Here is a 72089-nt window from a genome sequence, read left to right on the forward strand (position 1 = left end):
AAGGCAGGCTGGCGGAATTCTTTGATAGCTTCGACTTGAGCAGACCCTCAGAAACGCTAATAAGTACATGTGTAGGGTAACCTGCCAATCGAAGACGGAGGATATGATCCTTGATGCTTTCGGTCATCAGCTCCAGGCATGACTTACATAATGCGTTTGACAAACATGTCTTTGTTATTCCCCTATTAACAAACTTAGAGTGCGCCGACTGATATGGAAGCAGTGGCTTGTTCGCGCGAGGCTCGTACTTCCAGCGTACGTGGTCGTTGAAAAATAAAAACCTAATGTCAATAAATCGGATACTTCCGTGAATAGGCAGTTCATGAGTTACTTTTAGAGGAGATAAGCCCTCGCGTAAAAAAGAAAGTGCATTAGTGGTTAAAAAATCAAAACTGTTAGAGCTTCAGTCAAGTAGAACTTAAAAGACATCGACGTATCTAAAAACTTTGATAATCTTAAAATCTGGAAGCCGACCACTCATGTTCTTGTCTAGTTCTGCTAAAAATATATCACTAAGCATGGGAGCTATACACAATCCGATGCAAATTCCCTTCTTCTGTATACAAGGCTGTCCTTCCCACATATTGAAAGTAGAGCGAAGATAAAAGCTCAGAAGTCCTAAAAAATCGTTACTCGACATCCCAGTGGCGTTCGCGAAGGCAACGTTTCCGAAAGCGTCAATAGAAGACTGAACACTGAGAGCAGACCTGAATGCGGCAAAGAATAAACAGGTCTGTTATGTCTCGAAATAAAGATTGCTGCAAGTTGGCGCCTGTGTGTGTAACGTCTCCCTTTCGTCCTTGTATTTTCCACGCGCTATAAGCCACCCGACGGATAAGCTTGAGCCTCTTCTTACAACTGCAATAAGTATTGAGGTTACCTTACCCGCAGGTTGCGCACTTGGGCGCGCATTCGCGACTGGAGACGGGGTCCCGCATGCTACAGGTTGGGCGCACCAACGAGAAATAGAAAACATCAGTCGACATCGCTTCTACCGTGGGTGTGGACGTCGCAATGTGCACCGGCTACAAGCACTGCATGAGCACCAACGAAAAAGCCAACTATGGGCACGCCGCTTTTCGGTACTTCGCCAGAACCCGTCTAATGACGAGAAGAAAACGTTCGTTGCACCGCATAAGCACCAGCGGAAACACAACACAGACAGCGCACGCTTACGGATCAGCCATCTTGGATTGCAAGGCTGAACTCGACGCACATTACCTCCAAAATAAAGCGCGCGACCCGATTATGTAGTACTGTTCAGGCTCTAGGACAGACAACAGCAGTCACTACAAGCTAAGAGTAAATACACCTTAACTGTCTATTCAGCGTAGCTCACCCATTCGGGAAATATTTCGCCCTCGTTCCAATGGAGGGATGCGCCTTCCTGAACATTGTGTGGCGATAAGTCTTGGTGAAAGAAGTTGGGAGTTATTGCACAGCTCTGACCCGTTCTGTACAGGGCGCCAGCTTTACAGAGAGTGCTCATTCTACAGTAAGGCATACATGAGATGTTCAGTTATCAAAGGTTACCAGGCGCTAATACGAGGCGAGGAGGCAGTGAAGTGAGGCACACTTCAAGCAAACCATTTGGCTTAGAAGACAACGCAGAAACATACTTTAGGAACGAAAATGGGGTCCATAACAGCGCAAGCACGGTGAGTTCTTTTGGTTACGCAAAGACGTTTTGTTGCGCCATTTTATTAAGCTTCCTAGTCAATGCTCCATATTTTCCTTATTAATTTGCATTCGTCATACTCTTTATCGGATGCTCAATAACGCAATTCACGCTGTTCCTACTGGCTTTCGTATCCTTTAGCATTTTTGAGATAACCCTGTGTCTTTTTATTTATAGTTTTATTTCTTAATATGGCTATTCAATTATGCGCTGTATATTTTATTACCCTATAATTTGTTATCAGCCTCCGGGAAATAAATCAAAGCTATGGCCTAACGCCTGCTTTGACAAGTAATAAAACATTACGTTACGGAGTGCAATTGCTTCATGCTAATAATTCTACTCATATGTTTTGTTCAGAAATTGTATTAGTGTGTTATGTTTAAATACCGAGTGCTTCAGCTAGCTCTTAAAAATATATATATTGAAGGCTCCCTGTGGCACAAAGCAAAATTGTAGTTCATAAGCTGGCTTTTGCGCAGTCTGGTAACAGTCATCGGGAGAGGCACAATGCCTTCTTAGATTTGGGAAGGAAGATGAAGAAAAGTCCACCCGTTGATCACCATGCTCGTGCTATGAGGTGTGATATGAAAGGGGGGGGATAAACTTTTGTTGTAGAACCAGCACTTCATGATGGCCGGGCCTAAGCCTCCCATGAGGGTACGTCGAGGGCTTGCCTCGCTGCGGCCTCACGGGCATGCTGGATCGCCCAAGTTGGGTCGTCGAGGGCGGAACTCCGCAGAGCCTCATGCCTCCTCAATGAAAGGGTCGTGGTGTTAATGTGTGTATTAGTTGTGCTGGCCACTCCCACAACATACACGGAAGCGTAGCCGGGTAAATGCCAAAGCACCGGCGGTTAGGTGGAGTGTAAATGTCTGGGAATATAAGGTGGAGGCGGACAGGTGAAAGGTACGTGTTTCCCCGTAGGGGTGTCTGCGTCAGCAGGCGTTTGGTGTGTTGCGACACCACGTACCCGAGCACACGAGGGTTGGACCCTCCCGCGTGTAGCCGTGCGCGGCTTAGCCGTGTCTGGGGAAAGGGGGATCCTGGGGGTTGAGCTGATGCTCGGTGTTTGGACCTTTAAAGCCCCCCCGTGGAGGCAACACACCCCTTTGGCCTCTGCTTCACATAGACGCCACCCCCGAGCTGACCCACCCGGGGGAAATCGCCAGTCGCCTTTTCCTGTCCTCCTCTCCAATCTTCGTCTTTCTCTCCCACTTTTCCATCTTTCCTGTCTTCTCTTCACATCTAATTACTTCCGTATTCCTGGCGGCAAGGGTTACCCTGGTGTAATTATCCAACCTTGGGTATTTTATAGTAGGTTATAGTGGGGATGCATGGCTGGCGTCTTCAGGCTTTCCAATCCTGTAGCGTCCCCTCGTTGGGCTCCGTGGTGGGTGGCCACCATCGCCGCCGAATGTTCCAATTTTTTATGGCAGAAGCTTTTCCCCCATTACCTGATGGCTACCTGAAGAGGGGGCGCACCGATGAACAGTTCAACTTTTTCATGCAACCGAAAGTGTCCTTCCCTAAATACCACGTTGTCCACAGCCAGCACGAAACCAAGACAGTCCGAATGATATCACCATTTCTTGTAGCTAAATCCATCACAGAAGCAATAGGCCCAGGTTATAAAGTTACGAAGATGGGAAGTGGCGATCTTCTACTAGAAGTTCGCGACAAGCCACAATATGACAAAATGTCAAAACTTGTAGCGTTTGGGGACATCTCCGTTTCTGTAGGGCCACACAGGTCGATGAACACAGTGCGCGGTGTCATCTCAGAAGATGACCTTATCGAACTTACCGAAAGTGAATTACTAGAAGAATGGCAAGAACAGAACGTCGTCAAGGTAAAAAGGATAAAAATAAGGCGAGATGACGAAGAAATACCTACCAGGCACATATTCATCACATTTGGAACCAGCAAATTACCAGATTCCATAGAAACAGGACACTGCAAACTGCGGGTAAGGCCATACATTCCTAACCCACGCCGATGCTTCAAGTGTCAGCGGTTCGGGCACGGTTCGCAAAGTTGCCGAGGGCGCACTACTTGTGCAAAATGTGCATCAAACGAGCACTCCTCCGACACTTGCACTTCCGCCACACGTTGCGATAACTGTGAAGGGGACCACCCCGCATACTCTCGTTCTTGCCCATCATGGAAAAAAGAAAAACAAATAATCGAAAACAAAGTCAAACATAACCTTTCCTTCCAAGAGGCGCGCAAGCGCTTCTTGTTGAACCAATGTACTCCGTCCTACACCGATGTGGCGCGCCGGGGGGCAGCGCTACATCATTCAGCGGCCGCCCAAGTCACAAGGAGTGTGACGGCGGTCACGCCATTACCCCCCCCCCCCCCCGGCCGGAACAGCCAGCGCTGTTCCAGCCCCCGCAAAGAAGGAACAGCAGACCCTCGGGCCTGTTGAACCCAGGGCCACTGCTCGTGCATATCGGCCCAGCACTCCCGCGAAAATCCCCGCTCCGCGGGCAGTATCCACCACCTCAGACGAGGTGATGGATACGAGCACAAATCCGGCGTCTCAGACGCCCAAGGAATGGCGCGGCTCCCTCGAGCGCGCCGGGAAGAAAGAGAGAGCTCGCATCAAGGGGCCTGGAAAGGCCTCGTGAGCTAAGCTATATTTCTTAGACACACAACACAAAACACATACATTATAGATACACAGATAATACACTGGAATGTGAGGAGTTTCACTCCACAACCTAGACGACATTAAGGAACTTTTATATAAGTGCACCCCAAAGGTGCTGTGTGTCCAAGAATCACATCTTAAACCTTCACAAACAAACTTTCTCCGACAGTATGCCATTTTCTGGAAAGACCGCAACGACGCCCTTGCCTCATCTGGCGGTGTGGCAATAATTGTAGATAAGGGTGTTGCATGCCGGCAATTACAGCTTAAAACACCCCTTTAATATTTGGGGTTTTACGTGCCAAAACCACTTTCTGATTATGAGGCACGCCGTAGTGGAGGACTCCGGAAATTTTGACCACCTGGGGTTCTTTAACGTGCACCTAAATCTAAGCACACGGGTGTTTTCGCATTTCGCCCCCATCGAAATGCGGCCGCCGTGGCCGGGATTCGATCCCGCGACCTCGTGCTCAGCAGCCCAACACCATAGCCACTGAGCAACCACGGCGGGTTACTTAAAACACCCCTAGAGGCAGTTGCAGTCCGTGCGATATTGTTTCATCAACTAGTAACAATTTGCTCACTATATATCCCCCCGAACTGCCATCTTTCAAAAACGGAATTACAAAGCTTCATTAATAAACTGCACAAACCTTATATTGTCGTCGGAGATTTCAATGCACACAACACCCTTTGGGGAGGTTGTCGTTGTGATGCCAGGTGACGCTTAGTAGAAAGCCTCCTCTTCACTACAGGTGCATGCTTACTAAATAATAAAGAGCCTACATTGTATAGCGTGGCAAACAAAACATTTTCATCGATCGATTTGAGCATTGCCTCTGGTACACTCGTACCGTATCTAGAGTGGAACGTGCTTAAAGACCCATATGGGAGCGATCATTTTCCAATTCTCATAAAATCAACAAAACATGATCAATGCTTCCCATGCGTCCCCCACTGGATAGTCGAGTCAGCCGACTGGACGCGTTATAAAGAACTCACCCGCATGACTTGGGAAGACAGATCTGCACTTTCTATTGATGACGCCGTGGCATATCTGACCGCATTTATTGTTGATGCAGCGTCACTATGTATCCCTGAATCAAATGGATCATCCACTAGGCGACGTGTTTCCTGGTGGAATGCGGAGTGCAAAGAAGCTCGTAAAAATCAAAATAAGGCTTGGAGTCACCTTCGCGAATCTCCAACTGCCGAGAATCTTATCAATTGCAAGAAAATAAAGTCACTAGGTAGAAGAACACGCCGCCGGGCCAAACGGGAAAGTTGGCAAAAATACACCAGTAGCATCAATTCATATACAGACGAACGGAAAGCCTGGAATAGGGTCAACAAAATAAAAGGCCGCGAAACTCACCCTCTACCTTTAGTAAACACACAAGGAGACACTATTGAGGACCAGGCTGATTCGCTAGGGGCACATTTCCAGTACATCTCGAGCTCATCCCATTACTCAGATACATTTCTAAGATATCAGCGACAAGCGGAACGACAGCCTCTGAACCGGAAAGGAAATAAAAATGAACCTTACAACCGGCCATTTAACATGGTGGAATTTCAGGCTGCATTGAACTGTTGCAATAAATCAGCTCCTGGAGGCGATCAAATAGTTTATGAGATGATAGAACACCTACACGCCGAAACACACAAAACACTACTATCACTCTTTAATTCCATATTCTCTGCCAGTTACATTCCATCTGCCTGGAAGCAAGCAGTCGTCATTCCCATTCTTAAAGAGGGCAAGGATCCAACTTCGGTCTGCAGCTACAGGCCTATAGCCCTGACAAGCTGCCTATGCGAACTCTTTGAGAAAATGGTAAACAGACGGCTACTCCATTATCTTGAAAGTAATAATATACTAGACTCCTTGCAGTGTGGTTTTAGGGAGGGTAGATGTACGACAGATCACCTTGTCCGTATGGAGGCGAATATCCGAGATGCCTTCGTGCACAAGCAGTTTCTATTAGCCGTATTTTTAGACATGGAAAAGGCATACGACACAGCCTGGCGTTTTGGAATTCTTCGTGATCTGGCTGGTATGGGTGTCAGAGGCAATCTGTTGAACCTGATCCAAAGCTACCTCTCTAATCGTACGTTCCGCGTGAGGGTTGGTCAAGTGCTGTCTCGTCAATTTACGCAGGAAACAGGTGTGCCACAAGGTGGTGTACTGAGCTGCACGCTCTTCATCGTAAAAATGAATTCCCTGTATAGCGTCATACCGCGAACAATGTTTTGTTCAGTGTATGTGGATGACGTCGTACAGATAGGATTTAAATCATGCAATATTTCTATCTGTGAGCGACATATACAGCTTGGCCTAAACAAAATATCTAAGTGGGCTGACGGGAATGGATTCAAGCTAAACCCCCCGAAAAGCACATGCGTTCTATTCTCTAAGAAGAGAGGTATATAACCTCACCCTGTTGTCCATCTTAATGCACAACCGCTATCTGTCAGCCACGAACATAAATTTTTAGGAATCTTTTTAGACTCTAAACTAACATTCGTCCCTCACCTTAAGCATCTGAGAGCGAGATGTCTGAAGACAATGAACTTGCTAAAACTCTTGTCCCGCACATCTTGGGGAAGTGACAGGAGATGCCTTTTGAACCTCTACAAAAGCCTTATAAGGTCCCGCCTCGACTATGGAGCAATAGTATATAATTCTGCTGCGCCTAGTGCTTTAGAGATGCTAGATCCCATTCAGCACTTGGGTATACGCCTGGCTACAGGCGCTTTCAGGACAAGTCCCGTAGACAGCCTGTATGTGGAGAGTAATGAATGGCCATTGGGTATACGCCTGGCTACAGGCGCTTTCAGGACAAGTCCCGTAGACAGCCTGTATGTGGAGAGTAATGAATGGCCGCTACATCTCCAAAGGACATATTTACCTTTTTCCTATGCTCTGAAGGTCAAATCAGACGTGCACCATTCATGTCACCATCTATTCATGAAGTGTCTACAGCCAGAATATTTCATAACCGCCCAGCTATTAGACCTCCGTTGAGCCTTCGTTTGACAACACTGACAGAAGAAACAGGTGTCTTAGTCCCAGAGAATGTCCTAATGGCACCCACCCGCCTTCTCCCACCATGGAATGGCAGACCATTGAATGCGACGTCTCTACTGTAGAAGTATCTGAGAGGGCGCCAGAAGCACATATACAATCCACTTTCGTGAACTTCAGGAGAAGTACTCCTGTATAGAATATTATACAGACGCTTCCAAATCCTCTAAAGGTGTTTCCTACGCAACTCTGGGACCTTTATTTTCAGTATCCGAAGCACTAAATCCACACACAAGTATATTTTCAGCTGAAGCCTACGCTATACTCTCGGCTGTTCAAAACATAAGGCTCAGAAAACTTGCTAGAGCTATTGTATTTACAGACTCATTTCGTGTAGTCAGAGACCTACTTAAACCAAGAAAATATAAAAACTCAGTTTTTAGTGAGCTGTACAGTCTGTTGTGCTCCCTATATATGTGCAATCAAATGATTGTGATATGCTGGGTACCTGGTCACAAAGGTATTAAAGGCAACAAAGCTGCTGACGAAAGCGCTGGGTCAGTAACTTTTAGCGATGCAGATTGAAATATCCTCATCCCTGCCACAGACCTAAAGCCTTTTCTACGCAGTAAATTGCGGAATCATTGGCAAGGCGAATGGCATAAACGAGCAATGAATAAGCTTCACATAATAAAACCAAAACTGGGGAACTGGGTAAATGGGAAAATAGCAAGGTACAAGGAAGTACTTCTTTGCCGATTAAGGATAGGCCACACTTACGGCACACACTCTCATCTCTTGACTGGGGGCGATCTTCCAATTTCTGTCAGGTGCGGCAATAATCTCACTGTCCTCCATGCTCTTATTCAGTGCCCTGCAATAGCAACAGAGAGGAAAAACTATTTCCCTGCTGCATACCACGAGAATTTACTCCTTCACCCTGCATTTTTTCTTAGCGATGAACCTCTTCTTAATCTGCAAACAGTCTTAGAGCTTTTAGCCGAAACGGACACCCTGAAAATCATCTGGCCAGGCAACTTTTAAACACACGACTAACAGCTTTGCATTCAAAGGCTCTCTTGAAACTCTGGTGTCAGTGTTATGGTTCTTATTGCATCATCTTTTAACGAAAGCTCATTGCCATAGCCTACATCACATCCTAGTCACCGCCATTATTCTATATATATTCCACTCTATATATTCCACTACTATTCCACTATATATTCCACTCCCTTACAGCGTAAGTTTTTTAGGCCCTTTTACAGCCATATCACATCTACCATGATGAGTTCATTGTGCATGTCATCCACAATACATCGTCAACATTACCACATGTCATGGCGCTCTTTGGTCAAACCTGGCCCTTGCGCCATAAAACAGCACACATCATCATCAGCAAGGGTACTTTTTTGTTTTTAGCAGACGCAGGGTGGTAGACTGCGCCGGGCTGAACTTGGGGTGAGGTGGGGGGAAGGTTTGCCGACTGAGGTAAAAGGCCTTAACGAGATCGTTAAGGCATTTTATCTCAGTCTGCGAACCTTGCCGTACTCCATTTTGAAAGAGTGATGCAGCAAAATACTATAGTGAAAGCAAACGCATACACTCCCGTGCACACCGCCAGACATATTATCGCTCTGATGTATCTGATATAATTATTGGCATGTACTAGGATGCAAATCAAGCCAATAATTTGGGGCTTATGTGAAGTTAAACATAGTGCTGTATTAGCTTTCAAGAACACAATACATGGCTACTAGAAGCTTTTTTCATTGAACAGAGAGTGCATGGCGATCCGCAAGGCTAACGCTAATGTGTAACCATATTTTCACGTGGAGCGTGATAGTTTTATTGCTTTATTGGGCTCCATTGCAATGTTGAATGTTTTTCAGTCGACAGTTTAGGCATGCTTGCTTCGCAAAATATGCAATTGAAAGTAGGAACATCATAATATGGTTAAAGAAAATGCTGGAACATTCCAAAGAAAAATTCACTCAGACAATAAAATCCTCGAGCATCTGAGTACCGAGCGAACCGACCCAAGGAGAGCGCTCTGATCCACCATCAGTCGCACTCTAAATGGTGCTGGAGCTTGGCGCCTGCTAAGCTCACTGATGGATGCTCCAAGCGCGCAACGCCAGTCCTTAACCGTGGCCGTCCTCATGGGCATCAGCGAGCGGGCCCTGGTCAAGTGCCTAGCCGACCGGTTTGCTGAGAGGTCTCCAGTCCCGCAGATCCTGCCCTCGACGGTCGCCACAAGACGCTGCCTCCCTCCCTGCCACAATCCAGAGTGGGTGGCAGCACAGATATCCGCCCTATGCAGCGGGCCTCTCCGCATGCACGAGCTCGAGTCGGCGCTAGCTCTCACACGACGACGGAGTGCTCCAGGAGCCAACGGGATAACGTGTCAGATGCTGCGTAACCTTGCAGAGCCACAACGGGTACGACTCCTGGAGCAGTTCAACTCCTACTGGAGCACCGGGGTCCTGCCTGAGGGCTGGCTGACGGCTGTGGTGGTGCCTATGTTGAAGCGACGGAAGCCTGCGACTTCGCTCTCCTCCTACAGGCCAGTCTCCCTTACCTCTGCAGCATGCAAGCTGATGGAGAAGATGGCCCTATCACGGCTCGAATGGATAGCTGCCCAGCAGAAGTACTTTGAAGAACAGCAATCTGGCTTCAGGCAAAAGCGCTCAACGGCGGACTCCATGGCAGATGTGGTGGCCACCCTGGAGGATGCCAGCGGCAGTGGGGACGTCGCCATGCTGCTGCTCCTGGACGTCCAGAGTGCCTTTGACCGGCTGCCGCACGAGGTGATCGAGGCTGCACTGGACTGCTTAGGCGTCACCGGATGCCTCCGGGGCTTCATCTCTGCCTTCCTGGTGGGCCGGAGTTTTCGTGTTCGGGTAGGGAAGGTGCTCAGCGATCCCAGAGACATCACCTCCGGTGTCCCGCAGGGATCAGTGCTGAGCTCTTTCCTCTTCAACCTGGCACTGGCAGGACTCGCAGCAGCACTACCGGCTGACAGCCGCTACCCAGTCTGCTGCGCTATCTACGCAGATGATGTGGCGCTGTGGATACGAGGACCCAGGAGAAGCATCGCTGCCATCCGGGGCTCTCTGCGGAGGGCATTAGAAACGGTCATCTCCTTCCTCGGTGGCACTGGCCTCTCCGTGTTCCCGGCAAAGACAGAGGCACTACTTGTACACCCGCTAGCCTCCGCACCCCTCTACGTGAAACAGCTGCGCATTGCAAACGCCACCGTCCCATGGAAGCGGCAGGTCACGTATTTAGGCCTAACCATTGGTCATCGGCTCTCCTGGATTCCTGCTGTCAAGGCTGTCACCTCCAAAGTCCGAAGAGTCCAGGGGGCAGTGAGCAAGATGCAGCAGCGTGGTCGGGGCTGCACCGTCAAGTGGGCGCTGCGGATGAACCAAGCGGCGGCCACATCCATCCTGCTATATGGCCTGCCGCTGGTTCTACTATCTCCAGCCAGGAAGCAACAACTCGAGAGACTGCACAGGAGTGCAGTTAGGAGCATCCTCGGTCTCCCCAAGCACTCTCGAATTGCTGCCACAATGGCTGAGGCTGGCGAATGGCCACTGTCGCTGCACATGCTCCAACGTGCCCTTGGGCACATTGACCGTCTGCACCGTGCTCCAGATTGTGGGGCTCTGCTCTGCCGACTGCGGAGCCAGTCACTATCTCGCATGGGGGGCCTCTGCCAGCTCTACGAGGAGCTGATTGTACAGCGACCAGTGCCCATGCTCACACCACCGCCACACGAGAAGCCTCCAGAGGTGCACCTATCCCTGAATGGAGCATCAAAGCGCCGGACGCCAGCAGCAGCGCTACAACAGGCAGCTACTGGCAAACTCCTGGAAGAGCTGGACGGCAGGCTGCTCGAGTACACGGATGGCTCCGTGCTCTCCAATGGCTCCGCAGCGGCGGCATGTACCATCCCATATGAGGGCAGGAGCAGGCACTGCCGACTTCCTTTTCGCGCGAGCTCCACAGCAGCTGAGCTGGCGGGACTCCACCTGGCTGCAGACCTCCTGGCTGAGGATCCCCCGACAAAACCGGTGGCGGTGCTAAGCGACACGCGACCGGCTCTCCAGGCACTCTCGGATCACCATCGACACGGAGTCAGAGACGCTCCTGAGAGCAAAAATCTCGGCCCTCTCTACAGTGGGGGTAGCCATCTCCTTCCACTGGCTGCCTCCCCACGTAGGGATCGCTGGAAACGAGTAGGCGGATGTCCTTGCTAAGGCCGCCCACCACCCGACCGTTCCACTCACCAGAGCAGTCGCAGCATCAGACTTCTCCAGGCAGAGACTCAAACAGCTGCTCACATCCAGCCATCCGGATAGCAGGGTAGCTACCAACCGCGCCCCAAAACTCCTACTGAGAACGGCCTCTCGCGACGGGACCGTTCCACACTCCTTCGTCTGCGCACGGGCTCCGTGTGGACGGCAGCTAGGCTCCATGCCAAGGGACGCATCGCCTCGCCGGCCTGCAGAAGGTGCGGTGACACCGAGACCCTCGAGCACCTACTCTGCACCTTTTATTTATTTATTTATTTATTTATTTATTTATTTATTTATTTATTTATTTATTTATTTACAAATACTGCAGCCCAGAAGGGCTATTGCAGTAGTGGGTGAATACAAATGCGAGAAAGAAAATCACTATACAAAAGAAGCATACGTGAGTAACATGACTAAGGGGAGCATTCAATGGCATCCCCAAATTCTCTATGTGGTAAAAAACGGATGGAACAAGGCAGGTCATTCCAGAGTTCAATTGTCCGAGGAAAAAAACTATATTTAAAAGTGTTGGTGCGAGCAAAAAAGACGGATAAGTTTAAGTCATTGCTGTTTCTCGTGATTAGGGGCTTTGCACGGGCCAGATATGTGTTAGGGGAAGCATAATGTGGAGAGTAAAATAGAGAGTGTAGAAGTTTCAGAGAATTAATGTGACGACGGTGGGAAAGAGGGGTTAAACCAAGCATATTCAGATGAGATGACGGTGAAAACATTCTATCATAACGGCGGTATATGAAACGAACCGCCTTTTTCTGAACAGGTTTAATTTTGTGGACGTCCGAAATTTTGTAAGGGTTCCATATGGTAGACGCATATTCAAGAATAGGTCTTACAAGTGTTTTGTATGTAATGAGTTTAGTATCTTTGGGGGTAGCACGTAGAGTTCGGGTTAGATAACCAAGTTTTTTTAGTCCTTTGTTGCAAATTGTTAGAATATGTTCTGACCAGGATAATCTTGGAGTGAAAAGGAGGCCTAAATACTTATATTCATATGCGCGCTGCAGAAAAGTAGATTTATAGGAGTAGTTGAAATATTAGCAATTAGCATGCTGTGAAAGGACATGGCGACTGTTTTCTTGAAGTTAATGTTCATTTGCCAGAGTTCGCACCATTCAAAAAAAACTTATAAAAGATTGATTCAGAGTGTTATGATCGTTAGGTGAAGAAATGACATTGTAGAGAACGCAGTCGTCAGCGTAAAGCCAAATTTTTACTGAAACAGAGCTTGGAATGTCGTTAATGTAAAGCAAAAAAAGCAATGGCCCTAAAATAGAACCTTGGGGCACACCGGAAGATACTGATGCGTCAGGAGAGTTGAATGAATTAAAAGAAACATACTGTGAACGATCATAAAGAAAACTACGGATCCAGTCAACGAGAAGAGGGTTATTAAGGATAGAGCTTAGTTTATGTAATAGTTTAGGATGTGGTACAGTATCAAATGCTTTGGAGAAATCAATGAAGAGTGCATCTAATTGATGACCTAAATCAAGAGCAGAAGCGATGTGATGTGTAAATTCAGTTGAGTCACTGTGCTAAAACCACTACGAAATCCACGCTGAGCGCTGCATAAAATATTATTAGACTCGAGAAAAGTGATAATTATGTTTATAAATTATGTGTTCAAGGAGTTTACATGCATGAGAAGTTAACGAAATGGGTCTATAATTTAGAAGAGATTGTTTCTGCCCAGATTTGAACAATGAAATGGCTCTAGCCCGTTTCCATGAACAAGGAACTGTACAAGTGGATACAGATTTCTCAAAAATCAATGTGAGGTATTGACACGTCCAGAGCGAGCGCATAACGATGAAGGAACACATTGTTGACATTGTCTGGACTGCAGCCTTTTTTGGTGTCAAGATTTAAAATAAGGTTCAGGACTCCTTGCTTACATATTGTAACATTGTTAATTGCACGGGGCATGTTAGTTGTCGTGGAGTAGGGAGAAATTACGCCATTGTCCTGTGTGAGTCCACCTGTCCTGCATTAGCCCAGGAGCGCGCTCCAGTCACTGCCACCTACCGACGGTATGGACTCCCGGCTATCTCAGAGACACACCTGCTCTTCCAGGCCCACCACCACTTCACAGCACTGGCAAGCCTGCTTGAATATGTGTACACAAACGGGCTCCTAGATCGCCAATAGACTTCGGCCTCGCACGGCCTCTGCCCGAGCGCCGGCCATCGCCCCTGGATGATGCTGACGTCTGCTGCCTGAAACCTACTCTCCCTTTCCCCCTCTATCGTCTCATCTTTCTTTCCCCGCCCCCATTCCCCATTACGCTGCGCCGTGCTCCCATATGGGCTGTAGAACTGAGCGTATTTTCCCTCTCCCAAATCACGAAGAGCGCAGCAGGTGGACGGAACGCGAGGCGCGGCGAGGGATGAAAAAAATTGGAGGACGCTCAAGCTTCGCCTTCAAGAATGAAATGCAGTAACGTTATCGTACCCCGTTCGCACCGCCCACTCATTCGCTCGGCATGCTCTTGAGTCACACAAAGACGAAACGTGCGCCTGAGCAAGCGGAGCGAACCAAAGAACTCGGTGTCTCGGAGGGTGAAATGATCTACGTGAGTCAAACGTCGTGATCGGCACGAACAGCCGGGCCGCGACGCGCCATGGAGGCGGACGATCATGGGGCTGACGCCTCGACGGGTTAGTCCTCTATCTCGCTCGGGAGCACCACGCAGACGCATGACACCTCGCCAGCAGCACGGCACACATCGCAAAGGACGCTTTTTCACCAGACGCGCCACGACACAGCGATCACGTCAGAGGCGTCCCGCATCGGACGCTGCACCTAAGTATCGCGCTGTGAGCGGAAAGAGGAGCCGCGTCGGGCGGGCGAGTGGCGCGCCATCTTTAGGGGCAGCGGCGTACATTGCGAGGATGGGGTGTTCTGTGTTTGCTGCAAGATGGCTCTGCGTGTGTGCAGAGTGCAGAAGTAATGTAGCGGAAACACACTTCGCTACTCGTGTAACTGCGATTCAGTAATTTACATGCTTATAATTACCGATATACACCGCAGTACAACTTTCTACGGCATGTTTCTAAAACAACGCCGCATTCACTAGAGGCGCTTTTGTCCCTCTGTGAACTATTGAACTCGTGTATGAGTGGATTCCTTCGTCGGCTCTCGTGCGCGTCGGACGCTGGGATCATGTGCTCTCTCAGAGCGGTGTCAGCGGCTTCAGGCCGTGGTTATACTGTATCTGCGGAGGATTACAAAGTTATTCTGTCTCAACTGCCAACTGGAAACGCGTCCCGGAACACTGCATTTCTTCATTGTAATGTATCTGCCAGGCCCTACCGAATCAACGATTTAGAAGAACAAATTGAGCGCGTCAAGGATGTAGCGTCGATTGGTGCCAACCATATGAATTATGTCTTGGTGCTAACGACACATTTCATGGCCGCAAAACAAGCGCTCGTAGATGCACAAAAACTGCGCATCAAAGTTAAAAGATGCCTTGTCATCGATACCAACGAAAGTCAGGTGAGAGTCAAACTTCATTGGCTTCCTTACCATATCAGTGACGACGCTGTACGAAACGCATTGTATCCATATGGGAAAATTTAAGACATAAGTAGAGAAATGTGGCTGACCGGAAAATTCAAGGGAGCGCAAACCTCATGCGGGTCGGTGATTTTGACACTGAAACATAGGTTTACTGTCGAATCGCTCCCGCATCAGATTCGTATTCAGGGCAGCAACACTTTTGTAATTGTGCCTGGACGACCACCCTTGTGTCTGAGATGCAAGAAATCTGGCCATATAAGAAAGTATTGTCGTATGCCGCGGTGTTCTCCATGCCGCAAATTTGGTCACGAAGCTGACGACTGCATGAAAACTTACGCTACCATGACACGGAAAAGCGTCGAGAACGACGACACAGATGCGCTCATGGACGACGATGAAGCTGCAGAAACATTGCACCCTGGTAACATTAACCTTTCCTCGTGGGCGCCTGAGCCTGCAACACCAACCACGCAAAAAGAAACTAAGGAGGCCGACTCTCCAGTGAAGGCTGTGGTAATTGTATCACCTGTTGTCTCTGTAACGGATAAAATCAGTATCTTGACTCAATATGCCGTACCATATTTGCCGGAGGCTTCAATTGTGTTTTACATGCTTCTGACTGTTCGAAAAAGTGATCGCTAGATACCAGCCTAGCAGACCTCAGGAAGCTTTTGAGAGACTATGACTTGCAAGATGTTACCAAACTCACACCAGGAGGTAATGATGTTTTTACACATTGGCAAGGGGACTGTCATTCAAGGCCTGATCAGTTTTACGTGTCTAGTGACCTCTCATCGTGCAACGTGCGTTATAAGGTGCAACCTGTTGCATTCTCAGATCATGCATTTGTCACAGCTATATTTGAAGAAAAGGAAATAACAAGAAAGAGGCACAAAGAGTGGCAGTTGTGCAAGCTGAATGAGAGTCTGCTGGATGACAAAGAAATATTCGGCAGCATTAGGAATCTCATCAAGGAAAAAACGAAAGGAGGAAAGGTAGACGCGATATTGTAGGAAGAGATAAAGGAAGAATGTAAGATGTTTCTACTTGCAAAAGGACAGGAAAAAAGCAGCACTGAAGAAGGGCGAAAAGCTGAGCTTGATACGAACTCTCAAGAAGCTAATCGAAGCCGAAAACTGTCACACGGGTACCGTCACAGAAGCTATCAAAGAGTGCAAAGGCTTGCTGCTGTCAATCTTGGAGAAAGAATACAAAGAGTGCAAAGGCCAGCTAGTGTCAATCTTGGAGACGGAATATAAAGGCGCTATGATCCGGTCTAGGACGGAATCACAGCAGAGAGATGAGGAACCGCTCAAGATTTTCAAAACAAAAGAAAGACAGCGCGGCATGAAAAACAGAATAGAAGCAATACAGAGGGGGGGGGGCAGTGTTCTCAAGTCACAAAACGACATCGAGGCTGCTTTCACTCAAGCATACAAGGACCTCTTCGAATACAAAAGTAACACATGCGACTGTGAACTCTTGCAAAAGTATGCTTCAACGTTAAACTGCACAGACGATGAGACAAAACAGCAAACGGATGAGTGTATATCATAGAGCGAAATAGAATGGGCCATAGAGAAGCTAAAACCAAGAAAGTCGCCAGAAGTAGACGGACTCAGCATGCCTTTTACAAGAAATTTTCACCGGAATTAGTCCCAATATTACGCGACGTGTACGATGACATTTTGAAACGAGGATTGCTGCCGCCATCTATGCAAAGAGGTCTTACTGTCTTACTGCCAAAGAAGCAATCAAGGCAAGTGCCGACAGTGAGCGATTTCCGCCCCATTAGTCTTTTAACGACCGATTAAACATACTTGCTAAAATTATAGCTAGACGGCTGGACTTTGCCCTCGGATCAGTTATAGGCAACCATCAATCTTATGGCATCGAAGGACGTCGCATCAGTGATAACCTGCATGCTATGAGGATACCGTGCGAAGCTACCTCCGTTGATGGATCCAGGGCAGCGGTTTTGGAAGTGGATCTGAGCAAGGCTTTCGAGAGAGTAACATATGACTTTCTCTTCAACTGGCTTAAAGCCTGCAACATTGGGGACCGAGTTCTAAAATATATAGGTGTCTGCTACAGACAAGAGACGACACGACTGGTAATAAACGGGCAAACAACTCCCACCATACAGCTCAACAGATCCGTTAGGCAAGGATGCCCCATGTCCCCAGATCTTTTTTCTCTGTACTTAGAACACCTGTGTCGAACAATTCTGAACGACAGCGACATAACAGGCTTCAGTTTCGCAGATGCTCCTCTGAAAGTCCTCGCCTACGCCGACGACCTTAGGCTTGTGGGTGCCTCTAGAGAGGAAATCCGGCAAGGAGCGCAGCATGTCATGGGCTTTTGTAAAGTTTCTGGTGCTAAAGTACCCGCCGTGGTTGCTCAGTGGCGATGGTGTTGGGCTGCTGAGCACGAGGTCGCGGGATCGCATCCCGGCCACGGCGGCCGCATTTCGATAGGGGCGAAATGCGAAAACACCCGTGTGCTTAGATTTAGGTGCACGTTAAAGAACCCCAGGTGGTCGAAATTTCCGGAGTCCCTCACTACGGCGTGCCTCCTCATCAGAAATTGTTTTTGGCACGTAAAACCCCGTAACTTTTTTTTCTGGTGCTAAAGTGAATCGAGAAAAGTGCACGGGCGCATGGATATGTGCCTGGGACTTCCTGGGCTAGGTGCCTGGACCTTCCTAGAGGAGATCTAGACGTCTAAAATTATCAGCTACCTCGGTGTGCGTTTTCATGCTGCCAACCTACAGAATGGACCAAATACAATTCGAAGTGGTACCCTCGCGGCAAAAGTTCAACAGTGGCACGGGAGAATGGTCCCGCTTATGAACAGAGCCTTTGTGTAACACTGTGTTCTTTCCAGCTATATGATACTCAGCGCAGGTGATGCCCTGTTTGCCGGCTCAGGTGAATCGAGTGCATAGATGTTGCGCAACATATATTTGGGAGTCGCGGTTACAGCGCATAAGGCGCAGTTATTTATTCTTAAGTAAGGCAAAAGGAGGCCTAGGGCTGGTAAACATTGAGGTAAAACTCAAAGTTCACAGGTACCTTTTTTTTCAAAAACGAGACCCATCATATTATACGTCATTGTTTCAAGCAATTGGGAGGGGGGTACTTAGGCGAGCGGATCGAAGGTGCCCAAGGAGTCCCACGAGCCTGCACCCTAAAATTCTACAGGGTGATGGAGGAGGCAGCTGGCTTCTTTGAGCAGCGTTTTTCTCAAGAGTACTTAAAAAATGTAAAACGGGAGAGTCTGTACTGAAACACTATAGATATGCTATTCCCACCACTACTATATCGATCTCGAGCTGGAAGCCAGCTCTGACGTTTTCAAGCGTCTACCGAAATATCCTGTAAAAACAGCGATTAAGGATTTTTTTGTTTGGTTACATGCCGTAGTTCTACCTGTAAAAACATGGCTACGTAACAAGGGTGTTTTCGTGCCGTGGTCAACGGACTGCCCGCTCTGTCCCTATCCAGAATCGTTGCAGCACGTATTTTTGTTTGTATAAACGCTGTACTATTTTGGCACAACATACGCATTGTATTTGACGTGCAGATATACCCAAATTGGGATAACGTAGTATTTCTGACACTGGAAGATCAGAAAAATAACAAAAGTGTTGAAACCCTGTTATTGCTAGGTTTGTATGCAATTTGGAGATCACGAACTGATTACGTCCTAGCTGTAGAAAACGCAAAACCTGCGTGGACGCACTTTTGTGATGCTTTTGCGTATACATGTTGGCTGCTGGGTGGCGAAGATGGGTTTAGCAAGCGATGGCAGGTGTGGCAGAAGCGCCTGTAGCAAAGACGCATACTTATATAGATGTGCAATTCTGTGTGTGTGTGTGTGTGTGTGTGTTAGAAAAGCTGCAAAAGAAAGAACGCTTCAGTGTATGGTACCTGCTATGTAAAAAAAGGGAATAAAAGGTAGTCACAGAAAAAAAATAACTCGTGGCTGAGTGGTAACGTCTCCGTCTCACACTCTGCAGACCCTGGTTCGATTCCCATCCAGCCCATCTTGCAAGTTGTTTTTATTTATGAATTGGCTGCCGCCATCTTTCGCTCACGGCCAACGCCGACTACGACACCGGCTTTTCTGCGACGCGAGCTCCTTAACGCTGTCGCGTTAAAAATTGGAGGACGCTTAAGCTTCGCCTTCAAGAGCGGAACGTGACAGCGTTATCGCACCCCGTTCGCACCACCCACTCTTTCGCTCGGCATGCTCTTCAGTCACAGAAGGACGAAATGCGTGCCTGAGCAAGCGGAACGAACCAAAGAACTCGGTGTCTCGGAGGGAGAAACGAACTACGCGAGCCAAACGTCGTGATCGGCATGGGCAGCCGGGCCGCGACGCTCCATGAAGGCGGACGCGATCATGGGCTGGACGCCTCGATGGGATCGTCCTCTATCTCGCTTGGGAGCACCACGCAGACGCATGACTCCTCGTCAGCAGCACGGCACACATCTCAAGGGACGGTTTCCCGCAAGACGCGCTGCGACGCAGCTACACGTCAGAGGCGTCCCGTATCGGACGCTGCACCTAGGAATCGCGCTGTGAGCAAAAAGAGGAGCCGCGTCGCGCGAGTGAGTGGCGCGCCACCTGTCGGGGCAGCGCCGTACATTGCGAGGAGGGGTCTTCTGTGTTTGCCGCAAGATGGCTCTGCTTGGGCGCCAAGCGAAGAATTAATGTAGCGGAAACATACTTCGCTACACGTTTAGCGGCGACTTCTGTAATTTACATGCTCATAATTACCGATATACACCCCAGTATAACTTTCTACAGCGCGTTTCTAAGGCAACACCGCATTCACTAGAGGCGCTTTTGTCCCGCTTTGAAGCATGGAAGTCGCGGATGAGTGGTGCCGTCTCCCTCTCATATTCCGGAGACCCTGGTTCCGTTCCCACCCAGCCCATATTGCAAGTTGTTTTTATTTATGAATTGGCTGCCGCCATCTTTCGCTCACGGCCAACGGCGCCGACGACACCGGCTTTTCTGCGACAGGAGCTCCTTAGCGCTATCGCGTTAAAAAGCGGCGAAAGCGAAGAGACCGCGAAGAGGAAAGCGGAGAAGGGTGGTACAGCAGAAGCATAAGGCGGAAAGCGGAGGAGGGGAGGGTATGGCGAATGCGTGGGAAGAAAAGCATAGTGCTACTCTGGACGCTTCCATGCGGCGACCGTTACGAGATTGCACCATAGTCGAGCGCCATCGTCGTTTACAGATAATTTCTTTATCTTTCTTGGGTCACTGCCTTTGATCGGCTAGCAAATGTTATAAGTTATGCCTTGCTAAACGCTCCTGCATGTATGAGAAGTTTCTAGAATGTTATCGTTAGTTCTATCCATTGGCTGCCATCACCAAAACGTTTTGCAATCTGATTGTATGCGCGGCGCGAATTATGTTGTACCATGTCGAAACCACGCAGGCACCAGCGGTTAGACTGCGTACGCTGCGCTCAAATTTCGCATTGCAATTTACCCTAATGGCTTGGTAATATTTTTTACATCCTCTTCACCAATGGTGAGAAATTTCGCAGCATCCGTGTAGGTTTATAGTAATTATCTAAGAACAATGGACACTTGAAAGTACAAATTTCCTTAGTTGGACTGATCGTGCGATAAACTGCGCACAATATTTAACTCGATTGAACAAATAATAAAGAAAAACGAGCACGAGTAGCGAGTTGCATTGCGCCTCATCAAAGAACATTATTGTGAATGAAGACGGCAAGTTGGGCAAGTTGGGCCAGTTCGTTAGGATTCAGTCTAAGGTTCGTAACATCGCAAATACGAGACACGGAAAAAAGCAAGGTTAAAGCGACAACACGGCGCGGTTGTCGCGTTAACCTTCCTTTTCTCCGTGTCTTGTGTTCCGCCTTTACGAACCTTAAAATGTATTGTGAATTATCTTTGGAGAAATTATTAGGTTCTCCTTTATTTAAGCACTATAAATACTTGTTGACAATTCAATTGCAGACAATATTGCATACGACTCTTCCTCTAGGCACGTCTTCTGCTCTTTAAGAATGTAACTAGCTGTACCAAACTCCTAATTGATTCCTGTTTTGGTTGCTACATGAACGATAGGTTAGCTGCATGAAGACAGTGAACGTTTTTTTTTTTTTTGTAGCGAGTCTTGTACCAATGAAATAGTTTCCAATATCTCTAGCGCCATGAAAATGCAAAGATCATTCTAACATTTCATGATATTGATTCGACTCTGTGGTGTCCAGCAACTCTTGTAGTTTGCCTTTCGTCGCCACTCCCAACCACAACAATGCGCTTCCCCTTGTTGATAGGCAGGCCACTGTGAAACTTACAGCGATGCCTCGATCGAACGTCAGGTGGTCCGTCTCACGATCACCTGACCACGATCACCTCTAGGAATTCATTGTGTTAATGAGTTGGGAAGAACGTTGACCGTAGTTTTTCTAGTGTCACGTATACGAACGAAATTCCGGGAGAACCCACCTGAAGATAACTGTGCTCGCCATGTGATTAGCATTCACGCAGTGTAGCGGCCACGTATTGACACATGATATTGACTAAGACACCTCAGGAGGTCGATCCTCCTGATATTTGAGGTGCTTCGGCAATCTGCCACATACACTGTCTGAGATCGATAGAACGACGAAGGCATTAGAAGGACGACGGCATGACCACCATAGATTCTGAAGTGCTGTCAATACCCGCCGTGGTTGCTCAGTGGCTATGGTGTTGGGCTGCTGAGCAAGAGGTCGCGGGATAGAATCCCGGCCACGGCGGCCGCATTTCGATGGGGGCGCAAACGCCCGTGTACGTAGATTTAGGTGCGCGGTAAACAATTCCAGGTGGTCGAAATTTCTGGAGTCTCCACTACGGCGTGCCTCATAATCAGAAAGTGGTTTTGGCACGTAAAAACCCATTATTTAATTTTAAGTGCTGAAATAAATAACCAAGGCGGAATTACTCTGCCATGACGAAGGTGTCATAATCACGATTGATTGGCAATAGCGCAATGCTAACGCAATGAAGGAGAATTATGTTAATAGAACAGTGAAGGCGCTATAACGAGGACTGCATGACAATCAGATGACGTTTTTTTTTAAATGATGGCAACGGTGCGAAAACAGACTGACGACAATGGGCTGGCGACAAGGGAACGACAAGTGTACGAAGATGATGGCGTGACGGCGACTGCGTAACGACGACTGCATGATGAAAATGGAAGGCAGATAACCGCATCACGATAATCAGATGACAAAGCAGGAATGACAACGATGGAACGTCCATGACGGTATCGCGACCGCGTTATCAGAAAAAATGCATCGCCATGACAGTATGCCAATGACGCCTAGATGACCATGGCTTGACAACTGCCACATCATCACAAATGAATGTCGGCACCATAATTAGGATGGAATGATGTAGATGGAACTGCGAAGGCGGCATGACGGTGGTCGTATGACGACAATATGACGGCATTTCTGAGACGATGACGATGGTAAGACAGCGGCATGATCATGACCATGACGACGATGGAGCTACCATGGCCCCAAGCGCATACATCGTAGCTCAAGTAAGTAGGCAAGAAATAGGTGACACAGCGTAAGACAGATAGATAGATAAAAGGTGCCGGGAGTAGGCAAACAATGCTGATGTCATAGAAAGCGGGCGTACACCCGCCGTAGTTGCTCAGTGGCTATGGTGTTGGGCTGCTGAGCACGAGGTCGCGGGATCGAATCCCGGCCACGGCGGCCGCATTTCGATGGGGGCGAAATGCGAAAACACCCGTGTACTTAGATTTAGGTGCACGTTAAAGAACCCCAGGTGGTCAAAATTTCCGGAGTCCCCCCACTACGGCGTGCCTCATAATCAGAAAGTGGTTTTGGCACGTAAAACCCCATATATTATTATTATATTAAAGCGGGCGTACAGTGGGCTCGTTTGATAACTTACCGTTTTGCCGAAGATCGCAACTAATGTAATGTAATCTACGGAGCCCGTAGCTTTAAAAAATTTAAATTGTGGGGTTTTACGTACCAAAACCACTTCCTGATTATGAGGCGCGCTGTAGTGGAGGACTCCGGAAATTTCTACTACCTATGGTTCTTTAACGTGCTCCTAAATCTAAGCGCCAAGGGTGTTTTCGCATTTCGCCACCATCGAAATGCGGTCGCCGTGGCCGGGATTCAATTTCCGCGACCTCGCGCTCAGCAGCCCTACACCATAGCCACAGAGCAACCACGGCAGGTAGCCCACAGCTTTGACTTTGCCATAAATAGACACCACTGATCTAAAAATTGCGTAGGGCTGCAGCTTTTGTAGTCATCAGTCCTGTGGAGTTCTAAATAGCACTTGCAGGCCTATTCTGGGCCCAAGTGAGACCTGGGCCCGACCAGAGCCCAAAGCGCCGAGCCTGGCCCGGGCCGAGTCAACAATTGCTTATCCCACGGGAAGCCGGCCCGTGGGCCGGGCTTTGGAACAGCTTGCGTCCATGTAATGCTCTAGGCCGGCATACATGCAAACGTCACTGTTTATTTCAGATCCAGAAACATTACGCTGCGCCATGTGCCCCCGCAGGGGCGTCTGCGTAAGCAGGCTCTTGGTGTGTTGCGACACCACGTGCTCGATAACACGAGGGTTGGACCCTCCGTGTGTAGCCGTGTAGCCGTGCGGGGCATAGCCGTGTCTGGGGAAATGGGGATCCTGGAGGTTGAGCCGATGCTGGGCGTTTAGACCTTTTAGGCTCCCCGGCGGAGGCAACACACTTCTTTGGCCTCGGCTTCACATAGACAGCACATGGTCTTGGCTTGTAGCGCGAAATGAACATGGACACAGAAAGGAGCAGACAGGACAAGCGCTCGTCCTGTCTGCTCCTTTCTGTGTCCGTGTTCACTTCGCGCAACAGGCCCAGACCATGTTACCGTACCAACTCGCCCAAGTGTCTATCCTTTTGCAAAGACGATACCCCCGGACTGACCCACCCGGGGGAAATCGGTAGTTGCCGTTTCCTGTCCCCTTCTCCGAACATTTTCTTAGCTGTATACGTTCGCAACTGTCCTGTCTTCTCTTCTCTTGTGTTACCTCTACATTTTCGTAGGCGGCTTGGGTTAACCTTGTGTATATGCCCTCTCTTGGGTATGTTATATTAGGTTATAGCGGCGATGCACAGCTGGCGTCTGCAGCCTTACACGTTAAGTGCTACAGCGCCCCTAGTGGGGCTTCGTTGTGAGTGGCCGCCATTGCCGCCGAAAACGAACGAAGGATTATGGGAACGCCTGCTTTTCCATGTCTACTTGATCGTCACCCTTCTGATAGGGAACTCACCGAAGAAATTCTAAGCCTCTTCAAACAGAAAGAAATTTTTCCCCGCTTTCAAGTCGTACACAGCGAAAAAACGTAAAAACCAGCTCGAACACTATCCCCATTTCTTGTTGCAAAAGGTATGACTGATACTCTCGGCCCAGGTTATAAGGCCACCAAAATGGCGAGCGGCGACCTACTGCTTGAGGTCAATAACAAAGAACAGCACGCTGAACTAAACAAACTTGTAGCATATGGAGACATTCTTGTAACCCTTTCACCTCATCGGTCTATGAATACCGCACGCGGAGGAGTGTCTGATGCAGATCTGATCGACTCGTCCGAGACAGAACTATTGGATGGCTGGAAAGAGCAAAATGTAACCAACGTACAGCGCATCATTATCAGACGAGAAAATAAGGAAATTCGCACAAGTACCTAATCATGACCTTTGCCACTTGCGAGCTGCCACAAACCATTGAAACTGGATACACAAAGATAGCCGTCAGGCCATACATGCCTAATCCAAGACGATGCTTCCAATGCCAAAGATGTGTCCACGGATCACAGTGCTGCCGTGGTAGACTCACATGTGCGAACTGTGGAGTGCAAGGTCACGCCTCAGAGAAGTGTGAAGCGACACCTCACTGTGTGAACTGTGATGGTGAACACCTAGCGTACTTAAGATCTTGTCCCAACTGAAAAAAAGAAAACCAAAAAAAGAAAACCAAAAAGAAAACCAATCCGGCTTATTCTCACAGCGCCACGGGCGCTGTGAGAATAAGCCGGATTGAAAGATTATATGCCAAATTGAATGAGTGGTCACTCGACCTGCAGAGATCATACATCAGCTTTACACATTGGTACGGGCTTAAAGACAGTCAGAAGTATATATACAGGATATTTACAATAATCGTAGCGGCTGACAATATGGTAGACAGCGCGCGAAGTCCCGAGCGTCGTCTTCTTCCGAACAAGCTGACAACATCTTCGCCAGCGTGCCACATGACACCCGGCGGCGGAAGCACCGGCTCGGTGCTGGTTAGGAGGCGGGCGAGTGATACTACTTAAGACGCGTGACATGGACCACGTCGGAGCGATGCTGAGCCACGGTTGGCTCAAGAGGGGCGATTTCGTAAGTGGCGTCAGTTACTTTACGGAAGACACGGTAAGGGCCAGAGTAGCGTGAAAGTAACCTCTCCGAGAGGCCAACGCGTCGAGACGGCGACCAATGGAGAACAAGGGTGCCCGGTGTGTAAATGACGTCACAATGGCGGTCTTCATATAAGCGCCGCTGATTGTCCTGCCACTCCACAAGTCGACGTCGGGAAATATGGCGTGCTTCTTGAGCTTTGAGTATGGCTCCACGGGCGTACTCGGACGTGGAATTCAGGCTAGCAGGCAGAATGGTGCCGAAAGGTAGCGTAGCGTCGCGGCCAAGCAAGAGGAAGAATGCAGAGAAGCCGGCGCTTTCATGGCGAGACGAATTATAGGCGAAAGTAACGAACGGCAGCGCAACGTCCCAGTCGCGATGGTCGGTGGAGACATACATGGACAGCATGTCAGTAAAGATGCGGTTAGGGCGCTCGGTTAGACCGTTCGTTTGTGGATGGTAAGCAGTAGCAAGTTTGTGTTTAGTCGCGCACGAGTGCAGAATGTCGTTGACAACTTTAGAAAGAAGGTAACGGCCCCGGTCGGTGAGGAATTATCGAGGGGCGCCGTGGTGAAGGATGACGTTCTCTAGGAGGAAGTCGGCCACATCGGTTGCACAGCTTGTCGGAAGAGCCCGCGTGATTGCATATCGGGTGGCGTAGTCTGTTGCTACAGCCATCCACTTGTTTCCCGAATCAGACGTAAGAAAAGGGCCTACAAGATCAACACTTACACGGAAGAATGGTTCTGATGCTACGTCAAGTGGTTGAAGGCGACCAGCAGAGAGTGTGGTCGGCTTTTTGCGTCGTTGAAAATGTCACACGCAGCGACATAACTTGAGACGTCACGGTAAAAACCAGGCCAATAGAAGGGCCGACGAACGCGGTCATAGTTCCGCGATACGCCCAGGTGAGCGGCAGTCGGGACATCATGAAGCTGGGTGAGAACAGTCTGACACAGACGCTCAGGCACAATGAAGTGTCGGGCAGGGCCGTCCGGGCGCATGTTAGAGCGGTGCAATATACCATCTTGGAATCCAAACGTGCGAAGGGAAGGATTGGGCGTCGTTGAAGTGAGTTGTTGAAAAAATCTTGTAAGGAGGCGTCCTGACGTTGTCCGGCTCCAATATCGCCAAAAGCAACCAGAGAGAGAACGGTGACAGGTATGCCGGCCGCAGAAACGTCGGGAGGGTCGACAGGATGGCGCGACAAGCAGTCCGCATCTTGATGTAACCGGCCGGTCTTGTATACAACTGAATAGTTGTATTCTTGAAGGCGCAGAGACCAGCGGCCAAGGCGCCCTGAAGGATCTTTGAGGGACGAAAGCTAACACAGTGCGCGGTGATCAGTGATGACTGTGAATTGGCGGCCGTACAAATAGGGGCGGAATTTGCCCACAGCCCAAACGAGAGCCAGACACTCGCATTCTGCGATGGAATAATTGCGCTCAGCAGAGGAAAGAAGGCGGCTCGCGTAGGCAATAAATCGTTATCGCCCTTGTTGTTTCTGTGCCAAGATAGCGCCAATACCGTGGCCACTGGCAACGGTACGGACTTCTGTTGGAGCTGACGCATCAAAGTGAGCGAGAATGGGCGGGGACGTAAGCAGCCCAATCAGCTCGGTGAAAGCACCAGCTTTCTCAGGGCCCCAAATGAGTGCGGCGCCTTGCTTGAGGAGCTGATTGAGAGGACGTGCAATGTTCGCAAAATTTCGTACAAACCGATGGGAGTAGGAGCAAAGGCCCAAGAAGCTGCGAACATCCTTGGCACATGTTGGCACGGGAAAGTCTTTCACTGCCCGTATTTTATCGAGATCAGAACGTATACCAGAAGAATCGACGAGATGCCCGAGCACAAAGATTTCGCCTCGACCGAAGTGGCCCTTGCACGAATTTAATTGTAGCCCCGCCTCATGGAAAACAGATAGGATCGTCGATAAACGTTCGAGGTGTGTCGCAGAAGTCGGAGAAAAAGCGATCACGTCGTCCAGGTAACAGAGGCAGATTGACCACTTGAAACCATGTAGGATGGCGTCCATCATTCGTTCAAATGTGGCCGGGGCATTACATAAACCGAAAGCAAGCACTTTGAACTGACACAGGCCATCGGGAGTACTAAATACTGTCTTCTCGTGGTCCATGTCGTCGACGGCAATTTGCCATTATCCGGAGCGAAGGTCTATGGACGAAAAATATTGTGCTCCATACAGACAATTGAGGGCATCGTCAATGCGTGGTAGCGGATAGACCTCCGTCTTGGTTACCTTGATGAGGTGTCGATAATCGTCGCAAAATCGCCAACTTTTTAACTAGTACAACAGGGGGTGCCCATAGGCTGCAAGAAGGTTCGATGATGACTCGACAAAGCATTTTGTCAACTTCATGTTGGATGATTTGTCGCTCAGTAGGTGAGACGCGGTAGGGTCGCCGATGGATCGGGCTCGCATCACCGGTGTTTATTCGATGTTTTACGACAGATGTTTGTCCTAGAGGGCGCTCTCCAAAGGTCTAATATGTCCCAGTATGAGGCAAGAAGGCAACGTAGTTCATTAGCACGCTGGGACGGAAGTTTGGGAGCAGTCATTTTTGTTAGGGCATTCAAGTCTGAAGTGACAGGGCGCGAAGCAAGAGTTGAACCCGAGGAGCTGTTACAAGTCAGAGTCGAAATGTTGTAGTCTCTGGCCGGCGTTATTTGCGCCAGGGATATTCCGCGCGGGAGTACTTGTGTACAAAGTCCAAAATTCAGAATGTAAGGCAGGACGCGTTGTCCGAAATGGTAATGACGGTGTGAGGAAAAGCGACGTTATGCGGGAGCAGGACATCCGGATTAGGGGATACGATGTAGTCACCGTCTGGTATAGGTGGAGCGGGGGAGACACCTATGTAGGTAACGGCACGATGTGGGAGGCAAATATGCTCTGTGGAACATAGCCGTATCGAAGCGCTATTGGGAGGGTCAATAGCAGCAGGTAGAGCGAGTTGCACAACACCAGCAGAACAGCCTGTCAAAGCGGAATGTGTAGACAGAAAGTGAAGGCCCAGAAAGGTCGTGAGGGCAACGCCCTAGAATATAAAACAGAAGTATGATGTCCGGCGACACTCATGCGAGCCGGAAACATGCCAATAACGGCTGGTGTTCCACCGTCGGCAACTTGGGCCACAGGCGACGGGGCAGGAGTAAGGACTTTCTTTAGACGATTCCGAAGCTGAGCATTCATCACAGATAAGTGCGCGCCAGTGTCAATCAGAGCCGTAGCAGGTCACCATCCACGTTCACTTTAATGAGGTTCCGATGTGTGGGCAAGGTCAGAAGAGGATTTTTGCGTCGGGTCAGTTTGGCAGCATCACCTCCAGGTGCTGCAACCGTTAGTTTTCCGGAAGGGTGCGCCGGAAGGAGCTAGGGGACGTTGATCGGCGAGATGGGGGCGATCGGGAGAAGCGGCGACGTGGCGAAGGAGAGCGGCTAGAGCGGGTAGGCAGAGAAGTGTCGCCAGAATGTACTGGCTGCGTTTGCTGGGAGAACCGAGGAGCAGCATGAGGGCCGTGGGATGGGAGGTAAGGCCAGGCGGTCGAAATCCACGAAGACCGGCAGTGACGTGAAATATGGCCGATACGGCCACAAGTGAAGCATATTCCCTAAGAGTGGGAATGGAAGCACTGCAGCCGCCAACATGCTTCAAACACATTTTCGTTTTTGGATGCAGATATTCATCGGATTCGCTGCGTGGGAGAACCTGATCGACGTCGCCCATGCGCAAGTGCTGGCTATTCCGGCAGCAAAGGTTGGAGGTACCAGCTCGCCCGACCGGTCGACTGAGGACCCGTTCCACTGTGAGGCCACTGAAGCCTTCCTTCATGCCAGCGAACCATGCCTCACCGAAGCGCTGTCATTTCCGGCTGCCAAATCGACAGACGCATCAACGCCGGCACGCTTTAAAAGTAGCTGGAATGGCTGGCGCCACTTCAGTGGGAATGGAAGCACTGCAGCCGCCAACATGCTTCAAACACATTTTCGTTTTTGGATGCAGGTGAGAACAGCACCTCAACTTTTCTGTAAAAAGTCAAACAATGTTTGGCTGCTAGTGCTTCCATGCCCACAAGTATTGTTCCAATTAGCATGTGAATGTGTTCTTGTTTCCAAGTTGTTATTTATGTCCTGCAACGTAGAGCTAAACCCTGGACCCCCTAAAGAAGATCCTAGCCTGTTTAACAAGGAGTTGCTACAGCTAGTTAAATCGCTACACGACAAATTTGATTCTAAACACGAAGAAGTAATGACTGCCTTGAGTGAAGTCAAAGAGGCCCAGTATTCAATGGAGCAACGAATAGCCGATATCGACAACAGGCTCTCGGCAGTTGAGCAATGCATTCGAACATCTGAAGGCCAACAGGGTGAAAGCCTCGTGCCGCAAGTGGTCGTATTGAACCAACGGCTCAACGAGTTTGAAGACCGTTCACGTCGCGACAACTTAATATTTCATGGGGTAGCAGATAGCGCTGCGGAAACTTGGGCGCAGTCAGAAGAAAAAATTTGCTCGGTTTTAAATTCAGCATTAGGCATGAACCTAAATAAAAGTGACGACCGCATTTCCAGAGCACACAGACTTGGCCGTTTTATCCCCAACAAGTCCAGGCCAATTATTCTCAGATTTTTATCGTCTAAGCTAAGGGAAACGATTCTTTCTTCTAAAAGTAAGCTAAAGACAACTGGTGTTTCCGTAAGTGAAGATTTTTGTAAGGCAACTAGAGCGGTCAGAACTAAACTGTACGACTTTGGCAAAGAAAGCGGTCAATTTTTCACGGTGAAATACAACAAGCTATATATCAACAAAAAATGTTATATTTACTCTCCTGAAAACGACAGTGTCTGTGAACTTCATTTGGGCAATGTTCCCTGCACTGTTGAATTATCGTCCACTGCTACTAATCACCATTCTGACGCATCTTTTTCTTAACAGAAATTAGGCACCGGCCACGCAGCCAACCTTGTCGTGATTTCTCTTTTTTATTATCGAATGTGCGAAGTGCAGTTAATAAACGTGACGCTCTAGCATCTATTTTCGATTCATGTGCCGCTGACGTGGTTGTATTGACGGAGACTTGGTTGACCGATAAAATTCTTAGCGAAGAGCTGTTCCACTGTGACAAGAATTACGTTGTTCACCGTCATGACCGCAACCTAAAATCAGGCGGTGGTGTTTTAATTGCCGTCGCCGACAATATAGTGTCTTATAGGATTCCACTTGCGTCATCTTTAGAATTGGTTTGTGTGCGTATTGTCATAAACCACCAAAACACATTGCTTTGTGCGTGTTATCGGCCGCCAAGCGCACCATCTACTTTTTACGATGAACTGCATGACACTTTGAATTTTCTTGTCTCAAAATTTCCACATTCACCGTTATTCCTTTTAGGCGATTTTAATTTCCCCAGAATAAGGTGGACTTCGGTATCGCCATTTGTTGTCGGCACGTCCACAGAAAGTCAATCTTTCCTTAACTTGTGCCTGAACTTTAATGTTACGCAACTTGCTTCTACGCCAACTAGAGATGGCACTACTTCATCTAACACTCTAGACTTGATCCTTGTCGCTGAACCAAACTTAGTACATTCTTTAACCTGTTTCCCAGGACTAAGCGATCACTGTTTCTTGCATTTTTTTGTAACAGGCCCCGTTAGATGTGAGAAGAACAATGCAAAATTTATTAGAGATTATGCGAGCGGGGATTACACTGCAATTAATAATGAGCTTGCAGTATTCATTGATGGCTGTATACCACAATTTTTCAGCCGTACCGTGGAAGAAAACTGGAACTTGTTTAAAAACAAAGCCACGTCCCTTGTCGCTAAATATGTGCCATTGCGCAGACTTTCCGGAAAGAAACGCTCTCCCTGGTTTTCCACGAAACTAACAAGACTGTCAAACAAGAAAAAACGCCTTTTCCGTATTGCAAAACGCAGTCGAACATCTACTCGTTGGAGTGATTATTCTAGTGCGCTGCATGCTTATCGTACCGCACTAAAAGAAGCGAAGGATGTTTTTTTTAATACCTATCTACCTTCACTCCTTTCTACAAATCCGTCCAAATTTTGGAGCACTGTTCAAATAAACAAGAAAAATATCATATCTCTTACAGATACGAATGGTAACACCATGAGCAATGCAGAATGTTGCAATGTCCTAAATGACACTTTCGCGCAATCTTTTTCTATTTGCTCTGTTGATACAGTGCCGCACATGCGCAAAGAAGATTTTTTTCCCATGGATCCACTTGTTGTCAATTTTGGGGGGATTTTGAAGTTAATTGAAGATTTAAAACTATCGTCTTCCTGTGGTGCCGACGAAATTAATTCTAAATTTTTGAGGAATACTGCTGTCTACTCCTCTATATTTTTATGTATCTTTTCACCCAATCTATTGAGTGCTCAACTTTGCCCGCAGACTGGAAGGTGGGGAAGGTGGTCCCTCTGTTGAAATCAGGTAACCCGCATTCTCCTCTCAATTACAGACCCATTTCACTTACCAGCGTGCCTTGCAAAATCCTTGAACACGTAATATTTTCCAATCTTGTCTCATTTCTTGAATCCAACTCTTTCTTCACTTCATCTCAGCATGGCTTTCGCAAAAACTGCTCCTGCGAAACACAACTAATATCGTTTATACATAACATTTCTTCCTCTTTAGACAAAGGCCAAGTCATTGACTGTATCTTTCTAGATTTTGCGAAAGCGTTTGACAAGGTGTGTCATCACTTACTGCTTCTTAAACTTAGTACTCTTAATATTGACCCTAATATTCTGAAATGGATAGAATGTTTTCTCAACAACCGTACCCAGTTTGTAACAGCTAACAATTCCAAATCCCCGCGCTGCGCCGTGAAGTCAGGTGTTCCTCAAGGCTCTGTCTTGGGACCGTTATTATTCCTAATTTATATAAACGACTTACCTGCCGTAGTTAATAGTTCTATTAAACTTTTTGCCGACGATTGCGTTCTATCCCGTGAAATAACTAATCAGCATGATAACTTTATTCTTCAGAAAGATCTAGATAACATTTCAAGGTGGTGCTCACAACGGCTAATGTTCTTAAATCCGACTAAATGCAAAATTATGTCTGTCTCACGTCGCTCGAACTCACCAACTCCTTTCGGCTATATTATCAATGAAACTAACCTTGAGCACGTGACTTCCTATAAATATCTTGGAATCCAGCTAAACAGTAATCTTTCATGGCATGCGCACATCGAACATATCACGAACAATGAAAACAGATCTCTTGGCTACATTCGCAGGAATTTCTCAAAAGCCCCACCCCATTTGAAGTTACTGCCCTATAAAACACTAATTAGACCGAAGCTAGAATACGCGTCATCTGTGTGGGACCCTGGTCAAAAAACACTAGCAGATAACATTGAGTCAGTTCAGAACAGGTCAGCACGATTCATCCTTTCTAATTATTCCCGCACATCTAGTGTTTCTTTAATGAAGTCGAACCTTAGCCTTATTAACTTGCACATTCGAAGAAAAATTTCCCGTCTCTGCCTTTTTCAAAAAATCTTTTACCAAAACAGCTCGCTTAAACAAGACTTAATTTCAGAGCCTTCGTACATGTCGTCGCGTCTTGATCATCGGTTTAAAGTGTTCATTCCTTTCTGTCGCACAAATGTTTTCTCTGACTCATTTCTGCCGAAAACCAGTGCCGAGTGGAACCGCCTTCCCCCCTCCATCGCCTGCATCGAGGAGGCATCATCTTTCAAGACTGCAATAACTGATTATCTTTTGAATTTATCACCTTAATACTAATAATTGTTTGAGCATGTATTTTTTATTATTGTTGTACCCACCCCCCTCTGTAACGCCCTTTTGGGCCCTGAGGGTACTGTAAATAAATAAATAAATAAATATAAGCTTGTCGTCTGGAGTGCGCCATTCGGCCGGATTGCAATACCGCGTTGGGGCATTCAGGCTGCAGGTGCGTATGACAGTGCTGGACGGAATGTAGTCAGGTTGATTAAATGAGCAGACGTTGGTCAAGCCACTGTTGGCCAATTTCTGGCGCACGGCGGACTGTATCAGTGAGACGGCCGCCTGACAATTGTTAGGGCCATGGGTTGGGGTTGTGACAGGAGATGCGGCTTCTATTTCACGTCGCATGATATGTAGGACGTCCTGAGAGCGATCGGACGTGGGCAGACTGCGGAGGTCTTCGCAGGTGGACGTAGCAGCCGCGTTGGGAAGGCGGGAAAATGGCTGGGCAATGCGGCGACTCTTGGCTTCTTCAAACCGCCGGCATTTGGTAATAATGGCTTGCACAGTGGAAGAATTCTTGAAAACAAGGAGGTGGAAGGCATCATCTGCTATGCCCTTAATGACGTGTGCAACTTTATCTGGTTCGGACATCTTCGGATCCACTTTGCGGCACAAAGCGAGCACGTCCTGGATGTCCGTGAGGTAGGATGCAGTGAACGTCTGGGTACGCGAAGCGAGTTTTTTTTGGGCGGCGCGCTGACGTCCAACAGGCTTACCAAACAAATCTTTCAGCTTTTGCTTGCAAATGTCCCAGCTGGTGAGTTCCTCCTCGTGGGTCTGAAACCATACGCGTGCCGTGCCCGCGAGGTAAAATATCAAATTAGCGAGCTTGATGGTCTGATCTCAGTGGTTGCTGGAGCTCACCCGCTCATGTAGTTGAAGCCAGTCTTCAACATCACTGTCGTCGGTGCCAGAAAAGGTTCCTGGGTCGCGGGGTTGTGCTAGAATGACGGTGGGCGTGGAAGCAGACGGGCCCGAAGCATCCTCGCTTTGTGCTGGCATTGTAGATGCAACCAAGGAGCGCCCGCTGCGTAAATCTGTCTTGATAATGCTCCCGCATCCTCCACCGAAGATGTTACGTGGTTAAAAACAGTCAGACGTATATTTACAGGATATTTACAATACGCGTGCTGTCTGCCATCTTGTCAGCCGTTACGATAAGTCCAGAGCGTCGTCTTCTTCCGACCAAGCTGACGACGTCTTCTTCGTCAGCGTGTCACAATATTTCCTTAAAGTGCGCTCTAACCTTGAACATCCATGTTTTAATACAGTTGCCGATATGACGTGTACTACACTTTTCCGCAGTCGTCCGTCTGTGAGACAGCCTTTCTCGCTGCGTGTGAAGGAACTTGGCGATGAAATGCATGTCCCACCCGTCGAGCATCGCTTAATGTCCCTAAACAAGATATTACCTCCTAGGGAGTGGCAGGTAATAGACTGTGACGTATCCTTTCTAAAAATTACAATGCACGCTCCAGAGGTCGAAATCCGAATGCGTTTCCTAAAATTTCAGTACAAGCACTCGTGCCCAGAGTTCTATACAGATGCTTCAAAGTCACATGCCGGAGTGTCCTATGCAGCCGTCGATCCATCGTTCTCGGAATCCGATGTACTATATCCAGAAACAAGCATATTTACGGCAGAAGCCTACGCATTATGGTCGGCTGTAAAGCATATAAGGAAATCAAAATTCCAAAAAGCCGTTATATATACAGACTCCCAAAGTGTGCTGAAGGCCTTATGTCACTCTGGTGATATAAAAATCCCGTTCTCACTGATGTATATTCCAACCGGTGGAAAGCTTATCTATCTAACCAGCATATCATTATATGCTGGATACATGGCCATAGGGAAATCGAAGGTAACGTTCTGGCAGATGAGATGGCCACGTAAATTGCATCACGTGCTTTGAATGCAACTGCTTCGGTCCCCGTCACAGATCTTAAACTTTTCATACGAAAGAAACTGCAAAACCACCGGCAACATATCTGGGACGCAGAAATTAATAACAAACTACACGTTATACAGACAGTTAGCTTCTTGGCCATGCGCAACAAAATCGCGGCGAACAGATGTCCTATCGTGTCAGGATAGGGCACACATTTGGGACCCATCATTTTCTACAAACTGGAAATCAACCTCCAACCTGTGGTAGATGTGGTGAGAGGCTCGCGGTCCTCCACGTGCTCCTTGAGTGTCGGGAAGCCGAAGAGGAGAGAAAGAAACATTTTCCTCATGCATACCGTTATTACATCACTCTTCACCCGTTGTTTCTTGGTAAAGGACCGCTTTTTCACACCAAGGCCGTCCTCGGTTTCCTTGATGATGTTATCTTAGATATTCTAAGTCCATTAAATTCCCAGAGCATCCTCGTTCCAGAGAATGCCGTTGTGATAATTGTTTTGCATAGCTAATACCTCCAGGCCCTTTGTTTCAAGCGCTCTAAGGAGGCAATAGTGCGCAAGCCAGTTTTAGAATCTGATATATTTTATACATGGCAACATTCTTTCTTTTGAAATACATCTGAATGTGCATAGTACACGTCATATGTCATCGCCATTATCTTATACAGATTTTACGCCCTTTAGAACGACTATTTTTAAAGCCCCTTTAGAGCCACGTCACACCAACTTCATAGAACTCATAACTACACTGCGAATTCATTACCACGGGCATGGCGCTCTTTGGCCATACTTGGCCATTGCGCCATTAAACGTCAAACACCAAACATGCGGCGGACGGTGCATCTCAATGCCGGAGGTGCCCAGATGTGGCGAAGCGGGAGCAAGAGGCCGGCGCTAAGCGATAACGCCGAAAAAACCCTGCAGTTCGAGAGCACGAAGCCATGCACACATATTGGGCGCCTTGAGCATGCCGCAGTAGGGGAACGCGAGGTCAACACACGCTGACAATGTCGCCAAGAGCCTGTGCTTGTCCCATCCGATGTTTCTCGGTGTCATCTAGTTCGCTCTGTTTATGTGTCTAGACGTGTCCCACCATGCTGGTTTACTCAGTCATCTTGCGTTTACTATAGTTCATGCTGCCACTACATTGACTAGTTTTGCATTTCATGCAACATAATAACGGAATCTACACTTTTTAATCTCCAGTTTGAAGCTAGGAGTTTTTATTGGGAAGACGAACGAACGTTTGCTTGCCTGCGATATTATGTATTGGTATCGTGGCAGTAAATTTAGGTTTTATTTAAGAATAACTCAAAGAACAGTACATAGATGTAGTACAGTTGGGTTGATCCTCAAAGTTTCAATCTCCGTGCACGTGTTGACAAAAAGGGATCGGCATAGAAAGGACACAGACATTCAATTACGTATGTTGTACAGTTTAATTTTGTTTGGTTCGCTGTGTCCCTCTGGCATATTGATTGAGTTATCTTTTCTAACTCGTAAGCCATCTAACTGTTCGTGGCTCCTGTCGCATTGCAGTTATAGATCAATGGCTTGTGATCTTATGTTTTGTTTCTCTCGTCGACTAATTGGAACAGAATTTTATCACTACCATTCTTTTCTCCTGTTAACAGATGGAAACGCCTACTGTATTAATAAGCTGTAGTACAGTGTTTTCCAGGGTATAAGGGGATTGTTTTCTTGAGCTCAAGTTACTTCACAAAGAGTTCATTGATCAATAGGTTATTAGGCTGTCAACACGTCCACCACCGATTGCAGCCTAACAATGAGTGTATACGCGACGTCTTGTTGAAACGCGCATCGCGTGTAATGCCCCATGTAGAATGTCTTACAAACTCGTAAAGGCTTAGTAGACCGCTGCAGAGCGTTTAGATCGATTGTCTCTGGCAAGATTGGGACATGGAAAGTGGGTGGAGTCGAGCGGAGCGACCTTTCCCTCTTTCACTGCAAGATATCGATGATTGCGCAGGAACAGGTGGATGAGGTCACGTGCAGTGATGTGGTGTCCGAGGGGATATATTTCTTTACCCATCGAGCAGTCTAACGATTGAGTTTCTTAGAAGCAGCACACGCAGACGCAGTGAGTCGTTGCAGCCTTGTCTGAAAGACATGGCGCGAACTTCAGAGCTCTGTGTCTTCACTTCGGCCGTTACAACTTGCATCTTCTATCTTTACGCGCTGTTGAATGCTGACAACGTGTACTGCGATACACGGCATGAATTACTGGACGTCGTTCAAAGACTGGCAACGAGGGAAATGGAAGTTGCACTGGTTTCCTTCAGTCCTCATCCGAACAGATTACCAGACGTGCTATCACAGCTTCAACACATTAGGAAGACCACATGGGGGTTCTACAATAAAAGATTCAGGTCATTCCTCGAAACGAATGCACAACAGAGAAAAATGACTGTAATAATTGTAATGGATCTCCAGATAGGATTAAAGCGCTTTGGGAGACTCATTCAATCTAAATATCTCTATTACGCCGCTGTGCACTGGATTCTAGTTCGAGACATCAACAAAATGCAAGAAGAAAGAGAAGTATACAAGCAAATTTCCCCTCCTGTGATGTTGTCAGTGCTGGGTTTTTCAGGTACTGTTCTGACTAATGCTCTGGTTTACTATAACTCCCAAAGGCGTCCCGTTTTCCTCCCGGCACAGGGACTTCCGAAAATGCTCACCTTGTCTAGGCTACCACGGAGTGAACAGCAAAAGTATTTTTCCGGTAATGTGCTACGACTTGGCTGTCTGTACATCTCCCGTTATCGAAAGTCAAAAACGTTTGCAAATAAGCCTTCGCTTTGCCACGCCACGCACTTCAAACATTTTCTTCAACTCCTGGAACACAAGAACTTGTCACTCTTATACCGTCTGTTCTACAGGCAGCCAACCGCTGTTGCCGCACTGATCGACGGCAAAATAGACATTATTGTAATGGTGACAGGCCTTGAAGGGAATTCCATTACTCTGATGTCTTACGGAGACGTGGACGTTGAGTACGATACATTCTACGCCAGAGCCAGCAATACTCGAACAATCTCGGTGTTCGACGTCTTCTCCTACTCCACCGCAGGCGTGTCTCTAACGGTAACCTCCATCGTGGTCTGCGCTCTAGCACTGGCATCTCTCAATAGAACTCGCTCTTTGAGGAAGCTGGCCGTTAACTTCGTTCGTGAAGGAATGTTCCTTCTTGCGGCGCTACTCGCCACTTCATTGCCGGAGTCGGAGCTCCATGGACATCGAAGAATCCGTAAGCTGGTGTACCTCTTCTGGTTCGTATGCATCCTGTCCATGTCTGCTTACATCCGCCGCGAAATGACTGCGTTGGTCACAGTTACGGGACCTGGGAATCAGTTGGACACACTGGAAGAACTCGAGGATGCCTTGGATAGGCGCGCCGTGGCACCATGCGTCGTCACAGGATCATCGACAAAATCGATCTTGGAACACACCGCGTGGAACTCCTCTGACTCTATTCTTTGGAAGCTCGCCGCTGCCTAACGACGTCACTCCAGCGAAGCACTTGTGGCCGAGACGCCGCTCGAGTGCCTTTTACGCGCTGGAAGACGAGACCGTGTGTGCTACTCACCGCTGCAGCCTCACTGCACAGTGGAAAAGCTGGCGAGAGGCGTTCGGCCATTTTCGGAGCCTTTCACAACAATGCTGAGTGGCATTCCCGTTCGACATTGGTATTCTTTTTTGCCAGCTCTGCGAAAGTTTTTCTTCGCTGTGCGGGAAGCATCTTTGAAAAGTAGGATTCAAGATTACTGCGACTATGACCCCAAGTTGCCAGTCGAGGTCAGAATTGAGTTGCAGCAGTTCATTAAGCACTACTGCTTGTTGCAAGTTGTCTCGATTGCTGTCTTTGCTGTAGAGTGGCTTATTTATATCATTTTGAGATTCACCTCCAAGTAAATTACGCAACAGGTGTTCTGACAAGTTATGATGTCGCAGAGTGATATATGCGTACAGTGAAAGCCGATGCGAATAAAGAACGCACTGACCTAATCAATATAATTACTTCATATTAATGACTACTCAGCTTTGCAGTTACTCAGGTTTTCTTTATTCATATTCAAGGAATGTTAGTTTTTCCCCAAGACAAGAACAGTCCTTATTGACGTTTCTTTAAGTTCATTGTGTCTGAAAACTTCTTGAGCGACTATGAGCTACTGGACTTGGCCCGAGGAGGTATACTGCAGGATACCTTATAATTTTCTATATTTTTTGTTCAAAAGGCTGAGATTTAACGGAAGCCTGCTTTGTTATATTGAGCTTCAACTCAGACCAACTGGTACAATGAACTTGTCGCGTGATGAGGCATCAGACGTTGCCACTTGCAAAGCGGAATCGTAACACACGGCATGAATCGTATAGAATCACTTGAATGCTTCACTTGGTGCACAACGACACACAACCCCCGCATCGCACGTTTGTGGCCATGTTGACAAGAATCACACATTCATCGCCAGAATTGCTCCGTATGAATAGAAATTGTTTTGCATTGCTCCTTTCGTGGTTTGTCGCCAATAAGCGAATAATAAAACGTGGTATTGTTCTTCTCACTTGCAGAAATGTGTCCCGAGTGGTTCTTCCCATGCTCAGATCAAGAACGCACTTTTAGAGGGGTTAGTGCACATTAAGGAACACCCCGTCATGACTTTCGGTTCAGCCATTGGGACAGGGTGCTTTAATGCTTCGTGGGAGAAATGTCGCTGGATGGGAAGATGCTTCTGACAGTTTCGTCCTTTCTTGATGTTGTTAGAGAGTAAGCAATGGTGCTTGTAATTCAAATGACGCATGTGCTCGTCAGAAACAGCACAAACACCGATAGCGTCACAGGAAAGAAATGGCCGTGAGGAGCCGAACATAGAATCTGATATCTGTGCCAAGAATTCAAAGGTTACATTGATCTCTGTAGTCCGCTCAAAAACACAATGCGCAGAATTATAATCTTTCCGTGTAGCTTGGCAGAGTATGCATTGCATTGCGCCGCTGTACATTCGATACAGGAAAAGCAAGGCGCACAAAACAAAGAAAGAGCATCGGACAGGACGAAGGAACAATCATCTAGAAGTGTGGGTTACACCTAATTAGAACGGTGGCGTGAGTAGATACGATAACACATGTGGTGAACCACGCGTGTGGATTTGGCGCAGTCTCGGTAGGTGCTCTCTAGCTAGAAAAATACGTCCGTGTGGTCCCAAGCAGAGCTTTATGACGAGTACAACAACAATTATCCCCAACGTCGCAGTAGAAGAATAGGATAAACCAAGGAAAGCTGTTGTAGGGAAGCACTGTGAATGAGATATCATGTTTGCTGATTTACATGATTTTCGTAGCAATCAAAGGCCTTCTGCGTGCAAGTCCATCGTTTTAATGCGTCCCCGAGGTAGAGGGTTTCATGGCTTTACAACCGCTGGTGTCGAATTCTTTCGCAGCGCAACGCCGTGATTCTTTACAGTAGCAACGGTGGCTTCGCCAGCAATTGCCTCACCAGCGGTGTCAACCAGCAAGCACTTGCGCACACCTACTATATTCCAGCGGAACGCTCGCGGCTGGCGCTCGATGTTAGCAGACTTTAAGTATCTTGTGCGAGTGTAGCTATTCCCTCACATGGCCTTTTTGTGCCTCTCGTCGACAAGCAGTTTAGTCTAAAGGTTTATTATTTTCATCATTCAAGGCGACAAAACGGAATTAGCCGACTTTTTGAGATTTCGAAGTGGCGTAGCTGCCGCTGTAATTGACACAGCACATGACAAGAATTAATATATTTGCGCAACAATAGTGATTGCATCTAAAGTGTTTGCCCTGTGTGGCATCTACTTGCAACCAGGCTCACCTTTAGACGTGTAAGATTTGGAAACTTGTTGAGAAGCATCTCGACATACTATTTGTGGCGATTACGAGACTCGAGGTAACGATCACTACCCAGTCCTGATCTCTGCCCTTAATTTTCGGACGTTGCCCTGTAAAGGGAAATTAAAGTTGGTAAATTGGGAAGTATACGCAACAAGTGTAGACAAAGGGATCACAGTCTCGACTACGAGTGCAGAATTAATACCGACAATAGCTGATTGACTCAAACAAAATACCCGCTCTGCCACAAAGCATTGCAATGTACCCACTAACAACGAAGCATTCGTAACACTCTGTGCTATTGGAAGACGTGCCAAATGGAAGTTCCTGCGTATTAAGAATATCGAAGGCCTCAGAACTTGTCGACGGGAACAAAGAACGAAAAACTTGAAGGGATATTGTGGGACGGTGGACATAACAGCGCTGAGGAAAATCTGGCTAGTCGTCAAAGGTATTCGCAAAGAGCCGCAACATCTTTACTCTAGTAAAGAAATAAACGAGGCGAGTTGGTGGACGTTCACGATTATATTGCGCTTAGTGTTACGCTGACGAACATAAGGGACAAGACGCGGACGTACGTAGGCGCAAACTACCAACTGTTTGATGCTGTTAGAAAGAGTTACTGTTGTAGAACAAGACGCGGACGTATTGCACTACGTACCTCCGCGTCTTGTCGCTTATGTTCGTAAGTGTAAAACTACGCGCAATATAATCATGAATCCTTATTCTATTAGCGTGCCGTCATTACATGAGCGCTACTGCGGGCTCCTCTCCAGCGTGCCAAAACACCTCTGAAAATTGTAATTCATCAGCCTAGTCTACCTCAAGCGATCCTTCCTGTAAAAGAATTAACATCTACAGTTGAAGAGCTTACGGCAGCAACCAGCGACACAAACTACCCATCATCACCTGGCTATGATGGTCTGAGTTCCGAAGCCCTCACAAATCTAAGCCGTACATATAAGCCGTACATCTAAGCCGTACAGATGACTCTTCAACGCAAATTTAAGCCGTACAGATGGCTCTAGAACTCAACGTTGCTCATCTTGTGCAAACATTCTCGTTTCGCCTTGAGCGAGCGACATCAACTACATCAGCTGAGATATACGGCAGTAAGGAAGCCCTTGTGTATGTACTTGACAGCAGCCGCGAATACAATGGTGATATTCACGGATTCGAAAGCAGCGCTACTATCTATAGAGAACGAACAGAAGAATTGTAATAAGCAACATGGGGGGGGGGGGGGAGCCTTTGACATTACCTATCTTCACCGCAGCGCGAAGATAGCTGGGCATTGCATCGTGTTCCAGTAAATCCCTGGCCATGCCGGCATTTCGGGGGAAAATGTGGATGAAGCCTCCCCAGAACGATTAAAATGTTAAATTGTAGAATAATACTTTTTTTACCATATCCGATACTTCGAACATGGCAAAAAAATTAACTATTATGAAAAAGGCCGCCTCTGGAATGTGCCGCTTCACCAAGACGGCTTTCTGCATTACACAGACCAAGGAGTGAGACCGAAAATTCCACGAGAAGTTCCTCCACATTTATAGGCATTCTACTAGCGCATACGACTGAACATGGCGCTGCATATGGAGTACCACTAATCTCTACTGCGATAACGATGGCAGGTTAGAGACAGTGGAGCACGCAAAACTTCAATTCTCCGTGTAAGGCGACGAGAGACAATATTTTGAGTGACAAATGTAAATGATTCGCCACGGTTCGTTAACATTACCCAGCGCCTTAGGTCGAATGGCCGGCCCTCAAGAATATCGGCGGTTTTGGGATTGTTGTTCAAATACCTGTCATAAATTGCCCTAATAGGAAAGCTTTAAAGATTCACCATTTCTCATAGAAAAGCATAAGTTTACCCACCTACTGCCCTGTGTGTATTAGTATCAGGTCCACTTCCGTGTTTCATATTTTTTTCTCTCTCCCCTGGAAAGTCGTAATCGCATTCCCCATCCTTATGCAGAGTAGCATGCCTGCGGTTGAATGTGCGCCGGCAAAAACCTCAATTTTTCTGGTAAAGAACGTCTCTCTCTCTACATTGCGAATAACTTGCCCTTTCTTGCAAAAGCTGCAAAGTCGTACACCACGTTTTGCAGGTAAATTGTAGGGAATCGCCGAGTTTAGCAGATCTATATGGAACTGCAATACTAGTTGTCACTGCGTGCGCTGTTGAAATATATTATACTTGCACTAATCAGCACTGCGTGTGTTTTGGGCTACACGCTGTTCTCGCCGCATGCACGGTGCAAGAGACACTACACAAGGTAACACAGTTGACTGCACACAAAAGGGAAACGAGACAACAAATAATAGTGGGTGTGCGACTGCATGGTAAAGGCGTGGCAGCTATTGATATGTGATGTCCCTCCTAAAAGAAAGAATGGAGATCTTTCACCTTAGTGATGTCACGTGCATGACCATTATCGCTCTACGAGGGGTGAACAAGGGACTGGGCTAGTCCAGAAAATACCATACGACTATTATTGTTTTTTTACAACTTGCCAGTGGTTTAGGCATTGCTTATGCGTAGCGGGTTTCGGATGCTCAATTGTGCTAAAGAATATTGGGGAAAATCCCTCTGCCGGATATGGCAAAAATAAAGCTCTTGAGAGATTCCGTGGCACAAGGTGAGTAAATCAATGAAATAGTTTGGCAGTGTATTGTTCGGCAAGTACGAGAACTGGAACACCGAATAATGTAATGAGTTGAGATGTATCTTATCCGCCGTGGTTGCTCAGTGCCTATGGTGTTAGGCTGCTGAGCACGAGGACGCGGGTTCCAATCCTGGCCGCGGCGAAATGCGAAAACACCCCTGTACTTAGATTTAGTTGCACGGTAAACAATCCCAGGTGGTCGAAATTTCCGGAGTCCTCCACTACGGCCTACCTCATAATCAGAAAGTGGTTTTGGCACGTAAAACCCCCCAATTTTGTTTCCTACGTTCTCCAATACTGGACCTCGAGGATCGCGTGACGCACACGTCGCAGGCCCCGCCTTCATTTTTTTTTTCTCCTCGCTTTTTTTTTCGGCGCTACGCACTTCCGTTGACAGCGTCGCACACGAGCTGCTCTCTCGTTCGCGCACCCCTCGATTTTGCGTGCTGTGCACAAGGACGCATGACTAGCGGTATGATTCAGTGCTGCACGAATACTGAGGCAGAACAAGTGGATCGCAGAGCACGGTCACACGCTGGAAAACGGTAGAAAATGCCATAGGTTCGGTACCTGCGCAGGTGACCGCACGACCGTGGTAAGAAGCAGTCGAAGCGGAAGTACATGTTTCTTGTTCCGGTGCGAAGTAAAACAAAAAAATACGTAGACATACCGTTTATGTGTTTTATTATTTCTCTAAGCTTAAATTGGTCAATTCAAGCAACAGAAAGCACAGAACAGATATTCTCTTGAATAATTCTCGAAGTCGCGTGTCACCACGAGTGACGTCACACTGCGGACACCAGCACGTAAGGGGCAGACACACGAGTACGTCATCCTTCGGCTTGGAGTGCGACGGCCATGAGGAGAAGGAAGAAAACGGCGTTCGCATTGAAATTTCAGATTCATCCGCGGCGCGTAGCGATGTAATACTTTAGAGACACGATCGTTATCGCGCAATGTATGCTGCGCGTTTGTCAGTTTGAAATGGCCAGACCTGGTGAGGGGCCTTTTAAGCCCGCGTCGCAAAAAATCCGGCGTCGGCGTTCGGCGTCGTTTTCGCAAAAATACTTTCGAACCACCCATACCCAGGCCATACATATGGAGCAGGGAATTTACTGAACTAATTGAATTTATCAAGCTCAAACACCAGGGAAAATCGTAAACTACGACTTACACACAACCCACAAACATGATCGCTCTCCGATTGTAATTTTACTACACGAGAAAACACAATTTTGTTTCATATAAGTACATAGAGGTAGATATGTTACATCTTGTCCTGTGATAAGCTGCCCTTATTTTATATCAATTGGTGTGATGGAGGATGATTATGCGCACTTGTACAATCATCCTGAAATGCGATACTTTCTTATTTCAGTGCATTGAATTTCCGTAAACTATTTTTGCGGGCTACAAATGGTAGCAAAAGAAGAATATTACGGATCCGAAGCACTGTGAGGATCTGCATACGCGGCGAAGGCATAACATCACATCTTGGAAAAATTGCGCTGTGGGTTTCGGCGACGAATGCATGTCATTTCACCGAATAGAATGCGAGGGGATTCACCCAGTGAGACCCGTAGGTAACGTGCATTTTCCAGAAGCACTTGGATATAAAGTGGACGGCAGCATCAATCGGTTAGCAGCCGAGATAACGAAGAGACGTTTAGAGCATTAGTGGTAAAAAAGCAGGAAGAGATTGATAGAACTGGTATTTTACAGGCATAAGCAACCGTACAAGTTTTAAGGAAGATAATAAGATTAAAGAGATGTATTTAGAAACGCATGAATTGAAGACATGTGTTGCATACCTGAATTAATCAAGCAGGCTGGGTGGCTATTTGTCCACGCGCCAATTCAAACGGGATGTCAATACATCATCATTATCATTATCATCATCATCATCATCATCAGTAAGCTCCTATATATACTGCCAGGTAAGACACCCTGCCATACACCTTTGGTTTTTGCCCAAATAACGAGGCTGCCACTATGTGCAATGTGCGCTTTTCGCACTTACATCTGTGGCCAAATGGGTAGAGGATCGGGCTGCTAGTTCTGAACCCATGTTTCAAATTCACAGCCAGATGCACTGTTTAAGTAACGTTCCTTTTGCCTATTTTTCTGCGTCTGGTGTTGCTGCAATGCTGTTGAGTGGTTTGATATTTCGCCGGATATGTTCGTGGATTCAAATACAAATCTTATGTGGAATTCCCTCGAAGTTGCTTTTTGCTCACGGCTGCGTCATATATAAAGAAATAGGAAACCAGAATGACTTTAATCCTGCGACCCGACTTAACGACTCTTTCAGAATGGTGCAGCAAATGGCAGATGAAAATTAACATCGAGAAAACTAAATACGTTAAATTTGGTCCCAGTCTCAACTTCTTGAAGGAGCACCTAATTAGTAATTCTGCACTTCAATCAGTTTCGTCAATAAAATACTTAGGAGTTCTGTTCACTTGCAATCTAAAATAGAATGGTCATATAGAACTAATTACTAGCAAATCTTTTAAAAAGCTTGGCGTTCTAAAATACTGCTTACGCACTGCTAATTCCCACACCAATCTCCAGGCATTTAATTTGGTAATTGAACCATCATTAGAGTACGCTTCCAACATATGGCATCCACATCAAGCTTGCCTTGTCACATGCGGGAATCAATGCGGGCCGGTAGATTCACCTCGTCCTCATATTCTCGTTATCACAGTGTGTCATCCATAAAAAGAACCCTTGGCATTTTACCTCTCGTAATACGCAACAAACATTCACGATTATCCTTTTTTTCGCAGTGTTTATTACGGTTACAGTGCCTTCTTTCCGCAAATTGATTCGTCCATCAGACCACATCTCCATCCGTACTGACCACGAACTCAAGCTATACCAACCCTTCGGGCGGTATAAAAAATATTTACAATCACCTTTGGTCTTGTTAATCAATGAGTGGGACGCCCTTCCGCCATTCATTGATAATATTAACGAATTATCTTCTTTTCAATTGGCTTTACTAAACTACCTTAATGAGCAAGCCTGCCATCTCGGCTCATCTTTTATAAAGTACCATGCTATCCTGCTTGAGCGCACTGCTACCTTTGTCACTGTCATGCATTTGTTGCGTTATTTTAAATAGTGCTGTAGTTCGAGTGTTGTAGTGTTGTCTTGAGATGGCTGACTAGCACGGGTCCACAAACTGCAATGGTTTGTATATATATTCACATCTTGTTTCAATCTTTTTAGAAGTCAGGCCTGTCCATCCTCATCCTCTGTTTGCCAAATCAGTTCAGTATGGACTACCTACATATCAATGCTTTAATTAGTGTTTGTCATATTGAGACATAGCTCAGTTACATTGTGAAGCACATGAGATTTTGGCGTGCTCTTAACTATCGTCCTAGAAAAGGGGCCACTGCAGTGTTTGATCAACTGATGTTTGATATCTTTTCCAAAAGGTTAGCCACAGTTGCTGGAACTGTGAAGTAGCAACTTGTAGGAGACCTGAGACTTTGGCAACCCAATTATATTCTTAGTTTTTAAAAAAGAGAATACAAGCATATAAGTGGGCAGATAATAGCCAAACTCAAAAAGCACTACTTTTTGATCCCCACCGGGGCAGGCGTTTGGTGTGTTGCGACACCACGTACCCGAGCACACGAGGGCTGGACTCTCCCGCGTGCAGCCGTGCGTGGCTTAGCCGTGTCCGGGGAAAGGGGGATCCTTGGGGTTGAGCCGATGCCGGGTGTTCGGACCCTTAAGGCCCTCCAGCGGAGGCAGCACACCTCTTTGGCCTCTGCTTCACGTAGATGGCACTTCCGGACTGACCCACCCGGGGGAAATCGGTAATTGCCTTTTAACGCGATAGCGTTAAGGAGCTCGTGTCGCAGAAAAGCCGGTGTCGTCGGTGTCGGCGTCCGCGGCGTTTGGCTGTGAGCGATAAATCACGGCAGGCACTTCATAAATAAAAAGCAACTTCGAAGATGGGCTGGGTGGGAATCGAACCAGGGTCTCCGGAGCGTGAGACGGAGACGCTACCACTCAGCCACGAGTTCGATGCTTGAAAGTAGTACAAAAGCGCTTCTTGTGAATGCGGTGTTGCCTTAGAAACGTGCCATAGAAAGTTATACTGCGGTGTATATCGGTGATTATGAGCATGTAACTTACAGAAGTCGCATTTACACGAGTAACGAAGTACGTTTCCGCAACATTTCTTCTGAGCTTACCGCACACGCAGAGCCATCTTGCGGCAAACAGAGAAGACCCCCTCCTCTCAATGTACGGCCCTTCCCGACATGTGGCGCGCCACGCGCGCATTGTGGCTGTGCGCGGACCGGTGCCAGGCGCGTCGCAGCCCCGACTCCCTCTCCCCTGACGACCCTTCGCCGTTCTCCCACACGGGTTGCAGAATCAAGAGCCGTTCCTTTCTTTAGATTACTCTCTATCTATCTCTCTGCCCGTGCCGATCACGACGTTCGGCTGGCGTAGATCGTTTCCCACTCCGAGACACCGACTTCTTTGGTTCGTTCCGTTTGCTCGGGCGCACGTTTCGTTGCCGCGCCGAACACTGCGTTGCTCGACACTCACCGCGTCCGATGCGGGGCACCTCGTAAGTGATCGCTGCGTCGTAGCGCATTGTCTTACACCCCTTGGCGGGTCGACGGGAACGGTGTCGCGTTCCACTCTTAAAGGCGAAGCTTAAGCGTCCTCCAATTTTTGTTGTCTCTCTCTCCCTCGAGCCTTCATCTTTCTCTCACTTTTCATCTTTCCTGTTTTTTCCTAGCTTCCGCCTACTTCCAATTTTTCCAGGCAGCAAGGGTTAACCTTGTCTGAATAGCCAGCCTAGGTTATCTTATATTGGGTTATAGTGAGGACGTACAGCTGGCGTTTGCAGAACCTGTTTTTCAGTCCCTGTAGCGTCGACTTGTAGGGCTCCACAGTGGGTGGCTGGCGTTATTGCTGAAAATTAAATTTGTCTATGGCTAGTTCACTTTCCCGCCTTCCCTATCGCCCTCAGAAAAAAGGGCGTACCGAAGATGTTTTCCAGTTCTTCGGACGTCAAAGGCTGAACTCCCACGATACCATGTCATTCACTCAGAAAAATCAGATGAGCAAGTACGAACAATCTCCCCTTTCGTAGTTTCCAAGTCTATAACTGATGTCCTTGGCCCAGGCAACAAGGCATCAAGGATGGCAAGTGGTGATCTCCTCTTAGAGTTTCAACATCAGAAACAATACAAAACGTTGCCCAGTCTAGTGTCATTATTTCACGATGTACCTTAACGATCATAGTACACGTCTCTTGTCATTGCCATAATCTTATTGCACATAGACTTTATGCAAAATAAAGCGACCATTTTTAAGGTCCCTTTACAGCCACGCCACATCTACTTCATAGAAATCATAACTCCACTGCACGGAAGCACAAGTGGAATGAAGGACTCACAGTGCATCTTTTTTGTTGTGCAGCTCCTGGGCTTTCTTTCAAGCAATGGCCCGGATCATCGAACGCCTCCTGCTGTCCAAATCCCTTGTTGCTGCTCGACATCGACACGCCCGGCTATCAACTGCGCCGCCAGTGAACCTTCACCTGCGTTAGAGAGCAGAGCGCCCAGTCCTTCTGACGTCATTCCTTGCCCGAACCTCGAGCAACGCTGTCCACCGTCAGCGACATCGTCATGGGCGATAACGGACAGTTTAAAAGCACGCACCGCTTGCTGCCCCGCTAGTGGGCACGGAAGCACAAGTGGAACGAAGGACTCACAGCGCATTTTTTTGTTGTGCAGGTTGGTGGTAACCTTCTCCTACCTTGTAAATGTTACAAGACAGACGACCGATTTGCGGTTGTGCTTCCGTGCCCAGAAGCATTGTTGAAACCCTTCTGTTCTTTGCTGCTTTTGCTTTGTGGCGACATTGAAGAAAATCCGGGGCCTGACAAGGCCACGGCGGAACTAATTCAGATGGTCAAAGAGACAAATGAGCGCTGTATTCGGATCGAATCTAACCAATCCAGTATGTCACAGGCAATGGCGGATCTTAAGATTTCCCATGAGACGGTTTCTGCTATTGTAACCGACATTACCGCGCGGTTGCAAACTGTAGAAAATAGGATTAACGATCTTCCAAATCTGCAGCAAGAACTATCTAAGACACGTCAATCGCTAAACCGCGTGGAACAAGAGGCGGTTGAGCTACGAGCCCGCCTTGACGAAGCCGAAGATAGGTCTCGACGAGACAACCTACTGTTTCACGGCATATCGGACACTTCAGATGAGAACGCCCGCCAGTCTGAAGAAAAAGTTATTGCTATGGCCCGTGACAGGCTGGACATTCACATGTAATCTAAAGACATAGCACGTGCGCACAGAATAGGCAGATATGTGGCAGGCAAAGATCGACCAATCATTGTTAAATTTTCTTGCTTCAAATCAAAAGAACTCTTATTATCTAAGCGGTCTGCCTCGCGGGGTACCGGCATCAGCATTACTGAAGATTTCTCCGCACCAACTCGCCATGCTCGTAAAAAACTGGTGGAATGCGGCCTGGGTCTAAAAACGCCTTTTAAGCTGCGGTGCAAACGGCTATATGCAAACAAAGAATGTTACATATATGATGGTTCCGAGAATTCGGTCTGCGAGACACCTTCCTTTTACTCCAACACCACTTCGCCAAGTACCGATGCCCTTTCCCCGAGGGCGACCCGCTCAAGCCGTGCCTACTCTGCCGCTAGCTAGGACAGTGCGAGGGGTGGTGGTACCCCGTGCTTTCCGTGCTTTCTACAAATATTCGCAGTCTTATCCCGGAAAGAGACAATCTAAGCGCCTTAATTAATGATACAGATGCTGATATAATATTGCTGACTGAAACTTGGCTATCTGACAAAATTTCAACCCGTGAACTTTTTCAGTGCGAGAAAAGATTCACCGTATATCGTCGTGACCACGCTGAGAGAACGGGTGGCGGTGTCCTCATTGCCGTGAATGAATGTTTTGAATGCACTCTTTTGAACATTCCATGTAATTTAGAAATAGTGTGGTGTTGTATAACCATTGCTTTTAGAAAAACGGTTTTTGGAATTTGTTACCGCCCGCCTAACTCCAACAGCTCTTTTTGCGAGGCAATTCATGATTGTCTAAGCCAGATTTCAGCCATATTTCCCGGTATACCAGTTTTTCTTCTAGGTGATTTTAATTTTCCATCAATCCAATGGTCTCATTTATGTCCGCTTGCAGAACCTGCTTCCGCCGAAACTAGTAGCTTCCTAGCCTCATGCTTGGATTTCAGCTTATCGCAACTAGTCCGCCTTCCTACACGTGTTGCTTCTACGACATCATCCTTACTAGATTTGATACTAACGTCATCACCTGAAATTGTATCACCAATAACTCACCTGCCAGGGCTCAGTGATCACGACGTGATACATTTTTCTGTCTCTGTACCAACTGCTAAAAGGAACAAGCGCTTTAAACTTATCAGACATTATAATAACGCTAACTTTGACGCTATCAAAACCAATCTTCCTTCCTCGACAGTTTTTGTATATCTTACACTGACGCATCAGTCGAAGAATTGTGGGCATCATTTAAATGTAAAGCAATGCATCTAATAAATAAATACATTCCCTTAAGAAAGGTTTATCAATCATCTAACGCACCGTGGTACACCAGACACCTTAACCGACTATCTAACAAAAAAGGCAGACTTTTCCGTGCTGCAAAACAATCGTCAACTACTGACAAGTGGTCCGCTTATGCCGTCGCAGCAAAACTCTACTCCAATGCTTTAAAAGAAACTAAATTTAATTTCTATAACACCACGTTTCCATCATTACTCAGAACGAATCCGAGACGCTTTTGGAACGTCGTGAAAAACCGCGATGGTCAAGGTATAACCCTTACTAATGAATTAGGTGAGATAATCCCAAGCCGTTATTGCGCGTCTACACTGAACATCGCTTTCACCCATTCATTTTGCCCCACTCATTCTGGCAGCTCTCCACCATTCATAGCACCTAGTTTCTTTCCAATGGAACCGATTTTACTCGACTCATCTGGTATCTGCTCTATTATTAACAAACTACAAAGATCCTCTTCGTGCGGTATTGATAGCATTACGTCCAAATTCTTGCAAGGTACTGCCGAATATAGTTCTATTATATTAAACTTGATTTTTACAAAATCTCTGAAGAATAGCTCTTTGCCCAGAGACTGGAAAAAAGGAAAGGTGATTCCACTTCACAAGTCAGGCGACACCCATAAGCCATACAACTACAGACCTATTTCCTTGACATCAGTACCGTGTAAAATATTTGAACATATAATTTTCTCTCATCTTGTCAACTTTTTGGAATCAAACCAGTTTTTTCATAACAGTCAACATGGGTTCCGTAAGTCCTTCTCATGCGAAACGCAGTTATTAACATTTTGTAGCGATCTCCATACTTTCCTAGACGCTGGCTTTATAGTAGACGGTATATTTTTAGATTTTGCAAAAGCCTTCGACAGAGTTAACCACCACTTACTCCTACTAATACTCGGCCAGCTAAATATTGATCCCCTGGTCTTCAGCTGGATTCGAGAGTTTCTTTCTAACCGCACACAATATGTAAGCATTAATGATAATGATTCTCCTGAAGTTCCGGTCGGTTCAGGGGTACCTCAAGGCTCTGTTTTGGCACCCTTACTTTTCTTAATTTATATCAATGATCTTCCTAACCAAATTGCAAGTTCCATTTGTCTATTTGCTGACGACTGTGTTAAATACCGCAAGATTGAAAGCACTAACGATACTTTAATACTCCAGGATGATCTCAGTAACACTGCAGCATGGTGCAAGCTTTGGCTAATGGAACTAAACATTTCTAAATGCAAAACAATGAGAATTTCCCGTAACCAGTCAGCCTGCCCCGCCTACATACTTAATGATACTCCCCTTGACCCAGTACTTTTTTACAAATATCTTGGTGTGTATATTGCTAACAATCTTTCATGGAATAGACACATCGAATACATCACGTCGAAAGCCAACCGCATGCTAGGCTATCTCAGACGTAACTTTTCTTTAGCTCCACCGAAACTAAAACAACAACTCTACGTCACTTATGTCAGGCCTAACCTCGAATACTCATGCTCGATGTGGGACCCTGGGCATGCTACTCTAATAAATATCCTTGAAAGTGTCCAAAATCGATCGGTCCGTTTCATTCTTAACAATTATCACCGTACTTCTAGCGTTACTAACATGAAACTTGCTCTTGGCATTCCCCTTCTCTCTTCCCGAAGAAAATTATCTCATCTTTCGCTCTTTCATAAAATTTACTATCATAACCATGAGCTCAAGTCCCGGTACATTACACCAGCATCTTATGTCTCCGCACGTATCGATCATCGCTTCAAAGTTCATGTACAGTCGCCCTAATCTTTAACTGGTGTGCGGGAGCGACGACTTTTCCGTACGTCAGCGCCGTTTGACGGGGCGAGGCTGGAAACAGTCTGAGGCTAAGCGCATGCGGACAAAGCGCGCTCAGCTGGGCCCATCGTCTACTAGGCTGTTTCCAGCCTCGCCGCGTCATACGGCGCTGACGCCCGGAAAAGTCGCCGCTCCCGCACACCAGTTAAAGATTTGGGCGACTGTACCTGCGCAGCGCACAGTCACCTACACACACTCATTCTTGCCGAGAACGTGTCTTGAGTGGAACCACCTGCCGGCGTCACTAGTCGCTATCACTGATACAGACCGTTTTCGCAGAGCACTGTCAAACGAATTATAAGCCTACTTCAAAACTGCGTCACTATCACGTTGTCACCTATTGCTAGCGTTTTCTTTCATTGCTATTATTCCATGTTTTCGTTTTTGATATTCTTGTTACTTGATTTTTAAGTGTTTATTTTTACCTTGTTACTTTTGTGCTTTATTGTTGCTTATTTGCTTGTTTGTTGCTTTATTGTTATTATTGTTGCTTTATTGTTGCGCTATTGTATTTGTTGCTGTATATTATTTGCGGTGTAACTGTTCTTCACTTCTCCTTGTATATATTTTATATGTACTGATATTCTAATGCCCCTCCCCTCTATAATGCTTCTTGTAAGCCCTGAGGGTAATAATAAATAAATAAATAAATAAATAAACTCATCAACACTGGCTTGGCGCTCTTTGGCCATACCTGGCCCTTGCGCCAATAAACACCACACGTTCATTGATTAATACATTTTGACGCCCTTGAGCGATGCCATCAAAGCCAATATTGTAACGTATTCCAAACACTCTAGTGTCACGCGTTATTGTGTACTCTCCGCCTAAGTAGCAGCATTTAATGAATCCCGGCCGCGGCGGTCGCATTTCCAGAGAGGGTGAAAAGTGAAAATTCCCGTTTACCGTGCATTCGATGCACGTTAAGGAGCCCCAATTGGTAAAAATTACTCCAGAGTCCTTTACTGCAGTGTTCCTCGTAATCACATGGTGGTTTTGGCACGCAACACACCAAAATTAAGAATGCTAAACTAGTGGTTGGCATTACACACATTCTCTCCACCCTATATGTTACCATGTGAAATTCTTGACGGCCCTTAGAATGCATTGCATGCAAGGTAAGTTAATGGCAAATTTCGTAACGTAAGAGCAAAGAGAACTATGCCATAAAAGAGACAAACTTGGGGGTAAAAATTAGCACCGCTGTCTAGAATAATCTGTGCAGCTGAGATGTGAACCCCATTAAGAGAGACCTCTTAGCTAGGCTTCAGTCAGTTGGCCACTCGTCAAGTGTGCGGCGTATTTTAGGTAGTTCACCATACTTTTAGGAGCCACACAAACATTATTATCCCTAAATTCATCAATGACTTCCACTTCGTGCACTGTTGCCACCCTGCACTGGTGGAAGAATTGTTTTCGTGATTGTTTTTACATGCTCCTTCCATGTGTTCGCAATATGACAGTTTTATTGTGCCACAACTATAAATTAACAGAGAGTTCTTTTTCTAGTGGTGAAGGGCCGCCAATTCCTTCCACGTGCGAAATGTGCAAACCATGTCTGACTTATCGAAGACGGCACTACTGTAGCTTAAATGAGGCATAGCATTCCTGACTTCTGAAAGCATAGGCCGGCAGCTTTTCCGGGAAACTAAGGGGCCAGTTCCCCGCATTTATTCCTTCTCATTAGCTCTGGTATAAGTGCTGTTCAAATCTGTAGAAATGCCGAAGACGCTGAGGAACTATCAAGGTCGTCTGCTTTCGGCCTGCTTTCGGTCGGTCGTCTGCTTTCGGTAAGTGCTGTCCAAAGCTGTAGAAAGGCTGAAGACACTGGGGAACTATCAAAGTCGTCTGTTCTGCGCGGCCCGTCTCGCCACTCTTAGTATTCACCCGGGAGCGCAAGTTTAGGATGGCAAGACGCAGGCAGACACGTCAATAAGCAAATGATACGCGGCTCGGGGCTTCTCTGTTAGCGTTGAGAACTTTTCCTTTTTCTTACTTTTCTAATACAAGCTTTAAGTGCGCTTCAAGTTTACCGAAAATATATCGTGTACCTAGGCGCGTTCAATGTCGTATGCTTGCGCGAGATTCGTGAAGCACGATGTTAGAACCACTGAGAGTTGATACAATATCGTGCAAATTATGACAAATCCCGCGAAGGGCGGATAAATCAACGGTTCTCTTAGGACCCGCCGTGGTTTCTTAGTGGCTATGGTGTTGGGCTGCTAAGCAGGAGGTCGCAGGATTGAATCCCGGCCACGGCGGCCGCGTTTCGACGGGGGCGCATTGCGAAAACAGCAGCGTACTTAGATTTAGGTACACGTTAAGAACCCCAGGTGGTCCAAATTTCCGATGTCCGCCACTACGGCGTGCCTCATAATTAGAAAGTGGTTTTGGCACGTAAAACCCCATAATAAATTTTCTTAAATTTTTTAAAGCATGTAGGGTCATCTGGGCTGTACTTTCGGCAATAAGGTAGCCTCGCCACCTACGGGACTATCTGAACTATCTGACTGAGCTATGTCGGATGCTCGGGTGCCATAGTCCGAAGTTCAAATAATAATTTTGTTTTTCTCGGACAATGGACAGCTTGAATTTCACCTCGAGTGCACTACATCTGCAGGCTTGGCGTGACGCCTGTCACCGGTAAACGATACTGAGAGAGAGTGGGGCTATACTAATCCAGTTAAACCAAATTAGGAAGGTCCACTAAGCGTCAACAATGACACTCTCTCACAAGAACAGTAACTGTCCTCCCAGGTGCAGTATTCAGCCGCTCCCTCCCTCATGATTCCTACAATTAACCCATGGCCCTCAGTCCCCAGTGGCTACAGAGCCCCTGACCAAGGCGGCGGTCAGACCTGTAACGCAGCAGAGGGTGCTAAGAATCTCTGGATCCGGACAGGCCACCAAGGAAAACTGACCCTGGCAAACTTTAATTGCTGAACTCTGTCGAGTGAGGCCAGCTTATCGGGACTCTTTCAAGAAATATCAGACATTGTTTGGAACATCATTGGCCTTAGCGAAATAAGAAGGGGTGGTGAAGCTTATAGAGTACTGACCAACAGCCACGTCCTTTTCTATAGCGGTCTCCCAGATAAGAAGCAATACGAAGTAGGATTCCTAATCCATAAGGACATAGCGGGCAACATTAACGAATTCTACAGCATTAATGAGAGGGTAGCAGTAGTCGTAATCAAACTTAATAAGATGTAAAGAATAAAGGTAGTACAAACCTACGCTCCAACATCCAGTCATGATGATGATGAAGTAGATCAGTTTTATGAAGATGTTGAATTAACGATGAGACAAGTGAAAACTCAGTATACTGTAGTAACAGGCGATTTCAATGTAAATTTGCGGAAAAAGCAAGCTGGTGAACAAGAAATTGGAAACTGCAGCGTCAATCCTGGGAATACTAGAGGAAAGATGCTGTTAGAATTGGCAGAAAGGAATGAGCTGCGAGTAATAAGCTGCGAATAAGCTGCGAGTAAGCAAACGGGTATAGCCGATATTCTAATAGACATTAAGAGAAAAAAACTGGAGCAGGTCATGAGAAACGCAGGTTAGATAACCGTTTTACCATTAGGTTTTCAGAATGGGTACCAAACGAAGGGAAGAGCAGTCGAGCACGGCAGAAGATAGGTGGGGCGATGAAATTAGGAAATTCGCGTGCGCTAGTTGGAAACAGTTCGCGCAGGTCAGGGGTAACTGGAAATCGCAGGCAGAGGTCTTCGTCCTGCAGTGTACATAAAATGGCTTGTTGATGATGATAGTGACGACGAGAAACCGTAAGGAAACACTTTAAGGACTCGCCTACACGCCATGGACTATTTCTCCTGTTGCCTTTTACCAGCATAGGAGAGAAACCCAGGGGTCTGGTGGTCTAGTTTTCTCTCTGAATTGTACTTTAATTTATAATACAATTTTTACATGAGTGCGTTTCAAAACACTAAATTCATGTGTAGTTTCCTGGCCAGACAGAAAGTAACGCAATACATATACAGTGACCGCTAGGGCTTTCGCCATGTTTACCAACAGGTCCACAGGTCAACAGGTCTTGGCTCAGGCGCAGCTAAATAGACATTGGCCGCGGGCCGAGCCAACAGCGGACAGTGAAAAGTCATGCGTGGCTTAGCGGGCTGTGTATGCGTTAACCGTCTCTGAGTCCGTTCAGTTCTATTTTGTGAGTTTGGTTCCGCCGTTTCAACGGGTATGGTTGTATAAGGGATTTATGTTTTTCGGCAAACACGCGGTGTGGATTTGGGTGAGATTACTGGCGACAAGGGGTAAGAGTTCCTTGTCCCTCGATTGCGGCCGCATGGGATAGCCTAAGCCGCCTAGGACCGCCCTACCCATGGGCGTGAGGCTGAATATTTCTTCTGTTAGACGATGGCCACAAACCTCAGTTCCTCAAAAGTGTTGTAGATCCCTAAGGCTACAAGCCGATCGGGGGATATTCCTGTTGGTAGTCCTTGGGCAGCGTTGCAGGCAGTCTGGAGCAGCGTATCACTCTCTTCGACTTTGGCCGTGCTCATTTCTAGGTCGGTGAGATGGCATGTAACGCGACTAAATACAAAGACGTGGATGAGGCAAAGCGTTTCCACCACTTCAAAGCCTTCGTGATGGCACTCTATGTACTCTATGATGGTACTCTATGTACCAAGCCTTCAATTTGAATAACTGTCGTGCGAAAAGTTTTGAATGTGTTGTCTGCGTGCATATTGCCCTGTACACAGAGGCCAAGTTTTTATGCTTTGGCTACCTCGCATTTGGGGTGATCGCATATTCTCAGGTTGAATGGTTGTTTGCCTCAGTAACCCCTGCCATGCATCCGGACAAAGCATCATGTTTCCAGGAATCAGGGCATGCCATATCCCTCCGCAAAGATATGTAAAGACTGTGCTGCTTTCAGTAGAGTGCGTTCATTTGGAATGATAGAGCCTCTGTTCATTCATAGTGTGATCTCATTTGCGTACAGTCACGTATGGACTCAAGTTGTCGGGCGAATCGAGTCATAACAATGTTAAAAAGTTGGGGAGGTAATATTGCTACGGCATGAGCCGGGCGAGGAGAAGATGAAGAAGAGGTTAGCTGGTGCAGCCTCGGGAGGCCACCTTGACTTCACCATCAATCTCGTCCCTTAAATAAAGCCGGTTTAACGTTAACCGTAACAGTTTTGTGGTGGAGTTGCGGGGTACTTCGACCAAGACGACGGAGCTGCTGCAGCAAGTGCCACGCCGGAGCCGACGCCTCGCTCGACTGCCTCCAACACTGTTTGAGATCCCGATGTCCCACAGTGGCGACCAACAGCCTTTACTGGCTGCTCCAGTGCGAACAACCGGCGCCTGGATGCATCAGATGGAGCCCCGCCCTTTCTCAGGAAAATTCGGCGAGGACGTGGAGGAATGGCTCACCCACTACAAGCGTGTGAGCAAGTACAACGGCTGGAACTCCATGGCTCAGCTCGACAATGTTGTTCTGTTCCTCACAGACAGTGCGCTAGTGTGGTTCGAGAACCTTGAAGATACCTGCACAACGTGGGACAGCTTCGTTACTCACCTCACAGAGTGCTTCGGCGATTCCACCACGAAAAGGAAGCGGGCGGAGCAGACATTGCTTCAGCGCGCTCAAGTACCAGGTGAGACCTGTACTACGTACATAGAGGCAATCCTGAAGCTTTGCAGAATGGTCAATCCTCGAATGTCCGAAGAAGACAAGATTGGGCACCTTCTCAAAGGCATAGCCGAGGATGTTTATAATTATTTAATCGGAAAGGAGAGTCTCGCCTTGGTTGCCGACCTCATCAAGCATTGCCGCAAATTTGAGTCCTTGAAGCTGCGCCGTATCACGCCAAAGTTCGGCAGGTTAGCAAATGTCACAACGGTGGCAAGCGTTGACGAAAGTGACAACTACGGTTTTCAATTTGACCTTGCTACAACTATAAGGCAAATTGTCCGCAAAGAACTTGAACGACACACCAAAGGGGCGGATGGCGAACAGCTTGCTTGTGCTTCCAACCAACCTCAAGAACATGCATCTGCTGTGTCGGCATTTTCTGCCATGCCAGGCGTTGCAGACTGTCGAATCAATCAGCTGCGCCAGCACCGACGTACCTTTCCCAACGACAGGACGCACGATCAACAAACTCGTCGAGCTACCACCACGAATCGGAATTCGGAAGATCGCGTTTATTATTCGCAGCGTCCCAGGGTAGACCCACAGGCTTACAACGTCGGTCGCGCATCGCCTGTTTGTTACAGCTGTGGTGCCTCAGGACACATTGCTCGTTTGTGTCGCCGGCGCCGACAGACAACAACATATGGCCCACCACCAACTTGGCCTAATTTTCAACGTGACAGTTACGACGACCTTTGGCCGACAGACCCTGATACTACCAACACCACAGGCGCGCCACCCCGGAATACCTTCCGTCTATATAGTAGGAGTGGCTCGCCAACTTCAGACGGCAGCCAGACGCCCCCAACCAGTCGCCAACGCCGTTCACCGTCACCACGGCGACGTGCTACGTTTCCACCGCCGTCGGGAAACTAGCCGGCGCGGCCGATGGAGGTAAGGTCGCCGGACAGTCTACGTCTCTGCGAAATACTCCTCTGCCTATTATGTTGGTGAAGAACAAAGTGCGTGTGTTAATTGATAGTATACCTGCAACAGCATTAGTGGATACTGGTGCTACCGTTTCCGTCATGAGTGTGACTTTCAAAGAGAGGCTGGGTCGGAAAGTTATGTTCCCGTGGAATGATGGTGTGACGTTTCGTGGTGTCAGTGGAGAGTGCATACTTCCCCTTGGTATTTGTGTTGCAAGTGTTTTATTCGGAGGAGAAATTCTAAACAGAATTTCTCGTACTACCGCGATGCACTCATGATGTGATTCTCGGGATTGACTTTCTTCAGGATTGTGGTGCATCCGGTAACTGTGGCCCAGGCAAAATTACGTTGAATAGCGCGCTTCTCGCCACCCTTGCCGACCCATCCTTACCAGTGAAAAACTATTGTGTTGTTTCGAACGATTTGCTGCTACCGCCTTGGTCGCTGTCACGTATCCCTTTCAATTTCGCTGCTGCCAACCTTTCATCGTTTGAAGCGCAAGTCCAGCCACTTACATCGAGCTGCGCAAAGAAAGATGTACTTGTACCACGCTCTGTCGTTAGAGTAGTGAATGGCGCCTCAAATTTGTGGGCTTTCAATTGTTCTTGCGTCCCTGCTGTTCTCCCGCGCGATATGAAGCTCGCTGAATTCGACGAGATTACTTACAGCTCCATTACAGTTCTAAGCGAGGAGGAGCAGTCTCACACTAGCGATCCCCACCGAAACACTTCTGAAGAGCAGATCCTACGGATGATCAACAAGGCGCTACCGTCACATGAGCGTCACGCTCTCGCACAAGTTTTGTGGGCCCACCTTTCTGTGTTCGATTTTACACAAGGCGTCGAGCAGGCTTCACTCGCGCGTTCTCGTGCTCGCCACAGAATTGACACCGGATCTGCGCACCCCATTCGGCAAAAGCCTAAGCACGTTTCTTCAACAGAGAGGACAGTTATTGCTGAACAGGTGAAAGACATGCTGCGGAAAAGTTTTGTTCAAGAGTCCTCTAGTCCGCGGGCAGCCCCAGTAACCTTAGTAAAGAAGAAGGATAGATTGTGGCGGTTTTGCGTTGATTACAGCAAACTGAATTTGGTCACCAAAAAGGATGTGTATCCGCTTCCTAGAATCAATGATGCTATCGATTGTCTACATTCCGCTGCCTACTTTTCATTACTGGATTTGCGATCAGGGTATTGGCAGATACCCATGCACCCAGACGATAAGGAGAAAACGGTCTTCGTGACACCAGACAGTCTTTATGAATTTAACGTTATGCCGTTCGGCCTTTGTAACGCGCCAGCAACATTGGAACGATTCATGGATACTATACTCCGAGGACTTAAATGGGAAATTTATTTGTGCTACCTCGATGGTGTGGTGATTTTTGGCAGCACATTGAGTGAGCATAACAGCCGTCTCAGTCTTGTTCTGGATTGTGTCAAACAAGCCGGCTTGATCCTAAATTCCAAGAAATGTCGTTCCGGGGAAACCGAGACGTCAGTAGTTGGGCATTTGGTCGACCAAAACGGTGTGAGGGCATATCCACGGAAGATTGAGGCAGTCAGCTGCTTCGAAGCACCGAAGTCAGTGCGGGAGTTAAGGAGCTTTTGAGCCTGTGCTCGTATTTTCATCGCTTCGTCCCAAGATTCTCCGACGTTGTGTACACCCTAACATGTCTTCTCCAAAAAGCCGTCCCTTTCAACTGGACATCGGCTTGCGATGACGCGTTCCACCAACTAAAATTTCTGCTAACATCATGGCCCATATTGCGTCAGTTCGCTGCATCCGCACCTACGGAAGTGCACGCTGATGCCAGTCGCATCGGCATCGGTGCTGTACTAGGTCAACGTCATCAAGGAGCTTAACACGTTGTGGCTTATGCTAGTCGCTCTTTGACCAAGGCGGAACGCAATTACACTGTGACCGAGCAAGAATGCTTGGCAGATGTTTTCGCTGTCCACAAATTTCGGCCTTATATCTACGGACGCCCGTTCACTATCGTTACTGACCACCACACGCTATGCTGGTTGGTGAATCTCCGCAACCCGAGTGGATGACTGGCACGTTTGGCTCTTCGACTGCAGGAGTACGACTTCGTTATTTCCTACAAGTCCGGGCGTCGCCACGCAGATGCGGACTGTCTCTCCCGCCTACCACTGACGACGACGGAATGTGACGAAGACAATTTTGATGACTGTTTTTCTCCCATTTCTTCTACATTCTCCGACTCGATGACTTTCAGAGCAGAGCAGAAAAATGATATTCGTTTGGAACCTCTATTTGTAGCCGCATCGCGTCCTGGAGCCACTGGTCGACTTTGTGTCCGTGACGGCCTGCTTTACAAGACCAATTATCCGGCTAAAGGCGCGCGCTTCCTTCTGGTGGTGCCGCAGAGTCTGCGAACGAACATACTGAGAGCCATGCAAGACGATGTGACCTCTGGCCACCTAGAATTTATCAGAACTTTTAACCGGACACAGCAGCGTTTTTACTGGCCCAGAATGCGGGACACACTCAAGCACTACGTCGCCAGTTGGGAACAATCTCAACACTACAAGCGCCCTACGACCGCTCCGCCAGGTCTTCTCCAACCTCTGCCGCCGCCTCGCCTGCCATTTGAACAAGTGGGTATCGATCTTCTGGTCCCATTTCCCCGTACATCTAACGACAACCGATGGGTAATCGTATGTGTCGGCCATCTGACCCGTTACGCGGAAACGGCAGCCGTACCATCTTCAACAGCTGCGTCCGTTGCAACATTTTTGCTTCGAATCATTATTCTTCGACATGGTCCCCCCCGTGTCGTCATTAGCGATCGCGGCCGTCAGTTCGTTGCGGACGCCGTAGAAGAACTGCTTCGTCTCTGCAGTTCGCAGTTCCGTCATTCAATGCCTTATCACCCTCAGACAAATGGGGTTGTAGACCGTACGAACAGAACTCTAACGAATATGCTGGCCATGTGCGTATCTTCCGATCACAAGGACTGGGAGGACGTACTCCCCTTCATCACCTATGCTTATAATACTGCACCTTTTTATCTCCTTTACGCACATTTACCGCTAAACTACATTGACACTATAGTACCGATCGAAAGAGCGCTATGACAGCCGACACCAGTCCGTCCCGACACCAGTCCGTCCCGACACCAGACTTTGTGTGGTTGTGGACTCCGGAACGTAAACGTGGCTTATGTGAAAAGTTTTTACCCCAGTACACGGGCCCATTCGTCATTGTAGATCGCTTGAGTGGCTTGACGTACGTGGTGGAACGCTTGACGTCCTCTGGTAGTCGGTCTAGCCGGACCCAGTTAGTACATGTTGCCCGTCTTAAGCGGTTCCACCCTACGCTTTCCGAGTGGACTTGCCCAGTGGGCTTCGTCTGGCAACCGGGGATTGCTACGGCATGAGCCGGGCGAGGAGAAGAGGAAGAAGAGGTTAGCTGGTGCAGCCTCGGGACGCCATTTTGACTTCACCATCAATCTCGTCCCTTAAATAAAGCCGGTTTAACGTTAACCGTAACAATCTGACTCCTCGAGGCGTTCCCCTTTTAGGCATGGCGGAATCAGACGATCTGGTTTCGCCTATGCCCATCAGGGCTGCCCATTAGTGAGAAAATAATGGATACATACATGTATGTGTCCGTTCTCCACAGTTGTGAGGCTGAATTCCTGGAGGATGAATTCGTGACCCATGGTATCGAAAGGGCTGTTCAGATCCCGATCAGCCGGGCTGCTCGCACCCGAAGGAATGTCGCGTACGACCTCGTCCCCCAGATGGAGAAAAACGCCCTGCATTGAGAGATTCGGGTGGAGGCCACACGCGTAGGTCGGGAAAATGCCTCGATCATCTAGGTAGTTTGCCAGTCTGGTTTGAATGACATTCTCGAAAACGTTAGCGAGGCAGGAGGTAAGGGAAATCTGACGGAGGTTCTCTAACGGGGTGTTGCCCCGGGTTTGAGGATCAGTACGATTGAGGTCGCTTTCCAGTGTGGCCGAGGGTGCCAGGCTCTCACATGTGCTCGCTAAAATATTGGGCCACTTGATATAGGCGCTTGTCACTAAGGTATCGTACCGTGGCATTAGTAAGGGAATCGGGGCCTGGTGTGGTGTTAGGCGTGGCACGTTGCGCCGCCGCACATATGTAGGAAAAATTGAGAAATCGCCCAGGAAACAGAGGTGATCCTGTCTGCTCCAATAATCAGTGTTTTGAAATGTGTGTCTTTGTGTTGTCAGGATTGGGGGCTCAATCCCATCGCTCGTGATCCGTTGTCAAGATTGGAGTCCGGCATGAATTGGAAGGTAGCTGGCCCATGCCGTCGTCCAACTTATCCACGCTGAGGACGTTGATGAAGGAAAGAACTGGTTATCATCGAGAATGAGGAATATGGGTGTATTTACAGTATTTAAATCAGTCTAACATGACTGCTTGAGAAAAGGGCATCAGTCTAACATGACTGCTTCAGAGAGAGTGTCAGTCCAACATGACTGCTTAAGAAAAAGTGTGTCGAGCACCCGCACAACAGCAGTTTTTAAACACTCGGTCCGCCAGCGATACAAGGCGGCGAATGTTCGTGTTTCATCGCAAAACTAGCCGCCTCCCGCAGGACGGCCTACGCACACAAAGGCACACACATTCCCATGTCCGGAGCCGATGTCCGAGATGAGCCTTTCCGGGTAGCTCGGAGCCATTCTGGGTAGCTCGTTGTCTTGCGTCCCGGTCGGCGCGTGGGAAACAACAAAAAACGGCTTTCCCGCGGCAGCTTGCGCAAGCGTAGCAGATCAGGTCCGCGCTGGGGAGTTCGGGCACAATAGTTCGCCCGCCGAACTCATTCCGTCACAACGGCGATGGGGCTGGAGGATGGCGGCGGCTTTCAGCACAAAGCCCGCTTCATCGAATGCCTCCTAGTTGAAGCGACGGAGAGTGGGGGATGCGCGTCTTGTTCCCCAGTCGTAATTGGGTGGCAATCTTGCATTGCAGCTCGCCATTCTTAACAGCGCCTCTATGGCCCGAAAAATCTCGACTGTCTAGCGCTGACAACCGCTAGGCAGGAAGAGAACGGCTGGTGGTCAGGGGGGGATTGATGTTTTGGCACGCAGCGACTACTTGTGTATGGATGTCACGGCCCCAAATCATCAAACAAGGACAGGCAACTTCAAAATGAACCCCACAACAAGGCTCTGCGCCGAGATGACCTGCATTGGCTCTCACTTTAGACCCGCTAGGCTTCAAAAAAACAACAACATAAGTGCAGAAACAAAAAAATGCTGCATTTCGCTGTGCCAATTTCTGAAGCAAATTCCTGCTGTCAAATTCAGCAATCATGGAGGGAATCCTGCTAAATGAGAGGGGATCTTCTTCGCTTAATAAAATTAACACTAGTAACCCTAAAATTTAGGCGGGACCCTCAAACGCAGAATTCAAATTAGCCTGCTCAATCCATCCGCATTGCTATGCAACTTTCCCTTGTTATATCTAACGGAGAAGTTGTACTCTTTGAGAGTGAGGCTCCATCGGAGCAAGCGACCATTTTTGTGTGACATTTGATTGAGCCACGTCAGAGGACAGTGGTCGGTCTCGAAGATGAACTTCGCTCCGTACAAGTAACACGACAACTTCTGGGCGGCCCAAACTAAACAAGCACATTCCTTCTCTGAAGCGCTGTAGGCTTGCTCTCTTATATTTAGTTTACGGCTGGCATAGAGGATAGGATGCTCCTCGTTATCGTCGCCGACCTGACTAAGTACCACGCCCATACCTCTGTCGCTTGCGTCGCATTGAACTATGAATTCATTTGTGTAGTCTGGCGCGCGAAGCACAGGACGAGAAGCCAATAGCGTTTTCAAACTTTGGAAAGCGTTCTCTTTGTCCTTATCCCAGTGTACGTTACTCGGTGCTCCCTTTCTTAGGGCATCTCTTAATGGACTTGCCAATTGCGAGTAATTCGGAATTTACCATTGATAGTACCCCACAAGTCCCAAAAATTAACGAAGCTCCGTTTTCGTGCGCGGCTGAGAAAATTCTCCAATCCTAGCTATTTTCAGCTCATCCGGCCGTCTCATACCCTGACCGACAACATGGCCCAGATAAGTAACCTGCGAACAACCAAACCCACCCTTTTCCGCTTTCATCGTTAAGCCGGCTTCCCTCAACCGTGAGAACACCTGTTAGAGCTGCGATACGTGTTGTTCCCAGCTGTCCGAAAAAATTGCTACATCATCAAGATAGGGCAAGGCGAACTCCTGCAAGTCGTTTAGGACAATATCCATTAACTTAGAGAAGCTAAATGGCGCGTTCTTTAGCCCGAAGCTGAGTGCGCGAGGGCGAAAAGTGCCTACAGGCGAGATGAATGCGGCATAGCGGCTGGCACTTTCTGAAAGGGGAACTTGCCAGTACCCCCACACGAGATCTATAGTTGAAATGTATTTAGCAGCGCTAACTCTTTCAATTCGTTCCTCAATGTTGGGTACCGGGTACAGCTGATCCCTAGTGATGGCATTTAACTTCCTGTAGTCAACACACGGACGAGGGTCCTTGTTAGGGGTTTCTACCAGTATTAGCGGTGACGTGTAGTCACTCTCAGTGGGCTCTATAACTCCCAACTCTAGCATGCGCTGTATCTCTGCCTCCATAATCTATCTCTGTCTTGGAGACACCCTGTGAGGCTTTGATCTTACTGATTCGGTTGATGTCAGCTCTATTTCATGCGTTGTTAGTTCGGTTCTACCCGGCCGATCGCTGAATCTGTCGACATATTCCCCTAAAACCTCTTTTAGGTCATCTAGCTGCTCGGGTCTTAGAGCGTGCAAGCTTATCGAGTGTTCTACTACTTCTTCTAGGCCGATTTCAGAGTGGGAGGTCGCCCTGTACTCCTTAAACTTGGTACTAGTGCCATCCGGCTCTTTGATGGTATAGTTAACGACTCCGCTCCGCTCTACATACGGCTTCATCAAATTACAGTGATATATCCTCACTTCCTTCTTGCGACCGGGGATTCTCAAAGCACAGTTAGTATCTGAAAGTTTGTGACACACTTTAACGGGCCCGTCCCAGTGAACTTCAAGCTTGTTCTTTCTTGAAGGTTTGAGGATCATTACCTGGTCTCCGGCGTTAAACGTACGAAGCCTGGCATTCTTGTCGTAATAGAATTTGGCGTCCTTTTGAGCTACTCCCATGTTCTTTCCGACTAGTTCTTGGGTTGCGCTTGGCCGTTCCAGCAAATTTAGCACGTATTCAACCACTGTTGGACTCTCCCCTCTTTCCTCCCACATCTTTCTTAACATTCTCAGTGGAGAACAGAGTGTCCTCCCATACACTAGTTCTGCTGGCGAGAACCCTGTCGCTTCATGTGGAACCGTTCGCAAAGCAAACAATGTTGCCGGCAGACAGTTCTCCCAGTCCTTGTGCTCGTAACAGAGCGCAGGCAAAACTCGCTTAAGCACAGAATACCACCTCTCAACACTGTTTGACTGAGGGTAATAGACCGAACTGCGTATTAACTTTACTCCGCACTTCTGCAAGAATGTGTACGTCAGTGCGCTCGTGAATACTGACCCTTGATCTGCCACAATTTCGGCTGGAAACCCAACTCGTGCAAACACTGTCAAAAGCGCGTCTACTACTTCGGTGGAACTGAGCTCTTTCAAAGGGATTGCCTCTGGAAACTTGGTAGCCGGACATAGCATGGTAAACAAGTACCCGTAGCCCGATTTTGTTTTTGGAAGAGGCCCTACCGTGTCTATTACAAGTCGTCTGAAAGGCTCAGTTATTAAGGGCACTACCTTCATTGGAGTTTTCCATGTCTCTCCTGGTTTACCAGAACGCTGGCAGGCGTCGCATGATCTTACAAAGTTTTCTACGTCTTTGAAACAGCCAGGCCAGTAGTATTCCATAAGCAATCTTTCCTTTGATTTGTTTATGCCTAGGTGGCCGGACCACCCATTCCCATGACATAGACTCAAAAGGTCCTCCCTATACTTAGTAGGTACGACTAACTGATCTAAAATCCTACCCTTTCGATCTCTGTAGTGCCGATACAACAATCCTCCTCTCTCATGTATCGTCACATTGCGCCTAGCAATGCCTTCTTTAGCTGTGTCATGTAATTTAGCTAAACTCTCATCATTATTTTGTTCGGCTGCCAGTGACTCTCTATCCACACGTAAGAGCTGATCAAAACTCTTTGAGGCCCGTGATAATAACGACCCTGTCTCGCTTGTGAGTGCGTCAGCTTGCTCTTCCTGCAGGCTAGAACTTTGACACTCTAGTGCTACGCTCTCATTGAGCTGGTCAGCTGGCAGGCTCTCCTCAACTGTTCTTTTGTCCTTCGGGCCTAGCTCGGATTCGGGTATTGAAGTTATCCCCTTTTCTGCTTCCGCTGGAGGAGCTTCTGCATTTTCAGTCGAAAGCGCCGCGATCTTACGAGCTTGGCCTCGGGTCAATGCCTGTACTATGCCCTCTCCCAGTTTGAGTCCTTTGTCACGCAGTAACTGATTTGAACGATTCGAAAAGATGTAAGGATACTGCAGTGACAAAAATTTGGAAACTGCAGCCTCAGTCTCTAGCTCCCCGAATGGTCCACTGATTTTGACTTTGGCCATGGGCAGACACACGCTGTGTTCTTCTACAACCTGTTTTATCCATGTTACTTCTCCGGTGAAGTCATCTACCGTCACGTTAGACAGATGAACAGTGTCCATCGTGGCGGCACTGTCTCTTAGCACTCGGCATGGTTTCCCATTAACTTGCAGGTCGTGAAGATATGGACTTAAAAGTTCCATATTCTCATCTTTTTCCTCCACGTAGGAGAAAACTACGCTAGGCTTCCCGCAGTTTACAGCTATATGTCCCAGTTTGTGGCATTTGTAACAGCGAATTGGTCTAAAAGATTCGAATTTTATTTTCTGTTCTTTATGTGCGGTTTCTCCATTAAGTTTCTCTTCGCTCTTTTCTGTGGGCTTTTCCGCCATGTCTACAGGCTCCGATCGTCTAGTCTGCGCACCCCTTTTGAACGGAAATGGTTTCCGCGGTCCATTTCGACCGTCCAAGTTTCCGTCCTCGGCGTTCAACTTTCTACGGGTTGCGTACTCTTCGGCTGATTCGGCCGCCCTTTCCACAGTGTTTACGTTCCCTCTGTCTTGCACCGACAGTTTCACAGCTTGGGGGATGGTTTTGTAAAACTGCTCTACACACATGCATTCAATGATCATGTCTCTGCTGTCGTACGCTTCCGCGCTTTTAAGCCACTCGACTAGGTTGGCCTTTAAGCTATATGCAAACTCCGGATATCCCTCGCTATCTTTCTTGCCTGTGCTCCTAAACCTTTGCCGAAAAGCTTCGGCTGAGAGGCGGTATTTCTACAGGAGATTAGCCTTAACTTTTGCATAATCATATGCATCCTGTGCACTCAATCTGGCGATTACTTCCACCGCCTCACACGGCAACATAGACAGCAACCGCTGTGGCCATGTACTCGGACCGAAGTTCATCTTCTCGCAAGTCCTTTCAAAATTGCGTAGGAACAAGCCTATGTCGGTTCGGACATCAAATGGCTTTAATAGCCTGTCCATGCGGTACGATTCTGCCTCACTTTTTCGTCCCAGAGCGCCTTCACTTCCTTGAGACAACTCCAAACGTTTGCTTTCAAGTTCCAGTTGCATTTTTCTGAACTCGCGATCTTTATCGCGTTCCTCTCTCTCTCGTTTTTCTCTGTCCCGTTCTTCTCTTTCCTGTTTCTCTCTCTTTTTGAGAAGTTCCAATGCCATTTCAGTATCTTCCTCACTGGCCTGATTGGAAATTAGCTCCAATAATTCCGATTTTAGCATTTCCTTGCGCACATCTAGGCCAAGTTCCTCACCAACAATCAACAATTCGTCTCTCAGCAGTGTCCTTAACTCCATGATTGCTGATTTACTGTCTTGATTCTGCTCTCTAAATCTAGCTAGGAAAAAGCAACCTAGCTAACACTCAACAATCTAGCGTCCCTACTGTTCTAAACAGAACAACCACAAAATGAAGCCTAGAGAGTCAAAGCAAGAACCAAGCACTCACATTCACCTCGACAGTAACATTTTCTGTGCTTCGCTTTATTTTAGAGCGCGGTTCTTAGGCACCCGTTCCTGCACCGAACGTCGGCGTTCCTGGCATATGCGAGCGAACGAGCGCAGCGTATAAAGCCTGTTTCACATGCAAGCGATTGAGCGAATGGAGCGAACAGCGGCGCGGCGCTGCGAAGCTTTTCACGAGGTTTTGTTTCACATGCATTGCCGCTGCGAATATCAGTGTTGCTGGCAAAAAAGACGGGACTTTCAGCCAGTTTCGGTAGTTTGCGCCTACCAATATAAGCATGCCTTTGTCCCTGCCGCTCGAATCACTGTTTTATAAATCCATATCCTGCGCTTAGCAATTATCAATTCGTTGAAAAGATCTCTTGGCATGTAGCAAGAGAGTACTACGTACTAGCAAGAGAGTACTACTACTCTCTTGGCATGTGCAAGAGAGTAGTACGTGTAGCAAGTAAATAAACATCCTGCTATGCGCAGGCTTTCCCACACTAGTCCTCCACTGGTCACGTGTCGAGACGGGCGGTTCGGAAGCGGTGCTGCCACTCTGCCGCTGCGACAAAATTCCAACTTGCCCGAACCTCGCCGCTCCCGCCGCTAGTGCCGCCGCCGCCGCTCGAAACAGATTTCTGCGGAGTGGCTGCAGGATTCGCAAGCATTTTCGCTTGCATGTGAAACAGGCTTAAAAGAAAGAACGCGGAGCGCTACAGTGGACGAAAAAAGCGGCGAAAGCGATGAGACCGTGAGCAGGAAAGCGGAGAAGGACGCTATGGCGAAAGCATGAGACTAAATGTGTAGTGCTGCTCAAGACACTCTGCGGCGACGACCGCTACGACATGGCACCAGACTAGCGCGCCGTAGTCTGTTCACATATCACTTCTTTATTGGTCTTCAGTCACCGCATTTCACCGGCTAACAAATGTTAAGCGTTATCCCTCGACGCACAACGCGCCTGCATGTATCATAAGTTTCCCGAATGTTATCGATAGTTCGATCCGTTAGCTGTTGTCCCCAGAACGTTTTGTAATCCGATTAGACGCGCGATGCAAATTCTGCAGTACTTTCAGGAAGCCACGCGGGCACCAGCAATTACACTGCATTACACTGCACTCAAATTTAGCTTTAGAGAGTATCCTAATGGCAGGGGAATCTTTTCACATCTCTCACACCAATGTTGAGAAATTTTGCAGCATCCGCGTAGGCCCAAATTGTTTATCTAGGATCAACAGACAGATGACAGTCCGGATTTGCTTAGTCGGACGAATCGTGCGATAAATTGCGGCAGAATATACAACTTGTTTGAACAGATAATTACGAAAAATTGAAACCAGTAATAGGTGCTCTGTGTCTGGAGAAAAAAAAATGTTAATAAAATTTCCAGAGTTTATTTAGTACCACTATATTGAAGTGCTCAATATTTCCTGAATTCTTCTTTTTGAATAAAGAAAGGTCACGCAAAGGCAGTGCGAAGCGGCACAGCAACGATCACTATCGAAAATCTCATTATTCTGTAGGAGGGCGTACTTGCTGCTTGTTTGTTCATACTTGAAGGAAGCTTAAAACTGCGTGAAAAAACGAGCAATCGAGGAAGGAACACACAATACACCAAGAGCGTACTTATTTTTTCGTTTCTTTTTTTTTCCTGTGCGTCTTCAGACAGAGCGGCCTATCCAAGAACGGTGACGCGGCTTACAGACGGGATCTTTTGCAGTTTCTGAGGAAGAGCGAGGAAGAGCCCATCTCGCGCGTTGCCATAAGAACTCTGCAACGTTAGCAGCTACATTGTTGTGTTCGGTGAGTCGTGCAGCCACAACGAAAGCACTCGGAGTTCAATACCTTACAAATTCTTGCGACATGTCCCCAGGAAGGAAGCAGGAGGCCAAACCGTGCTTGAACTTGGAGAGGGACTTCGCTTCAGACAATACGCCAAAGCACGAGATTAACGTGTGGCCACTGCGATGAGGTTCACACATGAAATTTCTGCATCTTGCTTTGGTTTCGAACACAAAATAGAGCCAAGAGTAGGATTATACTTTGGG

Source organism: Dermacentor albipictus, chromosome 2 (assembly GCF_038994185.2).
Source record: "Dermacentor albipictus isolate Rhodes 1998 colony chromosome 2, USDA_Dalb.pri_finalv2, whole genome shotgun sequence".
Lineage (NCBI taxonomy): Eukaryota > Metazoa > Arthropoda > Arachnida > Ixodida > Ixodidae > Dermacentor > Dermacentor albipictus.